At 48.6% G+C, this 70,046-nt stretch overlaps 3 protein-coding genes across 4 annotated transcripts; all 3 read right to left on the bottom strand.

The window, feature by feature from the left end:
- Positions 1–20,916: 20,916 nt before the first annotated feature.
- On the bottom strand, positions 20,917–27,693 carry Igf2 (insulin like growth factor 2). Of its 2 annotated transcripts, none has more exons than XM_021167671.3 (4): positions 26,874–27,693; positions 24,149–24,311; positions 22,791–22,939; positions 20,917–22,543 (listed from the first exon to the last, which is right to left on the bottom strand). In XM_021167671.3, the coding sequence occupies exons 1-4, from the start codon at positions 26,898–26,900 to the stop codon at positions 22,307–22,309; spliced, it is 576 nt and encodes a 191-aa protein (XP_021023330.1). In that variant the 5' UTR covers positions 26,901–27,693; the 3' UTR covers positions 20,917–22,306. The 2 variants fall into 2 exon arrangements, with proteins under 2 accessions (XP_021023330.1, XP_021023331.1); XM_021167672.3 differs by lacking the exon at positions 26,874–27,693 and adding an exon at positions 25,895–26,002.
- An 8,337-nt stretch (positions 27,694–36,030) lies between these two features.
- Positions 36,031–38,718, bottom strand: LOC147002817 (uncharacterized). The gene is made up of 2 exons (XM_085842494.1): positions 38,173–38,718; positions 36,031–36,832 (listed from the first exon to the last, which is right to left on the bottom strand). Exons 1-2 carry the CDS (start codon positions 38,445–38,447, stop codon positions 36,031–36,033), a joined length of 1,077 nt encoding a protein of 358 aa, XP_085698620.1. The 5' UTR covers positions 38,448–38,718.
- Positions 38,719–47,381: 8,663 nt separating this feature from the next.
- Positions 47,382–48,208, bottom strand: Ins (insulin). Its single transcript, XM_021168754.2, has 2 exons — positions 48,016–48,208; positions 47,382–47,527 (listed from the first exon to the last, which is right to left on the bottom strand). The coding sequence occupies exons 1-2, from the start codon at positions 48,200–48,202 to the stop codon at positions 47,382–47,384; spliced, it is 333 nt and encodes a 110-aa protein (XP_021024413.1). The 5' UTR covers positions 48,203–48,208.
- Between the last annotated feature and the right edge of the window lie 21,838 nt (positions 48,209–70,046).

The following is a 70,046-nucleotide window of genomic DNA, read 5'->3' as shown; positions in this document are numbered from 1 at the left end:
TGAACTCTGGACCTTCGGAAGAGCAGTCGGGTGCTCTTACCCACTGAGCCATCTCACCAGCCCCTGAAGAAAGGTTCTTAGCAATGGACTTTCAGTTACCATGTTAAATCAAGATGCCACAGAAACCGGAGTGGTCTTGAGAGGTTGTCTTAGTTACTGCTCTATTCTGTGAAGAGACACCATGACCAAGGCAGCTTATGAAAGAAAGCATTTAATTGGGGGGTTGCTTACAGTTTCAGAAGGTGAGTCCATCATGGTGGGGAGTGTGGCAGCAGGCATGATGTTGGAGCTGTTGCCGAGGACTTATATCTGATCCACAGACCCAAGTCAGAGAGAGCAAGTGAGCAAAGGGGGGGGGGGAGACAGAGACAGACAGAGAGACAGAGAGAGGCATAGATGGGGTGTTGGCAGGCAGGGATAGAAACTGGGACTGGCATGGGCTTTTGAAGTCTCAAAGTTCATTCCCAGTTGACATACTTCCTCCAACAAAAACCATACCTCAGAACCCTTCACTCAATTAGACAATTCTCTATCAACTAGACATCAAGCATTCAAAGACATGAGTCTATGAGGACCACTATTAAAACCACTACAAAGGCGTATGGACTGATATGGAGATGGGTGGATAGAGTATTGGGGGATAAATGGATGATAAATTATAGGCAGATGAATGGACAAACATGGACTTGTGAATGGATATGATAGGTAGTGAGCATATGGGTGTGGATAGATGGATGGACTGATGTGTAGAGGGATAAATGGATGGATAGAGGGATGGATGGTGGATAGATAGATGAGTGGATGGATGGGTTGATATATAGATGAACAGATAGTAGGTGGGTGGGTAGATATGTGAATGAGTGGGTAGATGGAGAGATAGAAGTAGATGAATGGTGGCTGGCTGGATATATGGGTGGGTAAATGAGTAGATGTGTAAATTATTAGATAATGAGGGATGTAGGTGAGGAGGATGAATAGACTGGTGTTGGGTATAGGTGTTTAGATACAATTGATGTGAGTGAGTGGAAGAGAAAGGTTGGATGGGTGAGTAGGGGGCATGCAGAGAGCTGTGGACATCTAGATAGAATGTTAAATGGCTCCTCTAATAGTACTTTCTTTAGCTAAGCTCTGAGCACAGAGAATGATTATAAAGATACCCCTTTACACATACTTTGGGTCTGTAGTTTCATGCCTTGACTCCCAGGCTACATAGTAGTGTGGCTTCTTAATCCCCAAATAAGGTGGACAAAGCCCACTCTGGCCAGCCAGGGTGCAGGAAGCCTGGGAGGGGTGGGAGGCTGGGCTCCCGGAGCTGAAGTCAGTTCCTCCTTTTCTAAACAATTGGCCTGGCTTGGTCTTGCCGCACCTCCACCCTGCTCCACCCAAGCTCCCTCCTCATCTGCTGAGGCTCTGAGGCCCTAATAATGGGGTGCAGGGAGCTGAGGGTGGGAGCAGGAAGTCAGGAAGGACCAAGGCTTCTGACAAGTGTCAGAGGCCTTCAGATGAGAAGATGCCTCCCCTGGGGTTGGGACTGCTGGGGCCACCTGCTTCAGGTTGCATTCTGGGTAGAAAGGAGAATGCAAGGTGATGTTCTGCCTTCCCCACCCCCTCATCAAGAAGAAACTCTGGTTCCTTAGTTTGCCTTTCCATCAAGTTCCTAACTGGAGGCCTCTCATCCTCTTCCTTACAGTCATCCTGCCTCAGCTCCTCCCTTCCCTTCCCTTGTCTCCCTCCTCAACCCGTCCTCTGCCTCCCATGTCACTGTACCCAGTTGGTCCTGGAAAGGAAGACAGAAGCTCTTGATCCAGTCCTTCCGGCTGCCAGTGTCTCAGCTCTTGACCTCCTGTTGAAACTCAAGTCAGGACTGGGTTCCAGCTTCTGCCCCTAGGTGTGCCACCCCTGGGGACAACATGAGGAAACCAAGATAGCCAGGTCTTTGGAGGGAAATTGTGTTACTCCCAGAACCAGAGATTCTGTCTCTTGGTGGCTTCTGGGAACTCAGGGATGGCTCCAGGAGCTCCCAGGACATTCGATACACCCTTACATACAGACCACAGGGGAGGAATGATGTGGGCAAGGTGGGACAGGGGCCTCTTTGGAGAAGAACATGAGAGGACCAGTGTAAAGGAATCCAAGAGGGCTCTGTGACCTTCCTGCTTTTGCCCAGCTTGCCTCTGGCTGTTTGAAGGCAGTGGCTTATGGCTTGCTACCTCGGTGGCATTCCTTCCTCATGCCTCCTCCATGGCCAGGCATGGTGGTGATTCTCACTATCTCACCATAGCATGAGACAGTTGAAACTGTGTGCTGTCATGTCACAAGCAGGGAACGGAAGCTCTTCCATGGAACTGCTTTTCTCAGTCTCCCTAGGCTGAGAGAGAGCCAGCAGCTCCAGCCCCTAGTAATAGAATCTGGCCATTCTACACTGTTGCCCACCTGCCTGTAGGATTCTGAAGAAGCACATGGGAAGCTGCACAGAACTGGCCTTGCATCCCTTCAACCTGCTGTTATCAGGTGGACAAAGCTGAAGCTAGTGCCACAGCCTGAACCCCATCAGGCAGAGCCAGCACCTTGACTATTGTTAGATGAAGAGAATTCTACAGAAGCATGCACACAGGAAGACCAGAAGGTGCCTGAGAGATGAAGGTTTAAAGACTCATCCTGTTTTGGATTCTACACACATACACACACACACACACAGAGAGATCTTAAAGACCACCTTGGTCTAAGAGTCCAAGTTCTGTCCTTCTTCATGGCCCCAGCGGCCCAGAAAAAACCCTCTTCTGCTGCCCTGCCCTAGTTTGGAAACCCCTAGTGAATGTGCCAGGGTCCCCACGCCTGCCTCAAAGGTCACCAGGCTCCTGCCACCTCACAACAGGGAGTCATACTGCACACAGCCTCTCTCACCTGCTAATCTCCTTTGATCCCTGGCAACCTCTAGGTGAGAGCCATCATGAGGTCCTCAGTAGCTCATAAGTGGCCCAGGAAAGGTCAAAGGCAAGTCTTGCTTCTGGAGTCAATTTAACCCAGTGAGAAGATGCAAGAAACACCCCAGCCGTGGGAAGCCAGCCGTGGACAGGAGTATCTCATGTTGGTGTCTCCTCTGTCTCTCTCACAGCTGCAGGGCCACTCCGTTGCTAGGATTAGTGCCCAGATTAGCCCACCAACTTTCCAGAGCCTGGAGTGTCCCAGTCACTGGTGCTATAGAAACCTGGCTGGAGACTCCCTCCTAGGCAGGCCTGAGCCTTATGGGGAACAATCAGAGATAGAGGTATGGGGAGAGCCTGGGCTTGAGCCACCATACTGACCTAGGTTTCCTTCTCAGAAATCTGCACTTTGGGAAGTTTGCGGTCCACCCTGAGCCAGAAAAGCTCAGGGTGCTTCAATGCTGAAATGAAACCATGTCTCACAAGGCTTTGAGCGGGAGACCTGTTCCTTTCATGAAGACCTCAGCACAGGTCCTGTGAGCCCAGACCCAGAACGAAACAAGATAGACAGGAGGGACCATATCTATTTTGCACAGTTGTTTGGAGATCCCCATCTCCCTTTTAAAGTGCCAGGGTCCCTAGTTCTAGCATCAGGATAGCAGAGAGGGGCAGAAAGCCAGAGGTCAAGCTCCCTGGGGCCATCTTGGAAGGTGACTCCCATGATCAGAGGCCTCTTCCACAACTTAGCTTAGAACGAGAGAAGCAGATGGAGGTGGCTTCTGTCATCCTCCTCTCATGCCAAAACCCTTGCCCACCTGCTACCTCAGGCCCCTTCCTTCCACTCTCCAAGAGTTCTCACTTTCCTTCCCATCCACCAGCCCCTCCTCAACCACATCACTGCTCAGGGCCTGGTCCCTCCTGCTCCTCCTGCCTTCTTAGGGTGTACCACCCAACACATCTCTCTACTGCTCAGTTCCCCACCCCACCATTACCTTCACTTCCTGCCTCTCATCTCCCTAGCCCTTTCTCCTGAGGCAATCCTGAGTACCAGTGTTAAGAACAGGATGTGTGTACCCTGAGAGCGAGGTTCTGAGCCTGAGGCCCCCCCCCCCAAAATGCTGCCATGCAGGAGGGGTACTCATTACTGTCCCTTGCTCTTGGCCCTACAACAAGGCAGATATATCAACCTCAAGGAAAGGGAAACTGGAGTGCTTTGTGGGGTGCATAATAGAGCCTGGAGCACACTTTGGAGCCCTGTACAGAGAGCCAGTACCATTGGACCCAGCCCTTACTATACCTCTGAGAAAAGAGAATTAGAGACAGCATGGGCTATCTCTACCCTATCTTCCCTGAGAGAGTGAGAGAGAAGAAAAGGGAGAAGGAGAAGGAGATGGTGGGAGGAGACTCCTGCAGGGTTAGTTGGAAGTCAGGGGCCCCAGAGGTCATCTACCATCTTTCCCTGACCTTCTTCCCTGTGGGGCCCAGACCTGACAGGACACTGAGAGTCCTTTTCCTCAGCACTGACCCATGGCTGGGAGAGGTCAGGGCTATGCTAGGGCTCTGCTGCCAAGGACAGAGATGAGGAGCTCCTTCTGGCCTGTTCCTCGCCTCCCAAATGCTCTAGTCTGGGCAAGTCCAGTCCCGGAGGCCCACCACCCTCCCCTGGGAGCCCATGGCCCAGCTTTGCCAGCTGGGGCAGAGCATTTAAATTGACGCCTATTATGCAAGGAACGTTGCAGGCCTCAGGGCTGGCGCAGAGCAGGGTCATTTTTTTTATTAAAAAGCAAAACCTAAACCAAGAAAACAAAGTGATTAAGTTTCTCCTCAGAGCAGCAGGCCACGCAGAGTCGGGACAACCAACTCACAGTTGCTTAGACCCTCAGAGCAGGAAAACAACTGAAATCTGGATACAAACAGGAAGCAGCTGTTTTTCTCTAAATGTGAAGGGATGGCTGGGGTCTCCAGGACACCCACTGTCTGGATGGTGGTGCTGTGCCAAGCACTCAGATGGCTGAGGGACATGTTCCACACATGTCCAGACAGGACCCTGGGGATCCCAGAGCTTCCTGACTGGCCAGGTGAGACACACACACTTTGGGATCAGTTGTTCTGTCTGAGTGGACTACCACCAGTAGCTCTCTAATGGGACCATGAAGGGGTGCACAGAAAGACCAATAGATAAAAGTTTAAGCCCTCACAGTAGAGGAGTAGGGGATGGTATTGAGCCTAGGTTCTGGGGCCTGCTTCTCTCCAGTAGTTTTTCCCCTTTTGCCCATAGCCCCACTGTTGACTTGATTTGAGAGCAGAGGAAAATGTCTATCTACTCCGCTTAGCCTCTGGTGGAGAGGGTTGGCTCAGTGAACCTGTCCTGAAGCAGTGCTGATGTTGAAACCCGGGGATGGGCCAAGGGAGGCAAAGAGGCTCTGAAAGAAACTTGGAGGAGCAGAAATGGGTACCCAGCCTAGCAAAGAGGTCTCAACCAGCTCTGGTTTGAAGGGAAGTCGAATGCAGTCCCAGGAGGTGATCCCATCTCTAAAGAGCGATGCACTGAGCCTGGGTTCTGGGGCCTGCCCCGACATAAAAGGCTAAGCATGCCTTGCCATGTAATCCCAGAGACTCTACCTCAGAAGTTAATCTGAAGAAGACACTAGACATTGACCCTTGGCCTCTGTCTGTGTGGGCAAAATGCATACATGTGCATGGTCCCCCACCTCAAAAAAATTTCTTCCCAGGATTTAAGAAAAATGACCTTTCAAATCATCTTGAGATGGCTCACTATCACAAAACCTGTGTCCAAACTTTTATAGCAGCTTTGTTCATAATTTTCTAGATGCCCCTCAGTGGTAAGGAGTAAACAACCTGAGTTGGTCCACACCAAGGACTGCTGCTTCCTGCTAAAAAATAAACGTTAGTTGTTAATCATGGACTAAGACACATGGGAACAAGAAGCCAGGCTGGAAAGACTCCAACCATGCTGAAACATTCTATAGAATGTTACCCTACCGTCAAAAAAAAAAAAAAAGTCAGTGGCTGTCAGGACCCAGGGCAGGGATGAGGATGGGTGGAACCCAAGGGATGTTCAAGATGGTGTACATTTGACACTGTAAAGGTGTACATGTGACATTACACATTTGTATCATCTATGAAAATGTATGAGTCCAAAAGTGACCCCATGTAAGCATGTACTTTAGTTAATAGTGTGTATTGACACTGACTGACCAGTGGAAACCAGAGTTCCATACCAGTGGAAGCTATTAATGACGGGGGAAGTTGGATTCTTCTTGTTTCCACATTAATCTTGAACTTGATACCCAGCAGACCTTGACATTGAACTGGAACTTCTGATGTTCCCACCTCCATACTATGAGTATTGAGATAGCAGGTGGACACTGCCACACTGTTTATACTGTAGAAAGCATTGGACCTAGGGCTTCCAGCATGCTGGGTGAGTCCACTACAATTGAACCATAGCTCCAGCCCTCTGCACAATTCTTTAGGCCCAATGAGGGTTTTAAAATATTTTTAGTATTTGCTTTTATGCGTGCATTTTGCCTGTATGTATGTGCATCACATGTGTGCCTGGTGCTCACAGAAGAGGACATTGGACCCCCTGGAACTGGAGTTGCATGTGAGCTGCCATGTACATTCTGGACACAAAACTCAAGTTCTCTGTAAGAGCACTCAGTGCTCTTAACCACTAGGACATCTTTCTAGCCTAGGCCTAATGAGTCCTTATCTTGTTAAATAATTGTCTCTATATTTGATTCTGAAGCCACCAGCTTCCCTTCATGAGGAAAAGACAAATATTTGGCTGTTTACATGGCTCATCCTGTATGAGGCTCACCTTCATGGAGTCTCTTTTTGACACAAGGGGAAACTGAGGCACATAGCAGCTAGACAACACATCAAGATGTAGAAAACACTCTCCTTTAAACAAATGATAGACAGATCTGGTAACTCGTGAGAACTATGCCCTTTGACTTTATTTCTCAAACATTCTGGCCTCAGAACTTTACATTCCTAGAAATTATGTAGGAGCCCCAAAAGATCTTTTGTTGAGATAAAGCTGTACCTATTGAATATCAAAAAGACATCCTGTAGGATTGAGATCCCATGTCCATCAAAGACGTTCCTCATCTAGCTGTCAGCTCGCCAGTGCCTGGAGTTTACTTCTCAAAGTGGACCTCTATTCCCAATTCTCAGAGGTCTCCAGCCTAGCTTCCTTGCTTCACCTCCAGCCACACTGCCCTTGCAGGAGGGCCTTGGTGGGAGTGTGTCTCAGCCTCACCCCGCAACACCACCACGGGCCTGTCCTGCTCGCCACACTGGTCCTAGCAATCCCTTGGCCCACTTTCTGCTATCTACCGTGTTCTCCAGCTCTCCCCCATTGAGGGATGAATGTTTCTGCTGCAGAGATTCCCCTGGACACTTTATCCCATCTCCTCTAAAGATTTTCATGTCCTCCTCTTCCAAGCTAGAAGTATTCTTTTCAGTTTACCCAGCACACTTGTAGCTGCTGGTCATGAGGTCTATTGGTCATATCCAACAGCAATGGACACTAGGCTTCTTGGACTTCTTTCGACTCCTATTAATAAGCAAAACCTGGCCTTCTGCTAATGACAAGCAGAGTGTGGCAAAAGCAAACACATGGCTCTTCATTGTGATAGGCCTGCCTCATGATTCTTCTCAAGTATGCCACGGGACATTACATGACTTAGATGTCAAACCCCACAGTGGCTCTGAGGAGTTCCTGTGGAACATCCATGAGCAAGATGTATCAGGAGTAAGTCACTTACACCCTCTTGGGCTTCCTGGTTGGCTCCTGTTTTCCACAGGGTAGAAGGGTAGGAGTGGTCACTTGCTCCTGGGCCATGCTCAACCCATCTGCCCCTTCCTTCCTCTTTATCTGTGCCAGAGGCACCTTGCTCTAGAGCAGCCAGTATTCCCATTCATCTCTTACCTGGAATGAAGCCCAAAAGGCCTGACTCCATGGATGATGTCATGGAACTGTAGTCGCTCTCCCTCTGGTGCCTCTCCTGTACTCAGGTCTGATTTGACTGGTGCATACAGAAGGGTCCATGGTGGGAGGTCACACGCTACAGAAAGGAGAGCTTCAGCATGTGTAAGGCCCGAGGGCCACTCTTTCTTCCATCCTTCTGCTTAGGCCACAGGCTCCTCAGTGGGCCCTTGCCTTTCTTATAATGTAGAAGAACACAGAGTCTCTTGGCCCTTTCCTCCTAAATAGCCTTCTCCCCTCTTTGCTAGGTCTTCCAAGCCCCAGGCAGTACCTCCTGCCTGTCCCTGAATCCAGAGGTGCTTGCTAGATAGGATGATACATATCCAACAGCGGGTATCCAGGCATCCCCCAGCACTGCTTCTGATCATCTCTCTGATTCTTGACCCATCCAGATGTGAGCAAGCTTCCATGGAGGCCGCTGTAAACTGCTCTTGCTACCATGGTTGCCCCACTGTGACTGACTACTCCCTTAAATCTAAGCCCAAACGAACTTCCCTTCCCCTAAGTTGCTTCTTGTCAAGCATTTGGTGACAGCAACATCAAAAGTAACTAGTATATTTTATTTGACCACTTTTTAGGATTCTTTTCTCACTCTTTAATGAATTTTTATCACGGTAGGAGTGTTCTTCAATTAGAAACACGGCTGACTTGCTATTCCAAATTTAACAACCATTTTGCACCTTAACTTTCCTTTTAGAATCCACCCGTTTTGGCTCATTATCTGGAGAACCCAGATCTTGTTTGTTTGTTTGTTTGTTTTCTGCAGCTCAGGGTTAATAGTTTCTCTCTACAAGAGTGCTGCTGTTAGGACTTTGATAGTTAATGCTGGATGTAGAACCCTGCTAACTTCAGAATCAAATGGGACTTTAGCAGCCATGAGCAGCTGAGCTGCTAAGTCTGGTACAGAAACAACCATTACATTTAGCTGTGAGAAATTTGGGGATCGGGGTGGATAGGTGGCTCAGAGCTTAAGAACACTGCTGATTTTTTTAGAGGGCTCTGATTTGATTCCCATAACCCTCATGACAGCTCATAGCTGTCTGTAACTTCAGTTACAGGGGATTTGATGCCCTATTCTGGCCTCCCTGGGCACCAGGCACACGGGTGTTATGCAGACATACATGCAGGCCAACACTCAGACACATAAATTATTAAAATTCATTTTAAAAAGACGTTTAAGAGTGACCTTGACGAGCATGGTAGGAGGTGAGATGGGAGACCAGGTAGCTCATGTGACGATGTGATGTAATGTAAGGACACATGGATGATGGCGTGAATGGAATACGACAAAGTCAGGTTGTAATGGTTCAAGTGAGAACTGTCCCCCATAGTCATTTGCCCCATAGGCATTTGAATACTTAGTCCACAGCCGGTGGCACTGTTTGAAGAGGTTTAGGTGGGATAGTCTTACTGATGAAAAATTGAGACAAAAGCCTGGAATTACTTCCAGTCTGCTGTCTGTGCTTCATGCTCATGGCTGAGGCTGTGAGCTCTCAGCTTTCCCTCTGTGGTCATCATGTCTGCTGGTTGCTGCCATGCCTCTACTCTGTGATGGACTCGTACCCTCTGGAGCCATAAGCCAAAATAAACTTTCTTCTGTCAGTTGCTTTTGGTCATGGTGTTTTATCACAGTGACAGAAGAGTGACTGAGACACGGGTGGTGGGTGATGGGCTGCCAGGAGACTCAGGAACAAAGATCTCCTCTTAGATTCAGGGCAGTTATTTTGAGCCCTAGCCTCTTTTGGGTTTGCTTGTTGTTGATGTTTTTTGAGAAAGGGTTTCTCTGTGTGGTCCCGGCTTGCCTGGAACTCGCTCTGTAGACAAAGCTGGCCTAGAACTCAGAGATCTTCCTGCCTCTGCTTCCTGAGTGCTGGAACTGAAGTTGTGTGCCACCAGAGCGAGGTGAGCCCTAGCCATTTATACATGTATTATTAACTGGGAATACTGGAAATGCATTTTGGATTTTATTAAATATGTTCCTGGGACATCTCTATTTTATACATTTTTGTCTTCCCTTGGCCTATTTACATGATGATATAAAGTGGATTTTTCACTAATGAGTCACCCTTGCCTTCCTGGAAGCTGATGATCCTTGGCCATAATCATGTTATTACTTTAACTCAACCTACTGCCAGACTCAGTTTGCTAATTCCTTGATGGGTAACTTTTGTATCTTTCTTCACATGTGACTTTAAACTGTGGGTTTTCCTTTTTTGTGCTACCATGATTGGGTTTGGTAACAGGGTTTTATGATAAACATCTTCTGTGCTTTATAAGGCATAGTGATGATCTTAGAGTTTAGAAACCTGCCCATAAAACTATCACACTTTCTCTGAGAGATTTTATAACTTTCAGGTAGAAGCCTAGTTGTTGACATTTTTAGATTTTTCTAGGCCTTCCAGAAAAAGCTAGATACTAACCTTATGTTTTAATTAATAATTAGATATAAGATATAATAAACAAATAACAAGGTATAAATAATAATAATAAATTATTATATTATATATTCTATATTATATTTATGATTAATATGCTATGTGATTATGTATGTTATATTACTGTATGTAATATTATTCTAAGATATATGATCTATTATATATCATGCATTATATATTATATATGACATACATCATATAATATATAGTATACAGTATTATAATAAATAAAAAAATAATAAGACATAAGTAATAAATATATCACAACTCCTACTCTTGGACAGACTATAGAAGGAGGATATAGTACAACCAGAATGAGCACACACACTATGGAAACAGGTACTTCCATAAATTACAGTGTCTTTACTCTTGTCATTCATTCTACACCAAGACCATCTCAGATGAGAACTCAGGTAGATGTTTATGGGTGTACAGCTGACAAACCCATGAGCCTTCCCAGTCATTTTTCTCTCCAGTTATCCTTTCATACGTTCACACATCTATCCATTTGCCTTTCTAAACCTGTCAAAACATTCACACATTCATGAGTGTATCTACCATCCATCCAACCTTTCACAATTCGCATATCTATCCATCTTCAACCTATCCTCTATCCATCCATCTAGCCACTTACACATCATGTATGTGTCTATCTATTCACCCACCCACCAAATCATCAGTCTAGTCACACATTCATGCATCTATCCATCTGCCAGTCACCCATATATTGATGCATGTATCCATCCATCCATTTATCTATCCTTTCATCTATTTATAAGCCTATCCATTAGTTAATCCATCTACTCACCTATACATATATCCATTCACCCAACTCTATTCACTCCATCCTTGCATCTTTTCATCCATCAATCCATCTGCATGATCATGCATGTGTCCACCCATCTATCCTTCTATTTACTCACCACCCACACATTCTTATATCTATTCATCCATACATTCATATATCCCTATATCCCACCCCACCCCATTTATACAGCCCTCATTGAGTTCCTGCTCTCCACCATGTACCAGTCTAGACATTGAAAGTTCAGTTCTGGAAGATATAAGCCAAGGGCTGGAAGATCAATTTGAGATTCAAAACTGCCCTAGCAAGATAATGTCATTGACAGAATAGAAACAATATGCTTTTGTGGAATGCAGGGACCCAAAGTGCAGATCTGAGGGCCCAATTCCAGAATGAGTGGCCCTCCAGCTCCAACAGGAGAGCCACAGGTCCTCTTTGAACCTGGGAGAGGTCCAAAGAGGACCTTGGGAGAGGACAGGACAAGGCTTTGTAAAGTGTGAGCCTGGCTATCTTCTCAGCCTGGCTGTCCATCAGGTTTATGAAGATGTATTGTATTCTGTTTCCTACGATCATCTTGAGGACCAGAATGAAATTCTGACAAGAATGGAATTCTGTCCATCCTCATGGTTCTAGGGTGCTCCTCTGAGTTCTGATAAGAATTTTAACTAACAAGGAAAGGGGAGGGAAGGGGAGGGAATGGGAGGGGAAGGGAGGAAAGGGGAAGTGGAAGGGAGGAAAGGGGAAGGGAGGGGAGGGGAGGGGAAGGGAGGGAAGGGAAGGGAAGGGAAGGAAAGGGAAGGGAAGGGAAGGGAAGGGAAGGGAAGGGAAGGGAAGGGAAGGGAAGGGAAGGGAAGGGAAAGGAAGGGGAAAAGAAAGGGAAAAAGGAAAGGAAAAAGGAAAGGAAAAAAAGAAAGGAAAAAACGGAAAGGAAAGGAAAGGAAAGGAAAGGAAAGGAAAGGAAAGGAAAGGAAAGGAAAGGAAAGGAAAGGAAAGGAAAGGAAAGGAAAGGAAAAGGAGGAAGGTAGGTGGTTCTCACAAATGGGAAGCAATGAGATCCCAGATGTCATGGAGGATCCTGACTGTGCTGTGTTAGATCTGGGGTTGCAAAACCATTGAAGGACTAGTTCAACCATGGCAGCAGCTACCAACAGCACCACTGTAGGGACTCTGCTCTGCATTTCTTTGCCTTTTACCAGGCTTTGTAGGGAGGCCCCACGAGCTTTAGCCCACTCGCATCTCCTGGGCACTAGCATACCTTTTATCACCTTAGTATGTGTCAGAAAGAAGCTTCTGGAGTTGGGCCAGGAACCTCTCTGGGGCATCACTGGCACAGGAAGATGAGAGGGTGGGCATATTGTTCTCTCTCCTCCTTCTCCTCCTCTTCCACGCCCAACTCTGTAGAGAACCAATTTGCCTTATCAGAAAGTCCAGCAAGCGGCTGGCTAACAAAATAGCTAGAATTCCTGCTCCAAGGCACATCTGGTCCTGATCGAGGGGAGGCCAGGGATGGCAGGCAAGGGAGGGGGGAAGTAGAGGTACTGCCCAGACCTTCCCAAAAGCAATCCTCTAGGCCAGCAAGAGGAGCCTGCCAGGCAGGCCAAGGGCAGCCCCCAATGGCCTCCAGGGCAGGAGGCAGTACTCTTTGCTTACCCTTCAACCCCACCAGCAGATGAGCCCAGGCCTGCTCTTTATGAGGCTGGGAGGGGTGGGAAGAACACCCCACCCTAGTTAGTGCAATGGTGTTGGTGCTCCTCATATTGTGCTCCTCCCAACTGGAGCGCCACCCCTGCTCCCCACCCAATCCTGACCCTTCTGCCCCAACTATCATTACCCCACAAATTTTCCCCAGCTCCAGTGCATCCTTTATGTACACCATCTTTCCTAAACTTCATCTGGGTGCCTTGGTCTCTCCCTAAAAACTACCTGTTGCCACCCAGAGCCTTGGCAGGTTGAACTAAGGTTCAGAGCCAGGACTCAACCCTGGGGCCCTTTGTCCTCCTGATTGTCCTTTCTACAAAGACACTCTTCCAGACTTCCATATACAGGTCCTCCTGCTCCACCCTCTTCAGATGCAAGGGCAGAAAATTTCTCATGGGAGAGGGAGGTCTTTTTCAGGCCCAGATGCCATCCTTCTGGTCCCTCTGGTGGAACTTATCTTAGGGCCCCCTTGACTCAGAGGAGCCCCTTCTATGATCCAGACTGGTACAGACACAGGAGAATGAAAACGAGTGTAGACTAGAATTTCCTAGGAAGAGTGAGAGAGTGTCTGCTTTGGAGCTGTGATACGGTTCAACGAAAAGGCTTGCCTAGGCTTCCTGTCTCCCAAGAGAGCAAGAGCAAGTGGGGGCCCTGTCCTTCTTTCTGTATGGCCAGAGTCCTGACCACAGGACTTCCACAGTTCAAGCAACCAATCCCAGCCAGCTCTTCAGAGGTAGTTCATACCTTCACAATGGCCACCAGAAAATACCTGGCTATTCATCTGTTGACCCCCTGACTTAGGACATGGTGACAGAAGACATTCCTGCTCTGTGGGCTTCAGGGCATCATGGACCTTGAGGGATGAGGAGATGCAGGAAGGAGGCTAGTGGACAGGTAGTCTAAGGGCCTATTGGCCTAGGCACCAGTCTCATGAAGTGGAGGTAAGCTCTTGGCACCTCAGGGCAGACCTGGGGATCAACCGCACCACCGTGCTTTCCCCACCTTCCTCCTCTGTCCAGGATGGATCAAGTCTGACTGAGCCCTAATACTCGTAGACTCCAGATGTATCCTTCTATTGCCCCAGGGGAGACAGAGCCTCCTCTGCTTCCTTCACTTTCCTTGCCACTTCACCGGGCCTACAAACCCCTTTCTGGGGGCGCCCAGTACTCAGGATGAGGGCAAGGCCAGAGCCTAGGCCAGTGGGGGTGCATAGCAGCCAGTGTAAACAGATCAGTTCTGTCTGCCTGGGGGGAGGGTGGGGGCAGGGAGGGAGTTGTCTTGGGCTTTGTTATGTTCTGAAAAAAAAAAAAGGCAAAAAATTTGGGTCACAAACCACAAACTGTTTTGCTTTCGGCATAACTGGCATAAACAGGCATTTTCTCTTTGGTTTCTGGCCGGCCGAGGCCAGGGTTGGCTGGGGCTGGGAGCAGGAGAGGCTGCAGGCTGCGCTAATGAGGCCTCAGGCCTTGGGCCCAGCAGCCAGAAGGGGGCTGGGCAGGGGCAGGGCTCAGCAGAGCAGGTAGAGAGACCAGGCTTGGAGGGTACTGTCAGCATGGCACTGCCTCTAACCCCAACCTGTCTATGCCTAGGCAAGAGCTCCTGGGAGCCAGGCCTCAGTGACTGGGGAGACCTGAGGACCCTGGGTGTCAGTACACCAAGGCAGGTGGAAACAAGTGTTTAAAGATGAGTCTAATGACCTGCTCCAGGGACTCAGTCCAAGAGTAAGAGGCCAGAGAAGACTAGGACTCACCCCTGAAGAAGATGGACATGAATAAGCCTGGGTCTCCCAAGAGGTTGTCCTGGGGTCCCCAGAAGGACCATTTCTGTGGCCAGCTCTACAGTGAAAGCTACAGAGAAATCCAGACAAATTCTGGGAGAATCCGAAAGCAGACATCTTGCACTTCTCTGCATCTCTAGGGAACAGGGAAAGGGGCCCAACTGCTATCTAAAGAAGATCAGACATTTGGGGGTTCAGAAAAGAACTGCCCAGGATAGCAGAAAGCATGCCAAGGCAGTCAGGGTGATGCCAGATGCCAAAGGGTCTGGGAGAGAGGACAGCCACCTTTCAGGACTGGGTGTGGGGACACTGAGTGAGGGAATCTAGGAGATGAAAGAATTGGTATGTGACAACTGAGATATGGGCCAATGTCATATGCTGAAGAACCCAAAGCATAGTCAGTCTCTGAGTTTCACCCAACAGTCCATGTGAGCCACAGAGGATTCTAAGTGGACAAAGGCAAGATCTGGACTCATCACTCTGCTCTCATGAAGAATATGACTGGGGGCGTGTGTGGTAGAGTCTGTCTTATAGGTTGTGGGCATGGAGATAAGGGGTGGAAAGATTTTTAGGATGTCCTGGGAGAACAAATGGGCATAAGTGGTACCATTTTGAAACCTATTCTCTTTATTCCTAGAGCCTTTGTGGAATCCATACATATGAAATGCCATTGTGTACAGGGTACTCAGGATAGGCTTTGTGATGGAAGGGTACTTGGAACAGGTCTCTCAGGGGAAGTGGTCCAGACAGTGCAGCCCTTGCAGAAGGTCAAAGGTCCCCAGATATCAGGCGCTTGTGACTGGGACAATTGTTAGGGATAGTAGTGGTTGGCTGGGTGTATCAAGGTGGCTTCTGGTCACCACAAGTTGGTTGGCTTATCTAGAGGCATCTAGCATGTTCCAAGCAGAAGTGGGATGGTGTCTGGTATTTCATGTACCACCACTTGGGAGCTGCTGCAGGGAGGTAAGTGGGACAATGCCCTACCTAGGGCAATGGAGATGTGGCCTGGCAGGGTTAGACCACTAACTAGAAGCTCTTCTTGAGGTTACTTGTTATGGGACCTTCCATACCCAGACCTGTGCTGTGCTATAACAGAAGGAGGGCACTCTAGTGTAATCCCTTTCCTAAACAACCACAAACTGGGAGCTTCTACAATCGTAACACATTTCATTAAAGACCGGGAGCCTAATATCAAGGTGTGCCAAGGCCATGCTCCTTTCCAAGACACTAGGTTGTGGTCCTTCCTAACTCTTCCAGCTCCCAAGGACCCCCAGGCATCCTCTGGCTTGTGACTTCATAACTCCAGTCCCTGCCTCTGTCTTTGTCTATAAATTTATTCCATATGTAACCGTCTCAGGTCTCTTGAGGACAACTTTCATTTGAGTTAGGCCTACCCTAAATTCAAAATAATGTCATTGCAAAGTCCTTCTATAATTTTGAAGGCCCTTCTTTTCTTTAAATAAGGTCACATTCATAGGTCCCAGTGTCCAGAGATAAATATGTATTTCTGGAGGACATCATTCAACCCAGTGAAGAGATGTCCATAAGTGTTTGCTGAGTGGATAGCAATGGCTTTAGATGGCCCATGTGTCCTGACCTTGTTCCAGCTCTGACATCATCACTTACATTTGTCCCTCCTGCTGCTGCAACCCTACCCCATTCCGAGTAATGATGCTCTAATGCTCTAGGTCTAGGCATGTGTATTCCACCCCTTACATGTTCTTCTCTATACTTTCTACAGTCTGCGTGTCATCTTCTTGGTGAGGCCCATTCAGCACTTCCATCACACTCACCCAGCCCCTGATGAGGCATCCTGAACATTATAGATGCCCACCCACATGTGTGGATGGGGAAGTGATGGGTGAATGGATAGCGGGTGGGTAATGGATAGATAGACAGATGGTTGGTGGGTGGGTGGATGGGTGAGCAGGTAGGCAGATGGACAAATAGGTGGCTTAATGAGTCAGTGAGTAGATAAATGAACAAGTCATGGTGGATGGGTGGATGGATAGATGGTTGAGTGGTGGGTAGATGGATAGATGGGTGGGTGGATGAATAAATGAATGGGTATAGATGAATTGGTAGATTGGTAGGTTGATGAATGAGTGAATAGGTGGATGAATGGGTTGATGAGTGAATTAGAGTATGGGTGGGTAGAATGATGGGTGGGTGGGTAAACATATGGATAGGTAGATGAGAGGTTAGGTGGATGAATAGGTTAATATGGGATGTGTGGCTGACTGGACAGGTAGAGGAGTTGGTGGATAGATGGGAGGTGGGTTGAGGACAAATGGGCAGATAGATAAGTGGTTTGATGGATGGTTATATAGCAGACACATAGATGCTATGGATGGGTAGGTAAATAGATTGATAGGTAGATGAATGTGTGCATTAATGGATGGGGGATAGATGAGAGGGTGAGTGGGTGCATGGGTGGTGAATGGGTAAATGGGCAAGGATAGGTAGGTGGATGTAGGACATAGGTGGGTAGGGCAATGGATGGGTGGATAAGTAGACAGATGGGTACTTGAATAAGTGTACCAGTGGGTGAAACAGCAGAAAGATGGGTAGGGGGATGGATAAATGGATTGGTGGGTAAGGGGATGGATAGATGGATGGATTGGTGGGTGGATGGTTAAATGTATGAGTAAGTAGATGGGTGGATGTTTGGACAGATATATGGATATATGTATGGAATAGATGAGGGGGAGAATAGATGGATGGATGATTGGTTGGAGGATGAGTAAGCAAAAGGATGGATGAATGAGAGTCATAAAAGTGGGCAGAGAGACAGGCAGTTAACTAGACAGATAACTGGATCTGCAGAGGGAAAAACTTTGACAAGCAGAATTTGCCAAGCAGGAAATGGAGAGAAAAGAGTCCTGGAGCACTCAGGTGGGGGTTAAGGGGTGTTAAGGCAACCCAGAGGAGGGTTTCTTAGCGGTGAAGACTGACCCCAAAAGACTGGGCAAAGTGGTTTATTTTACCCAAGACTTCAGGGAGGTCAGAGGAGGCCCTGGAGAAGGCATGTGCCCACTGCTGAGAGAGTAAAGGCCAACAACAGTGGGTCAAGGAGGGCATCCCAGAGCTCTAGGGGTTCATCAGGGACGAGCGGATATATCGGGAGGTGCCAAGAACTCCAGGTTTAGGTGATCTTGGTTAGCAAGTCAGGAAAGGAACCAGCTTGGGAAAAGGGGTAAGAGTCTGGTGCCTGGACACCCCCAGGGCAGCTCCATAGTGTCCTAGTCAACTGTGGAATTGACAGAAGGTGGACAGGCCCACAGTGGGCTTTCAGGAGACTATATGGGACTGGTGAGAACACACTGAATAGTCCTCAAAGGAGTGGGCATCTCTGAGCCTTCCTCCACCCACCTAGAAGATACTGAAGAGTCTCAGAAGAAAGACTCACTGGGTGGGAAGGTGGTCTGCTCAGATCCAGTCCCCGAACTAGCCACAACTCTGTCAAGCCAGAGGCTGGCCAGTGCCCTTCATTTTCACCTTGCTGCTGCTATCCAGTCTTCCTCTTCAAGGATGAGCTTGTGTCTTCTAAGCAGCCCCCCCCACATGACTCCTGTGTACCCTGAGTTTAAAAGCAGCCCTTGGATTTGTAGGCTGCCCGGAAGTCCCCCTTTAGCATGCCCAGCAGAGACTCCGGAGTGCAAACAAAACTAAAAGCTAATGGCTTGCACCTGTAATTTCAGTGCCCAGGTATCTGGGGCAGGATTGAGACTGCCATGAGTTCCAGGCCAGCATGGACATCCATCCATGTGCAGTTCCAAGCTTGCCTGGGGTAGAGTGTGAGCCTCTCTATCAAAAAACTAGCCAAACACAGTAAAAAGAAATGCTAGTGTGTAGCAATAACTGGGGAAAAGGAGCAGGGTGCCAGGCACAGGACCTCAGCGCTGCCCCAGCCTGGGCTCCTCCCACAGGGGGAAGGGCATGTGCCCACTTGCACTAGGATAAGTGGGGGACTAAGGACTTGTAAAGGTGCAGAAAGAAGATACCCAGGCCAGGTTTCAAGCATCTAGGGGTTGGCCTCACTTTACTCCCAGGGTCAGGGATGCCAAAGACCACTACCACTGGGCAAGTGGGTCTAATGACTACTGGGGACAGGCTCTAGCATAGCCTTTATAGAGGGAACAGTAGGGATGACTGCATGCGCAGGGAAACCATCTTAGGTGGTCTCACCCTGAGTCCCCATGTCCATCACCAACCACAAGTCCTCACCCATCTTGCTCCCCAACTCCCAAGGCTAAGGGCAATGTTCCCTGGGGTAGGTATTCATGGCTCATCTGAAAACATCATGGGACCCCTTTAGCGCCACAGCACCCCATCTATGAGGACTTAGGGCAAATGTCCTCTACCCTCTGGATTCCTCAAAGTGCCTTATTGAGCCCCAATTCTCATACTTCAAAGGCTTTTCCTCTTCATCTGCTGCCCCTTTGTCCCCCTCCCCCAGGCATCAGGAACCCTTTACTCCTCCCCTCCCTCCCACCCAACCTTCCCTCCCTTTGCCCCCTCCCCCAAATAAAAGAGGAAAGAACTCAATAAATAGTATTTTAAATGCTTTATTAGGTTTGCGAGCGTTAACAGGTTAAAAACAAAACCCAAGCTTTGGATTTTGCCAGAAAATGCATGTTAGAGGGACTGAGTTGAGGCAAACACCTGGGGCCACTGCTGGATGACATGGACAGTGGCACAGGTGACATATGGCGTTCGACGCGTGGGAAGTCTTCACATGATGACAAAGGGAGGGACCCAAGAGGGGATCCCACTGAAGACAGTAGGGAAGAGACAAGATGGAGGGCCACACTAGGCATGGGAGGCCAGGGAGGTGCCTGCATCAGGGTGACCTATGATGGGGAGAACTGCAAATGTGGGGACACAGAGGGTGGTCAGCAAATGCCCCTGAAAGCACCCATCCCACGAGGCATATTAACACTGGGTGGGTGTCCAGCCAAATGGGCAGGTAATTTAGGGTGCCTCGAGATGTTTTGGATACCAGGCCAATTCATAGTCTCCAATTATAACAATTTACTCTTTGAGTTTCTGTCCAATGTTCCAAATGGCCCATTCTTTAGGCACTTGCTGAGGGACCCTCTGTGCCATGCTTGACTAACACACACCGCCCCCAGGGTGGTGCCAGTCCTGTCACCTGGGCCCAGAAGCCTCAGGCCTCTAGATTGCTAGTTGGACTGTTGGGCAGGGGGACTGCACTGGAAGCAGAAGTGGGGGTGAGGTAAACCTCCAGTCGCCCTGTTCCCCGCCGCAGTCCTAGGCACCGTGGAGTGGCTGCTACGGCTCACCAGACCCTCAGGCCCCAGGGCCCAGATGACCCCATGTATACAGTTCTCCTGGCTCTGTAGGCTTTTAGCCTCCTAGCTTCCCCAACTCCGGGCCTCACCCCACCTTGCCCCCAGGAGGTCTGTAGAGCTCCAGACCTCCTGGGGGCAAGGTGGGGTGCTGATGAGTGGGCAAGATGACACTGAGGGACGGGAGAGGATCTCCCCCAAATGCTCAGAAGGCAGCCACTTGCTCCCGCCTGATGGAACCTGTCTACTCTCACATCTCTATCCCCTTCCCCCCCAACTGGCAGTGGCCAGCTGGGAGCCCCATCTTTAGTGGCCTCCGAGCACCTTCCTAACACCTGAGGGGACACTGCCCCACGCCCCCTCCACTCCTCAGAACTTCTGGGGACCAGCCACTGTCCCCAGAAGTCAGGCCAGGTAGTGGCCTTCTCAATTCCTTTTATTTCTCTGTGGGTGCGTGGCCAGCACCCCACAGAGACTCCACTCCCAACTCAGGCCAAGCGATAGAGAGAGATAAAAAAAAAAAAAATCAAGGTTGTGGAGAGCAGGACATTGTGGTAGCCGGTGTTGATGGCTCTAGCCGGTGTTGATGGCTCTAGCCGGTGTTGATGGCTCTAGCCGGTGTTGATGGCTCTAGCTGGTGTTGATGGCTCGATGCATTCATTACTTGATCACTGCTCCCGTTATGTAGGGAATGGGTACAATTGATTATGAGCGCATAAAAAGCTAAGGAGGGATTAAAAAAAAAAAGGAAAAAACCGGCCCCAGAAATAAAAAGAGGGGAATAGATCAATTGGCATAAAATTTGGGGTCCTAATTCTTCAGTAATTCTGCAAGTTGACCTGTGACTCCTCCTGATTCTTCCACCTAAAACCTCTCTGGGACCACTTCCTACCCATAGCTCCCCCCACCCAGCCCCCACTGCCCCCCACCCACCCCTCCAACCGCCAGACTTCCCACACTCCCCACATCAGTGTGAGTCTCCTGGGGAGCCCCTAAAATGTGGGGGCTCCCCAGGAGACTGACAGAGATGGCCCATAGGTGTGCTCAGGGTAGGGGTTGTCCCCCAGATCTTTCTTCCCAGGAGCACAACTAGGGGTCAGGTTACTTGGGCAGCATGTATCACTTGGCAGTGCCATCTCCTTATCTGGCCAAACTTATTCTACACTGGCTAGTCATTGGTCCTCATGGGGGAGGGGGGTTGGGGAGCACCGGGCTCACCATGTGGACAGGTGCTTAGATGGAATTGAGCCTTGCTAGAACACCTCCCTCACTGAGAAAGACAGAACTAGCAGCCTGGTCACACATAGAGCCAATAGGCAGCAGCAGAAACTAGATGGATTGGGAGGAGAGCTCAAACCATGCAAACTGCTCAGGGAATTTGAGACGGGCCTTGATTTGGGCAATGTGGTTCGAATCGAAGTTGTTCAGCCATTTCAGTGTTTTCATCCAATTATGTGGGTGTGCATACCTGTGTGTGTGTGTGTGTGTGTCTGCATATGTGTTATGTGTATGTGTGTGTTAATGCCTGTGGGTGTGAGTATAATCATGTGCTTTTTAGGGTAGGTAGAGAAAAGTGAGATTTTGGGACTGGGGGCTTGTGCCAATTAAGTTCTATTTCCAGTTTTCATGTTCTGTTCTTCTCCTTGGGTTCTTTCACCCAGCCCCCTTGGTGACATGGGGGACATTTGTGATGGAATGACCAGTGAAGAAAGAGTTTGGGCGGCTATTGTTGTTCTCAGCCAGCTTTACACTAAAAGTGCTTGGGATAAGGAGAGGGCACTGAAGCAATGACATGCCACCTGCAAAATTTTGGGTCCCCTTCCTTTCTTCTTGGGTTCTGAGATCCAAGTCTTAGCCAATTTGACTAAAGATCCAAATGGAAAGAAGATGAAGGGGGGGGGGCGCCGAATTATTTGATTTTGCCAATTGTTTTTAAGCCAATTAATTTTTAGTATGTTTTTAGCCAATTAATTTCTTTAGTTATTTAATTTTTAGATTATCAGTTATGGAGTTTCTTAAAAGCCAATTTGTTTTAAAGGGACTGTAGTTTTTAAAGTTTTTTTTTTAAATGTGAATATATAATTTGGGGGGTGTCAATTGGGTTGTTTAGAGCCAATCAAATTTGTTTTTTTAGAATTGCTGAGATCCCCTTGCCCGATGGTGTGGGGCAAGGGGAACAGCCTGATGTGGGGAGGCGGGGCATGGGGGTGGGTAGGGAGAAACCTGGGGAGGGAGTGGAGCAGAGAGATCTTAGTGTGGGACGTGATGGAACTGTCCCTGCTCAAGAGGAGGTCACAGATTGATGGTACTACATTGCAGAATTACCACATAATTTGGTTCACTGATGGTTGCTGGACATCTCCGAAGAGGCTCCCCCGTGGGCGGGGTCTTTGGGTGGTAACACGATCAGGGGACGATGACGTTTGGCCTCTCTGAACGCTTCGAGCTCTTTGGCAAGCATGCGACCCCGGCGGGCACGCAGGAGGGCAGGCAGGCCTCTGCGCAGGCGTCCCGCGGACTGTCTCCAGGTGTCATATTGGAAGAACTTGCCCACGGGGTATCTGGGGAAGTCGTCCTGGAGAGGAGGTGCTAGTCAGCAGGTTTCAGGGTACCATGTTAGCCTGAGCTCCCATCTAGGTGTCGCATATCCCCATTCCCACTAGAGTCACCTCAGCTCAGGGCAACTTCCCAGAAATATCTATGTTAATGAGCAGAGGCTGACAGTAAAATGTGTGAGGGGGGCTTCGTGGTACCCCAAATCAAGAAGTGAGTGGTCTCTTTGTCTCACCCCATAATTCCTTCAACCCCACCTAGCTACCTACCGGAAGTACGGCCTGAGAGGTAGACACGTCCCTCTCGGACTTGGCGGGGGTGGCACAGTATGTCTCCAGGAGGGCCAGGTCGCAGCTGCGGAAGCAGCACTCTTCCACGATGCCACGGCTGCGACGGTTGGCACGGCTTGAAGGCCTGCCTGGAAGTTCCACAGGACAGACAACTTCAGTTAGTGTCTACTGGAGTCAGCACCCATAGGGGTGGCCTCCCCAGCCCCCGCCCCCCCCCCCCTGCCCGGGGAAGGCTGAAGAAGGAAGGAACTATCCCTGCCCTTCCACTAGACCCTGGCCGGATACTAGGTCACCCTGCAGGGATGTGGTAGAAGTGTGAGCCAGACAGGCCAAGATGCCCAGAAAGGAAAAATAAAGGTGCATGCTGCAGGACCAGCCCCTGGCATCTGGTGCCTCCTGTCTGGTAACTAACACAGCACAGCTTCACTGTCCCACAGACTCCATGGAGACCAGAGGCCACACTGGAGTGGTTTGGAAAACAGGGAGGAGGAGGGGGTGAGCCCCTCGAGGGGGCCATGGTGGACACAGGTGTGGTCCCTGTACTTGGGGCCCATCCTGAGGGGCCCACCCCCAACCCCCATTGCTGAACTGTGACAGGAAGGGAAGATAGGGCAGGAGAGAACAAGACGGGAGGGGAGGAGTGAGGCACCCAAAAACCACTCCCTTCTCTTCTCCCGTCTTCCCCCTCTCCCCCACGGTCCGAGGTTGGGCTTGGGGCCCTCCTATCTGTGAAGCCCCTCCATGCAGGAGTGGCTCTCGACCAAGGACTGGTCCTGCAGTACCCATGAGCAGGAGTAGTTTCCAGAGCAGTTCACAGGCAGGTAGGCAGAAGTGAAGAAGAAGAGGCTGCGTGTCCAGGACCAGGCGAGGAAGATAGAGTGGCTCATGCCAGCAAGGATAGTCATCCATTCTGGTGCCCCTGCCCCTCCCAGGCATGCCCCACCCATGTGTCCCCATCACTGCCTTCTGTGAGCAGTGAGTCCATGCCCAGCCCCTCCCCCAACTGGGAAATCTAGAGAAGCATGAACATTGAAAGCAGGCAAGCACCCCATGTTGTAGTTCTGGGAACCCCTCAAGTTGGATGGCCAAGGTCCAGCTCTCCCCTTGTACCCCCAAACTACACGTGCACTCTCAACCTGGCTGAGACTTGACATCCACATTTGGTTTTGCTTTTATTAACTTTAAAAACTTTAAAAACTATCAGACTTGTGACTATGAGATTACGACCTTGCCCAGGGGGGAGGGGTAGCTTAAGAGCAAGGCCAGACCAGTGTACGAACTGTCACCCCACCCAGGGAGGCTTGCCCCCCCGCCCCCACCTCTCTGGAGTTACATACTGAAGTAGAAGCCGCGGTCCGAACAGACAAACTGAAGCGTGTCAACAAGCTCCCCTCCGCACAGAGTCTCGCTGGGGCCGTAAGCAGCGATGCAGCACAAGGCGAAGGCCAAAGAGATGAGAAGCACCAACATCGACTTCCCCACTGGGATCCCCATTGGTACCTGGAGAAAGAAATGCAGGCTTTGAGCTAGAGGCCCCCAAGCCACACCCCTAATCCCAGGAGACTGGCTCACCCCCACCCCCACCCCCGCCCCACCAAAGACACCTATCATCTCCTAATTAAAAATGCAATTGGAATTTGAAAGACGTCTATGTCACTATTTATTTAACCTGTGAAAACAGGGGAACTTGAATTGCTGAGGTCAAAAACTACTTTGAGTGTGGAGAAATTCAATGGACCCCAGGAAGGCACCCCGTGGTGGCTTTGAACTGTAAGAAACCCTTGAGGACCACCCATCCATGGGCGCAATTACAGCTTAACCACACCCACAGCAGCAGGGGCCAGTGCTGGACACTGGACCTGGTTTCCATGCTATGACATCATGGGGGTGGGGCCAGCCCAAGGGCACATCACTACTGCCACTCCTACTCTGGCCTCCAAAGCATTGGCCAAGATGGCAGATAGCTCCACCCCACCCACCGTGGAGCATGTGCATCCAAAGGGACCAGTCCCAACCTACCCGCCCCCCAGCTGGCCACCCCTCCCTAAGCATCAGAGCCAGCCCCACCCGTCCACCCCACCTCCCAGGCCATGGTGAGCAGGGCCCATGTCAGAATCCAATGGTTAGCGCAACGGGACAGTCAGCACTCCTGTGAGCCTTGCTCTCCAGGGTCACCCAGTCCTCCAAGTATAGACTTTCCTGGGCACCTCAGAGCTTTCCATCCATGGTCAGGGACCCTAGAGGGTCCCTTTATGGCCCATAGAATCATCTTTCTGATAAGAGCTAAATTTACCCAGGGCAGCAGTTTGGGTCCCTGGGAGGCTGAACACCCCATTTTGGAGGGACACACCCCCTCCACAGGCTATGTGGCTACAGGCAGGGACAATGGTTAGCTAGCTTTTTTAGTGGTGGGAGGCCACGATGACCCACAGTAAGCCACCCTTGACCCTTCAGTTAAGTAGAGCCCTCCAGGCCGCAGCCTCAATCTCTGCTCCATAGGCCCAGGGGATTTCTTGCTGCAAAGAAGCATGTGAGAGACCAGTGCGGAATAATCAAGAAACAAATTTGTTCGAGCTCCCTTGGGTAACTAAAAGTCATCTTTGCCCACTTCATCAAGACCCAGACCGACCCTCCCAATACCCTCTGTGCCATCAACCACTTGCAATCAGCAGGCTATAGCTACAGCAGTTAGTCCTGGGGGCTGGGAGGGGGGGCAGGCAGACAGAGCTGACCTCGAAGTCCCTACCCAAAGCCAAGATCACACTGGCTGGTCCAGCCCAGGTGTCCAGGAGAAGCAAGCAGGAGATTGACCAGGAGGTAAGGGATAGGTGAGGGCCCAGGGAAGTCCCGAATTTGTTGGAGTGGGGAGGCAGAGAGGAAGGAAAAGTAGAGGACTGGGCAGGTAAGTAAGCCTGGATCTAATGGGGGCATAGGACAGAGGCTGAGGGAGGACGAAGGCTTGGGAGAAGTAGCAGGCCCGGCTGCAAGGGCAGAGGCCTCAGGCTACCCGGTGCCCTGACCACCCCACTGGGCAAGCCGGAGTGGGGATGGCAGCAGGGTCCTGGCTCCACGGCCCTGGTTACCTGAAGTTGGGTAAGGAGGCCGCTGGGGCTGGAAGAGGATGAAGACAGGAAAAGGCTGGAAGGTTCTCACAGGAGAAGCTAATGTCCAGTTTGCGAACTGGTCAGTGCCTCCGCTTTTTAATGTCTGAGTGGCTCCTCCCAGTCCCGGCTCCACCCTACCCCCCACCCCCTCCCTGCTGACCACTCCCCCCGCCCCCTTTGCACCCGCCCCCTCCCTCCTTCCAGCCAGTCCCTTTTCTCCTGCACCCCCAAGAGCTAGCCTTGGACCATTCCTTAGCAAAGTACCACCAGTGGGAGGGGGGCCTCATCGTGCGCCCCCAGCCCTTTCTGCACAGACTAATGGGGGGAGGGAGGGGGCTCCTTCCCACATCCTCCTATGGAAAGTTCCACCCAGTAAAAGGCAGGGGCAGTTATTTCTCTTTGAACTGTAACATCTCTGCCCTTCTGAGCCCGAAACCGTCCCCTCTCCCCCCAACATTCCAGGTTGGGAATGTTGGGGACAGAGTTGGGGTGTGTGGGTGGGGGGAAAAGCTAACTGTGGGGTCTGGCTTGACTCTTTTGCCAATTTTGGGGGGGCTCTTGGCCCCGCCCACCCAGTTTTCCTTCCTGTCTCATTGGCACAAAGTCAACATACCAGGGTGGGCTTCGGAGACTCTGCCCCCCTCCTCATCACTCAGCACCCTTGGGGGGGGGGTGTACAGGGCCTGCACAGCACGAATCGTACATTTTATGCAGCTCATCCATCCCCCCCTTCCCCAACACACAGTAAAGCACCAGGAAGTCTCCTGTGAGTTCAACTTACGCACCCCCTCCCCAACAGTCCCCATACCCCCGCCCCTTCCCCCACTCCATGGCGCAAGGGGGAACAAGAGTTTGCTTAGGGAACGAGCCCCCAGCCCCCCACCCACCGCACCAGTCCCGCCATGCCCAAGCCGGGCCCTGCGCACCCCCCACTCCCAGGGCCACTGAGAGCCCTTACCTGGAAGCCGGCGACGCTGCCGCCCATCTCCCTGCTGCGGGTATGCAAACCGAACAGCGGGCGAAGGCCCTTCTGCCGGGCACTCCTCTGCCAGCGCCGCTCTGCCCGAGTCGCAGAGGCCGAATGTGCGACGGGACAGAACGGGGAGATGGCTTTTTTGGTGGGGAGGGGGGCGTCTCTTCTGCTTCTTTAGGGTATCTTAGGGCTGGGGCGGGCCAGATATTGTACTTTCGGGGGGGGAAAGGTATCGGGAAATGAGGTCAGCTGTTGTATCAAGGATAGTTGGGGGGCAGAGATAGTGAGAGAGACAGAGTGAACGTGAAAGGGGGGGACCACAGAGAGGGAGAGAGGGAGAGAGGACAGTGAGAGGCGGGTAGGCTCACAGCGGGAGAGGACAGCACGGAGAGAAACAGAAAGCGTATAATTAATCCACTTGGGTAGGCGAAGGCAGAGGGCGGACGTGAGGGGGAGGGAGTCTGAGGCGAGGAGGAACGGGGAGGGGGCAGGAGGGGAGCTTAGGAAAGGTGGCGGGTAAGCGGGTGCGCGAGGGGGGGCGCACCCTAAGCAGAGGAGAGGATGCAACTTCGAAGGACCGAGGACGGTGTTGAGGGGGGAGGAATGGAGGCGTCACCCCGGCCACAGGCACCCAGCTCGGTTAGGGTCGACGGAGCCCTCAGCCGTCGTAAGCCCGGGCTTCTTGTGGGGGGGACAGGCGTGGCGGCGCCTCAGCTGCTCGGGACTGCAGCGAAAAGAGGGGAGCAGCCGGGCTGCGCGCCGGGGAGGGCTGGGAGGGGGAGCGCGGGGGATGACAACGCCGGCGACCTGCAAGCCGGACTGCCTGCGGTGGGGACCGCCTCCTCTGGCGAAGCAGGAATGGGGTGTTGAGGTAGATAGAGGAGGAGGCGGTGGGGAGATCCGCAGGCCCGACGGAGCGCGGCCCCGCCGACGGCGCCCTGCACAGGAGTTAGCAGCAGCGAGGTGGCGGACGGCGTCGACGCGGGGCCGCCAGCCCGGATGGAGGCGCTGGCGGGCCGAGCGCGGGCGGGCGTGGGCCAGGAGGCGGGGGCGGCCGGAAGGGGGGGCCGGGGGCCGGCCTGGCCTCACGCAGCTCCGCCGGAGAGCAGGCGAACTCCGGGCGCCAACGCCCGGTTCTTATAGCCGCGCCACCCCGCGGCTCGGCGCCCGCTCGGGCCCCGCTGGCCTTACGCCCGCGCCAATGGGCGTCCGCAGGGCCCTCGCCCCGCCCCGGGACCGCCCCCGCAACTCGAGCCACGCGGGGAATGCGGGTCGGGGGCCCTGGGCACGGGGGTTGCCGGTGGGGGGGAGTGGGGTGCCTGGTGGCAAAGATGGGGGGGGGACTGTGCGCCCCAGCAGGCCCACTAAATCCTGGGTGTCTATCCCTAAAAATCGAGGTCCCATGTCATGTTTCCGGGGTGCCCTGTGCTTGTGCAACATGGGCGCGTGGTGCGAACCAACGTGCGTGGCACCCTAGGCCTCAGTGGTAGTGGAGGGACCTGTGCTCAGTTAGAGGGTTACAAGGTAGACGCATCCCGGCCGACTGAGTTAAGGCGCAGGTAGCTGGGTAGAGGGTCCTCACAGGGACCTACTTGCCAAGCAGGGGACAGTCCCCTGGATCTGCTCGGGCGGAGCGCGCAGCCTCCACCTGCCTAAGCAGGCAGGGCGGGCTGCGAGGCACCTCGAATAGCAGCCAGATAGATCTTACTAAGTGCTCCTAACCTCTGCTTTGCCTGGGATCTCCTAGCAGCCTTTGGGGGGCCACCAGGTGCACAATGAAGGGAAGGCTGGCTTGGCCACGCCAGATCTGGGCCCCGCGTGGAGCCCCCGCACAATGTCTGCGCCCTTCAGCAGAAAAAGAAGCAGGGCGGGAAATGTAGCTCAAACCAGACCTGTAAACCAGAGCTCACTGAAGTGCTTCTAAGCGGCGCGCCTTTGGGACCCCACCCAGTATGTGCAGATAACAGTTCCCTGTCCTCAGCACTTTGAATTTGCTTAGTTGCAGGTTCGGCCCCAGGGGCCAATGCGATAATTTGGGGCTATTAAGAAACTCTCCCCGGGTGGTTTCAGATATAAGAAGCCATTGTGATTTTTACCAAGTCAAAATCACTCCTAAACCGGTGCACCTCGTTTCCCTCTCCCGACCTCCGCACCTCTAGGCCTCTAAGGGGCCACTACTGGCGGAAACCGGTGCACCCGGGGCTAACCTCCGGGCCGGACCATCAATCACCGCGCCGGCGCTCTACACTCGCTTCCCCAAGCCCTCGACCTGTAGGGTTGGAGGCTCCAAGCCGCCCGAGCGCTCTGCCCTTCCCGCTTCCTGGCGGCCCAGGCGCTTTCCCTATCACCGCGTTGTTTGCAGAGTGCACACAAAGTGGCGCGCGTTTCGGAGCGCCCAGCCCAAAGGAGCGTGGCCGCCGAGGGAGAAGCCAGCAGCCTGCTCCCGCGCTACTCCGCAGCAGCCCTGAGGACAAACTGCGAGGGAGCCGGTGTCCCGCAGTGGAAGAGCTGGGACACGAGGGAGCGCGCCACGGGGAGCTCACCACAAGGCCGAAGGTCGGGTCCGCTGGCGCAGGAGGATCGGAGGAGCAGGGCGGGAGAGCGGATGAAGTGGGAGCTGCTGAAGTGGACGCTGCTGAAGGTGAGCGAGACCCCAAGGGCAGTCCCCAGTGAACCGGGGCAACGCCCAGTCCGTTGGAAGACCCGGGGACAATGCCCAAATTTGGGGGAAACTGGGGGCAATGCCCAGTCGTTTTCCTGGACACGGGAGCAGCACTGCCCACGTCCTGGCCGCCGCGCAGTGTGCGGTGCGTGTTTGGGACACACACACTTTTCCAAAATCTGTGCTGCCGCTGGGACACCATAGGAGAAGTGACGAGGCCGATACCAATGTTATGCGCAGGACGGGAAGCTGCCGAAAGTGGCCAGCGGAAACAATGATCAAATTTCGGGGTTCCCAAATCAGACCCTTGTCTGATTTGCGGCCCTGGGAATGAGCGGCCCAAAGTAGGGGGACTCGAAGGCGACTCCATAAATGGGAAAGCTGTGGTGAATGACTAAATTTGAGATTCCAGAAAAATTAGAATCCAAGTTGGGGAATGAGGAAAATTATTCTATGCAAAAATGGGGGGGCATCTTGATCCAGGCCTAATGAGGGGAACCCAATATCTTGGTTAGAAAGCTTGGGGAACCCACAAAATCCTAGACTAATCTGTAGAAGTTAGGTGGTTTGTTGTTGCTGTTGGGTTTAAGAAAATTCCCAACATGAAATTTGGGGGAGCTTAATTTTAATTGCTTAAAAATGGGAGATGAAAACCAACAGATGGATTTTAGGAAATTCAGGTTAGTTCTTTTGAGGGGTAGGAGTGGAGACTAGGGTTCACCCTGAAGCCAGTGGGCCCTACAGCACCCGGGAAAAATCACCTCTAATTTCTGTGGCTTCAGAGAAGTCCTCTAGAGAATGGGGAAATGCTGTCTAAATGTGGTGGAATTAGAAGTGCAAGCAGTCCATTTGAGAAAGCCAGAAAAAAATCAATGTCTTTTAATATTTTAATTTCCTAAACAGATTCCTATTGATCTTTTTGTTGAACAAGGGGGAGTTTGTATGTTTTCTTGGACAATGTTTGTTCTTGGAGAAACATACTCCCTGTTTTGTGGATCAATAAAAATTACCCAATGGATGATGAAATCTAAATTGCAGGGAATAGAATTAGTAGCTAGGAAATTTGTAAGACACAGACCTTTAAAACCTAGGAATTGGGGGACTTTTTTTCAGTGTGCTTTGGGGATCATAAAACATTATCCAAATATAGGGAGACTCCAGTAGAAGTCATAATAAATTCAACAAAGTTCATTAAAGTTTAATAAAAACCGAACTCTTTGGAAGAAAAAAAATCTCAATTTGTTTTGGAGTATCTGAATTTGGGGGGTTCAGGAAGATAATTTCTGAATCTAAAGTTTCCTGGTCCTTGGAGCACTTCAGGGCCAGTCTCTACATTACAAGGAATAGAGATTATGGGTTCCTAAATCATGGGGCCTGAGAACCAATCCCCCAAATTTGCAATCTGCAGAATTGTGCAAGATGGTGTGTGTGTGTGTGGGGGTGTTTGAAATGTAGGGGGGCTGAGTGGGTGTATAGCTGGTATTGCAGTGGAAGAAATCAGAACCTTTTTGTGACCCAAGGCTAACACTAAGTGTGTTTTGGGGGGCCTGGAAAATATTGCCTAATGTTTGAGGACATCAGGCATGAGCCAACACGGGGGATGAAAAGGATACAGGATGGTACTGGATTTTGCAATTGGTGCCTGAGTTAAAAAAAAAAAAACTTTTTTTTTTCAAATTGCTAAGTTAAAGGGACTCAGGGGCTTTTAATATTTGATGCAGAAAAAAAAATGCTCAGTGTTCAAGGATTGGGGACATTCAACATTCTAATATAAAGAAAAAGGATGTGGCCAAGAGTTAATTTTGTGCCTTCTGTGACCCAGAAAGACATGGAACAATCATATAAGACTTGGGAGAGCATGGAAGGCCCTCTGCCACATAGAAGTTCATTCCTTACATCATTGCTCAGCCTGCTTTGGGGGCTTTTGTGAGAGCTTTATATTTTAAAGAACCCGAACCATGGCCAGAACGCTTGCAGGAGCTCTAAGGAACCCCAAAGCCCTGTTACCAGTGTGTATTAGTGGATTTATTTGGGGGGGGGGTCTTGTTAAGTGAATTTTAGATGTGATTGGTGAATGTACTCTCTCCATTTTCTGGAATCCAAGAAATGAGAGTGTAGGCTATTTGAGGTGCCTACATTTAGGGGAGGACATAGAAAAAAAAAAGTTGGGACTTTGAAGGTGCCAGGAAAATTGTTAAAGCTGTCTGGGTGGGATTCAACTTGTAAAATTTGGGGTTAGGGCAATAGACTACAGAATCTAGTGTTCCACGTTAATAAAACCAGAGGACGGATGGAGGGGGAAGAGAGTCAGCAGGAACATTATTGCAGATATAAAATGATAGGAACATGGGGAAAACACCCCTCTACCTCATCCCCTGGAGACAGTGCCTAAATGCTGTCAAAATGTCCACTCTCCCAAGTAAGGAAATTTTGTCAAAAGGACTAAGGACCCAGGCTTACTTTAAATTTTAGGGAACTGAGGATGGTGGTTTTATATCCATATATAGGAGCTTGCATTTAAAATGGTTAGGAGCCAGAAGCAAACTTGGGGGCCTAAGCCAAAATAATCTAATTTTGAGGAGTCAGCAGAGGCAGAATTCCCACCCTTTAAAATATTTGGAAATCAAGTATCAAAAACAAAACAAATCAAAACAAAATAAAAACCAAACAACAACAACAACACCTTTTCCCTGTGAACAGAACAAATGCTGACCGATTTTGGAGCCCCCACCCCCCAAAGCAATGCTTAAATTTCAAGGATCTCAGTCAAACTAACTCCTGAGGTGCAGAGAAGCCGGCAAGTTCCTCGGGTTGTAGGGGGACCACAGAGAACTAGAGCTGAATTTGAGAAAGTGAGCTCCCGGGCCGGGAAGGACAGGGCGCCAGGATCCGCGGTGCCAAGGAACTCACACGGAGCAGGGGCGCCCTCACGGGGGAACCCAGGCGCGGGGAAGGGGCACAGGCGACGCAAATTGGGAGCACCGACGCCACAGAGCGCGCGCCCAAGCCAGCTTCATTTTTCGTTCTTTTGCCTTCTAGCCAAAGAGAGGGTTTGGGTAGCAGAGGCCGAGCGGGATGGGTGTCGGAGAGGGAGGCGGAACGTCGATTAGCAGCGCGCTGCTCCTCGATGCTCCTTAGGTTCCGGCGCCCCGCTCGGCTCCCCGCCGCCCCTGCGCCCCACGCGCTCAGGCGCCGCGAGCCTAGGCGAAGTCGGGGCCAGGCAGCCGCCGGGGGCAGACTCGTCCCTAGCTCAGTTTTGGGGCCCGGGGCACCCCCAGTGGCTACCCCTGACCGCCCCTGTGCTAGCACACGCCTATCCGGCCGTGTCCGCTCCCTAATGATGAACAATGTAGGAAATAGTTTTGTTTGGGCACTGTGGAAAGTGGGTAGAAAATGGGGGAGCAGAGGAGAAAGTGGGGGGAAAGAGTATAGCAGAATGACACAGTGGTGACCGTTGCCGGATGCTAGGACCCTCATTTCGTTTTCTCAGAAAATTTCTGCCACTAGCCTCCCAATCCTAGCTGGGGAAAGTCCAGCTCCTTAAAGGCAAATATTAAACCCACATACCACACACAGGCTCACCGTACTATTGCTGGGAACAAGGCCACCCCCTCAAAGTTGAGCAATGCTGGAGGTGAAGGGCCATGATTCTAGCAGGACCTGGGGGTTGGGGGTGGGGTGTTAGATAGGGGAGCAGCTGGAGAGCAGGAGAATGAGGAAAACCCTGGGGCCATGACTGTAAGCATGGCTTGTCTCTATAACCACCCGTAGAGGATGGTATGCAGGGAGGACTCTCAAAGCCTAACGCTCTGGGTAGGCAGGAGTTAAAGTCAGTGGACAGGTGTGGGGACCTAGACAGGGCGAGGCATCTCCATATTATCTTGGCAGGACTGAGAGAGCCCTCACCCCACCCATTTTCCACCCGGAGCATGAAGCACGTGGAGAATGTTCCCCTTTCAAATTCCAGTCTGCATCAATCACCCCCGTGTCCCATTCCAAGAACATCTGGCCTGTCTCCCCCCACCCACACCCATGCTGCCCCCCTCCCCCCATCCACCAGCCTCTATCCCTGGCTTTTCTGGCCTCTCCGAGTTTGTGCCTATAGATTTGAGGAAGCTTCCAGCTAGGAAGACCGGTATGGTGATGTTCCTCATTCCAGGGAGACTTGTAAATTTGTTGGGAGTAAGGAGCATTAAAAAGGTGTTTGAGAACACCTCGGGTCCTTGTGAGGCCAGATTAGGCTGCAAGCCCTCTGCTAAGGGTCTCCTTTAGAGAGAAAAAATGGCAAGGGCCGGCAGAGGGGTTCTCTACCTTTCCCTAAGAAGGGGCACAGGCCGGAGATGAGCAAGGTTCTGGGAACAGAGTACCGATTCTGGAGTCCTGCCTTCCTTTTCCTAAGGGGCATCTGAGAGGGCAGCAATCATAACCTGTGGCCTGTTTCAGAGCCTAATCTCTGCTTTCTGCCCTCCAGAGGTCTATGGAGAAGCTGCTGACTCACACCCCGGAGATGAACTCCTGGACTTTGCCAGGTAGGAAAACGCTGAGGTCACCTTAAGGTGCCCACTGAAGAGCCACCAGGGCATGCAGGCGGGGTAGGGTGGGGGACAGGGTATGCATGTGTTCTTCTTCCTCTATGTGGCTGCCCACAGAGCCTTCACCTGACCTTATTTAGTCAAAGTGTGGCTCAAGGGGCAGGGAAGAGCCTGGTATAGTTCCGGGTCAACCTAGGGCTCAAAACCACACAGCCTACCCCCAGCCAGGATCAGTGACAGATTTTTTTCTCTAAGGCCCTCTCCTTTTCCTTATTTTTGCCTCCCCTCTCCCCCCTGCAAGGTAGAAAGGGGCCTACCTTGCATGCATGGGGTCTATTGTTTCTTCTAGATAGGGCCTGGCCCACTAGACTTTAGCCCTGTGCTGATCCCAATCCTTGCCCTCCCCTGCTCTGCCCCACCACCGAGGCAGCCTAGGTCTCCTTTCTGGGCTTAAAAGCTCAAATTCTGAAGAAACTAAATACCCTTTAAGATTCAGACTTACCCACTAAGCCTGGCTGGCACCCTTAGCCAGGGCCTCTGCCTGTCTCCCCTCTCTCCCTCCAGGCGGTGGGGCTTCCTTATCCCCCCGTGTGACTTTTCCTAGCTTGTTGTAGTCGCCGAGCTAACTGCTCAGGAACAAGCCAAGACTTTTACACACCCTACTTCTCTCTGAAGGTCCCCAGCATGCTCTTCCTCATGCCTGTGATGGGTGCCTGCCACAGAGGACACACTCAACTGGGCTGCGATCTTGGACACCACATAGGGACTCCACACCAGGAAGACCCAAGCAATGCTCTGTGCCAATCTGCAAGCCTGGGAAGAAGTCACTACCTGAACCACCAACATGAGGATTGCACCAAACTGATCAACACAACCCACACCAAAAGTAAGTAAGGGTTGCTGTGGGGGCACTGGAGAGGGGGCAGCAGGGAAGGCCAGTGTCCTGGGTCTGGATAGAAGCCATACCACTATGTAATTGCTTTAGTGTCTGAACCAACATTTGAAAGAAGATTCTTGGCTTCTTTCTGGCATGAGCATGATAGCCTGGAAGAGGGGTGGAATTCACCTGCTGGGAAGCCTGTGCCATTTGAGGCTTAGGCACAGGACACAGACCTACATGCTGCCCCCAGTCTCCAGTATTCCACCAGACACAGCCTCTACCTCCCTGGTCCCTACCCAGTACCTGACCAGTGAACTGCAGGGCTACCAAACAGCAGAGCTTCCTCGGCAGAGTCCACAGTGCTTCTGGCCCCGTGCCCTCTCTAGCTGTTTCCCACCCCATTCACACACAGGAAACCCATGGCCTTCAGAACACAATAGAATTAGGACACACACTCTCCTAAGGCCCTTCACGGCTTTCAGAATGTCTCTTTGGTCGTTATGTCATTTGCTGTTCACAGTTCAGCCAGGAAGCCTGAGACTGTCACACTTTGACAAATGGGGATAGACACAGAGAGGTCAAGCCACTGGTGCAGGAGCACCACAGCTGCAACTGCATAGTCAGGGGAAGGGGGAACAGGACCTCTCACACACAGCTTTCCTTGGCCTCCAGATTCTTTTTAGCTAACAGTTTGTTTTTCTTTTTTCTTTCCTCAGATTCTTTCCTCATCTGGAACCCTGCCTTTCCCGCTGGAGCTGTCTGACCTTCCCCCTTCCCCAGCACTTGCTACCTTTGCCCCTGGACTCCCAGGAGCATTACAGAGACTGCTGCCTCATGTCTGCTTGGCTTACACCCCTTGTTCCCAAGGAGTAACACCTGGAGTGCACCTGAATCCCGGATACTGTGACTGACTAGACTTCCTAGCCTTGGCTGGTTCCTTGGCTGAGTCTTGCATTTGCAGGAGCTCTCATGTTCCTGTGCTAGAGATACCTCTGTTCTGCTGTATACCTGAAGGACACTCACCTCTGAGGAAGGACTGGGGCTGGTGGGAGGTTTCTGAGGTTTCATTCAGTTCTGGGAGCGTGGGGATCTCCTGGGCCACAGGCCACAGCACTTGGGCACGGGGCTGGAGTCTCGGGATGCTCTGGTCTGTTTCTTCTCAGGTTCTGCCTCAGGCTTCAGCTCGGGCTCAGGTTCAGGCTCGGGCTTCAGCTCAGGCCTCGGTGGCAGAGGCCTCGGCTCGGGCCTTGGTGGCAGAGGCCTCAACTCAGGCCTTGGTGGCAGAGGCCTCAGCTCAGGCCTTGGTGGCAAGGGCCTCAGCTCAGGCCTCAGTAGCAGAGGTCTCAGCTCAGGCCTCGGTGGCACAGGCCTCGGTTCAGACCTCAGTAGCAGAGGTCTCAGCTCAGGCCTCGGTGGCAGAGGCCTCCGCTCAGGCCTAGGTGGAACAGGCCTTGGCTCAGGCCTTGGTGGTACAGGCCTTGGCTCAGGCCTAGGTGGTACAGGCCTCGGCTCAGGCTTTGGTGGCTCAGGCCTTGGCTCAGGCTTAGGTGGCTCAGGCCTTGGCTCAGACTTAGGTGGCTCAGGCCTTGGCTCAGGCTTAGGTGGCTCAGGCCTCGGCTCAGGCTTAGGTGGCTCAGGCCTTGCCTCAGGCTTAGGTGGCTCAGGCCTGGGCTCAGGCTTAGGTGGCTCAGGCCTCAGCTCAGGCCTTGGTGGCACAGGCCTGGACTTAGGCTTCTGCGGCTCTGGCTGGGTGAGAAGTTTAGCCTTAGGAGACTCAGAACCCTGGGTTAGGGGCCTGCAGTCGTCGTAGTCGTTCTCCTCTTCCTCCTCCTCCTCTTGCACAGTGAGCTCTGTTTTAATTACTCGTCCCCTGAGGAGGAGAAGCAAAAATCCTTGAGATTATCTCAAAAACAAGTCTTCTCCAGCTGAGTCTGGCCCCCTCCCCCCACCTTGCTGCTGGATGGGGAAGCCCAAGGGTCACCTTGTCATGGTTGGAGCACAACCCCCTACCCTGTCCCTTCAGCTGCCTACTCTCCCCACCCCCTTCTCAGTAGAAGGGAGGAAGCAGTTGGTGAGAAGTCACTTTGCCAAGTTTGACAACTGTTCAGGGAGAGGCAGGAGACCCTCCTTTGGGAAGGACAATCTGGCTCCTGCCTGGCTGGGGGCGGGGGTGGTGGTGGTGTAAAACTGCTGCTGCACACAAAAGGCTTTCTTTGAGGGGGTCACAGCTAAAAATGTGAATCTCTCCCATTCCTCTCCTCACACTTCTTCCTTGGATGGGAACAAAAAACAAAGGGCACATGGCTCTGCCTTAGGAAGGCAACTTCTGGAAGGGGTGGCAAGGCTTCTCCCCATAAACATTATACCGGGTGGATTAAGGAGTCTGGGATCCCAGTTGCAGGGAAGAAAAGCTTTGTGCACAAATGAATGTGCACCTGGGAGTGCTGAGGCTGCTGCTCCAAATTCCTGCCTGTGCACAGGGAACACTGGGGGTGGGGGTGGGGGGCAGTTAAAGACAGGCACAGCCAGGAGAAAAGCAGTTTTTGTACTTAAACCCTGCTAGGGAATAGCAAGGCACATCATCCTATCTACCTACCCTCCAGTATCCTGGTGGTAGTTAGGAGGTACAGGATATAAAAACAGGGAAACTTTGCTTTTAAAATTATATATATATATATATATGTATATATATATATATTTATATATAACATCTACATCTACATAATATATATGTATAATAGTACACACCACACACTGCTCCAGAATCTCTGGCCCCTCTGCACAGTTTAGCCGGGAGCGGGGTGGGGGTGGGGGGAGGAGCAGGGGCGGGGGTCATACACCAGGGGGAAAATTTTCACACAGAAAAATTTCACATTTGCAAAAACAGCTGTGTACTCCTGCTGGGAAGAGAAAGAGCGCTGCCTCTCCCCTTTGCATGGTAGATTAGCGAAAGAAACCATGCTTTCCTTGTAGCTTTGAGCAGCCCTGTAAGTCCCAGTCCCAGTCCCAGTTGTCCTTTTGTCCCCTCAGAAGTTGAAGTCACTCTTAAGACCGTCCCGTCCGGTTTAGCGGCAACCTTCCCCCTCTTCAGAGACTAACTGAAGGATCCTAACTCTCCCAAGTCCCCAGCCATCTACCCACACCAGAATATTTAAACTGCACCTTCACTCATACACAAAAGGCATGAACAAGGGGAAATCAATTAGTTACCTGTACTCTAGTCGCTTCGTAGTTCCTGAAGTTCCCGGACGGTGGATAAAGAGGACCGGGGAGTCACTGGTGCCCAAGATTCTCTTCCGAAATTGCCCGGACGATGATCCGCTGGCTGGGTCAATATTAGCAGCCCCCTCCAAAGCAGGGGGTGCTCTGGTTGTGGTGCCCGGGCCCTCCAGCCGGGGCGACGATGTTGCGGCGGGGCTGGAAGGGCTGGAAGGGGCTGAGTCTGAGTCTGAAGAGACGGTGAGAGGGAGTTTTAGAGCATGCATGATAACAGAGCCCCTAGAAGTGGCTTCTGCTCTCCACCACCGAGTAAGGCACCTGCTCGAACGACACCACGCTTTTATCCCTCACCTCGTCCCTTCCACGCCCACTTCCAGCCCCCTCCAAATTTGGGAAATGATATGCCAGTAAAGTACTGCAAAGACTTATGGGTCAGCTGGCTATGGCGCTTTCCCACACTAGGGTATGGGGGCATTAGAGGGTGGGGCTTTGGCCCCTGCCTGACAGACAGGAAGGCGTCTATGTAGGTTTGAATTAAGCTAGAAGCACTTCCTGTTAGCTAGGGGGTAGGGACTATGTGCAGGGGTGGGGAGTGGGTGGGGCTTCACTGGATTGACACCTGGCAGTCACCTGACACCTGGAATGTCTGTGGGCGTGGCACAGGTAAAAAGGGGCGTGGCTTATGCAAATTAGGGTCCGGATTTAAAATAAATATTATAATTACGTTCTAAGGTCTTCCGGGTGTGGTGTAATCCTTGTGGCACAGCGCCATCTTGTCGCCTCATGTTTCATGGACACTCAATGTAGAATTCTTCTCTGTCATCAGTCATCTGACCTGGCCCTCTGTCCTTTATGAGTGGTGCCAAGCACTAAACATACTGGTGCAGATGGCATGTATAGTGACACTTGTTCATCCTTTTGGGGATGTTAATTGGGTGGGTTCTCACCCCTTTTTAGCCGAGTTGCAGTGCTGTTTAAGGCACGGACTCAAACGCTGTTTAAGGAACAGACTCAAATGTCCTTTAAGGCATGGACAGCTGCTGAGATGGGGCTCAGATAACAAGTATTGCCTGAAGTCACATTTAAACTCTGAGACCTTTGTTCCTGGCTTTGAGGGAAAACAGAGAGTAAAGTAAAGACAAAAAAAAAAAAAAAAAAAAAAAAAAAGAAGAAGAAAGAAAGAAAAAAAAAAAAAACCCCGCACTTTACAGAAACCCACTAGTCTACCCTTTGCACTTTTGCATTCCAGCTAATCTTTTTATCTTACTCAGCTTATAAACCCAAGCTAAGAATTATTCCCTCTCCATTTGTTGTCCAAGTTCCACCTGAAGTCACTTACTTAGTGGTTGAGATAGGCATGTTTAGGGAGAATGAGACTTTCTGTAGGGGAAGATAAACTTTATGGTAATTTATACTTGATGGAGGTAGCTCAGTATGATACAGATATCCTATTCCATGGGAGAAGGGCAAGTGTGATTTCTCACTATGCTCATGGATGACCCCAAATCATATATGGGATTTATAACAGAGGACATTTCATGCTTATCAGAGTGAGGCAGTCTTTTTCTTGTGAAGATTCTAGACCTACCTAGGCCCTGAGACTAGAAGTATGTGACAAGTGCTGCCCTCTATTGTCCACAGCAACATGCTTGAACATTGCAAACTGCTACCACTAAGGTTTTTTGAGAATGTTTGGCTGTGATTTACTAAGCCGGAAATGTCACTTACTTGACATGAAGAAAGTGAAGGCTTTCTCCAAATCCGTGAAGGGATTCCATGAAAGCTCCAAGAGAGGAGCTTCCTCTGAGCTGGTAGACAAATAAGAGGCTATAAAGAAAAAATGGCTATATCCCAGAGGTCACAGCCAGAGAAGAAAAACTTTATTTTTCTTAAATGTATCCAAGCTCTATTCCCTTGAATTCTCCTCAGAATAGGCCCAGAGCTATTTTTATTTTATTTTATTTTAAACACTGATTGTTTAAGGAAGGGAAGAATTGCAGGCAACAAGTGCCAATGGAGGAGTAACTAATCCATGGTGTCACTGAGGCAAGAATGGGGCACAAAGTATCAGTGAGTTAGAGTTTGAAGGGCATAGCCCTTCAAAATTTTATTTCATATTCCATGGACATAGTCTAGGGGACACAGGAGGAAGGGACCATTAAAAAAAAAGAACAAATATTGAGGTGTAACTATGAAGACACAGCACCGAAAAAAACAATAAAATGAAACTACTCTCTTGAGGCTTGGGAGAAGGAGAGTCATCTAATTCAGGAGATCTGCCTGGACTATCATTTATGGAAAACAAAGCTGAAGTACCTCTAGAAATCCACAGCACCCAGTTTTTCTTCCTGGACTGCTAAAGTGTCCTCATGCTGAATCTGATAGGTATATCTTTAATTACAATGCACAATCTAAAGTTCTCACTGCAGGGATCTGGGGGTACTTAGGGAAGGAAAGTGGGAAGAGGCAAAGCTGTAATTCTCTCCCCTACAGAGAGAAGACCTTCTATAGCATCATGGTATAAATGATTTCTGTAGCCTTGTACTTGAGACTGAGGCTTCCCCTCCCTTGTCTTATCAGGCATTCTTTTCTTTGCATATCTTCTTGTCCTAAGACCCCAAACCCCAAACACCTTGAACTATCCATTTAATTTCTAAGAAAACTTTGTCCTATTTATATTAAAATAAATTTATTATGGACTCTTTCTAGGATTCTAGATAAGGGGTGAGATCCGTGGGATGTACAAGGGTGGATTAAACACTGTTCTTAATCCTCATTGGCTTCCCCACCATTCTGCACCTGAAAAGGGAATTTGCAAATCTGGCTCGAGCTTGACATCTGGTGGTCATTTAAGAGATTGCACTGACTCTTCAGAACATGCCCCTTTCCCAACAATCCTAACTATAAGGTGCTTTACCAAGCCTTGAGAGTGGAAAGAAGAGGAAGGAAGGTGTTAGGGCTGGAGATGTAGTTCAGTGGTAGAGAATCTTGCAAGCATGTGCTCAATCTATAGCACAGGAAAACAACAACAACAACAACAACAACAACAACAAATCTTATCCTACCTCACATTTGTCCCTAACCCTTGCACACTGATTTCTTCCCCTTGGCTGACTGGCAAGGCTGAGTCAACCTTCTCAAAAGCTACAATTCCACATCTGAAAACCCAGGAAACCTCCCGCTTGGAGATAAGAGGCCCATTCTATATATTTCTACCCACTGGGCACCACATTGGAAGAGTGTGTGTACAGGGAGGGGCCAATGACTGCCTAGGTTCAAATACCTATTCTGCTCATTACATTGGGCAGTCAGTCTACCCCGGACCTCCATTTTCCCTTATGACTCCACAGATTATTTCTGGAACCACATAGATATGAATTTGGAACACATGAATTTGGAACAGTCCAGAACCTATAGTTGTGAGGCACCTGTCCATAAAGGCTCTTCTACCTGTTCAAACAAAACTTTACTCCAGAGGGGACTCTGGGATTTGGGGTGGAATTCTGGTTAGGTATGCCTTGAGTACTGATCTAGGACTTCAAAGAACTGCAAAGACCTTCTTGGCCCAACATACACAGTGAACCTCATAATCAGAGGATTCCTTGTCTGCAACATGGTGCAGCTGGTCTCTCCCAAGAGCTCACTCTTGACTAAATCGTTTCTCCCCAATTCACTTCAAGATGAGTGGATGCCTCAATCCTCCATCTCTAGGGGATCCTGTCCCTTAAGATATGGTGTCTTTCATATACCCATGGCTATAGTAGGAGGATATACAGGAAGTGTGCCCATTTTCTCTTCTCCACGATAGCCACATGAGAGCAAGGGCTATCTCCAGAAGATGAAAGCCAGAGACTCTCAGATCCAAGATATTAGTCTCCACCTACTTGATCCACTAGCTTTCATTCTTTAGGTCCACTGACCCAAGGAGGCTGAGGGTACTTCTTTTTTTTTTTTTTTTTTTTTTTTAAAGATTTATTTATTTATTATATGTAAGTACACTGTAGCTGTCTTCAGACACACCAGAAGAGGGCGCCAGATCTCATTTCAGGTGGTTGTGAGCCACCATGTAGTTGCTGGGATTTGAACTCTGGACCTTCGGAAGAGCAGTCGGGTGCTCTTACCCACTGAGCCATCTCACCAGCCCCTGAGGGTACTTCTTATACCCTCAATACACACCATTTGTACAAATTTTAGCTGTAACCACCCCTTGCTTATGCCATGGCCAGTCCATATGCCAGGCCTTAGAGAAGAACTCAGTATGAGTCCAATCAAGGCTCATAGCAGTGCCTGGCCATATGAGGAAGCCATAATGGACCTGCCTCAGACTGCAAACTATAGAATACAGACACTGCTTCAGGAAGCTTCTCCGCTCATTTCCTCCTCGCTTTTAAAGTCTGACTGTGTAGCTAGAGCTGGGATATGGGGATCCTTCCTTTACTAGTTCTCTGTCAGCTTTTCTCCCACTCAGCCAGCCCCTCCCATCTCCTTTTCAATATTTGGGTCCAGGTTGGGGCACTTCACCTTTTACTAGTTCCCTAGTCCTGCCAACTGAAACTGTTCTTCATCCTCAGAAATCAGGCCTGGGGAAGATCAGGTAGCATTTGCCAGGGCCCAGATGTGGGTGCCTCATTTTACCTCTGGTCCTCAGGCCCATTCTGTCTGCTGCTGGGTCACCAGGTGTTGCTGACCCATGCTCAGGATCTGGGCCCATAGAAACTAGGAGGAGTCTTCCAGGTCATCCGCAGTCGAGGTCACCATGGGTCTTAGGGATTGGACAGGAGAGAGGAGACCCAGCTGGAGCAGGACTCAGTTCTAAGCCAGGGTAGCCTTTGAAGAGCAGAGGGGGAGTGCCAGGGCCTCAGCATGAACAGCCACAAGCTGGCAGGGCTGAGGGACTCCGCTCTGTTGTCCACAAACACAGATGGGCTGGGAAAGCCAGAGGGAGGTCCTGGTGGAATGTGGCTCATCGCTAGCAGCAGGATTCTAAAGGCTTCACAGGACTGCAAGGGATGAGGCCTTATGGAAACATGAGGGTCTGTGGACCTCTAGGTTTGGCAGCTTTAAGACATACTTCTGTTGTTGGCAAATTGGTAAAGAATCCATCATTAGTCTACAAGGTGGGAGCCATACATGGCCTTTGGGACTTGGCTGGCACAGCCAACTAGAGTCGGTGACCTTAGCCCAGAGGTCAGATAACTGGATCTACTCACTTTGAGCATATGGATGAAGCACTGAGTGGGTGATGCATCACCATGACAACTTTCAGTCTGAGGAGTCCTGGCTTAGGCCCTTCTTGGAGAGAGAGGCATGCTGGCAATCCTAGGCCCAGCCTAGGCCCAGATTCAAGGGTCTGACCCAGGGGTCTGCAGATCAGGCACGGGATTCTGACTACCTGCAGCAGAAGGGTGTTATAGGTGAGGTGTTTGTACCAAGGTGGTGGTGGGGGACAGGATACCTGGGAGCCAGGCAGTGAGCCAGTGACTCCAAGGGGGCTGGCTCAAAGCCACTGGGTAACTTGGCGCCAGCACAGCACGACTGGACCACACAGGGCCACCTCCACAGCTTCACTTTCGAAGGAATCTGCCTTGCTGTTCTGTGGCCCAGCCAGAAACAATAGTTGGAGGGGGGAAGAGAAAAGAGACACGGCATCCAGACTGTTCTTCAGCTCGCCTACCCCTGGCCACACCACCCCCAACATTCTTTTCAAAAACGACCTTCCCTTCTCAGCACTGAGCGGAAGGTAGACATGGGAAAGAGCTGACCCTGTCCCAGATGGACTCTGCATGAAGCATCCTGCACCCTGGGGTCCCTGTAGCCCCTACTTCATGTGAAAACTAGAGTTTTGTCTTCCAGCCTGTGTGCCTAAGAACACTCCAAGCAAAGAAAGGGATTACTGGATCCTCTGGCTCCCAGTCTCTGTGTCCACTAGGGCTCTGGGAACCACAAAGGTCCCAGCTGGAAATAGACAGTCTGCTCCCCTGGCCTGTTTGCTTAGCCATCGTGTGAGGTGTTGCATGGATTACCTCCTACACTCTCCTCTAGGCAGCTGTAATTCTAGACTGGTAGAAGATGACTCTAACCTGAGACATTCTAGGAATTGTGCAGACACCTGGATATTTGTTTCTCCTCCATGGGGATCTAGGAAACCTAAACCCCAAAGGTGCACATCCAGTCTTTCCTTCCCAAACCTCATACTCTCCACAATTTAGAGCAGTCAGCATCTTGGGAAGCTTCTTTGTTCCTGTGACCGCAGAGGAGCAAAGGGAGACATTATGCAGCCCCTAGAAGGATCTACTATGATAAGCCAGCCCTTCAGACTTCAAAAGCAAGGTTTTGGTGACCTCTGCTGGACACTTCCATGACTAACCATTTCTGGCTATGTTATCTAGATTTCAAATGTCTACTCCAAAACAGTAGTTATCTGCAGTGAGGGACACCCAATCTGAGTTTATGGGAAGGATCCTCAGGGGTTTCCATCATTCACATCTAGGCTAGAAAGCCACCAACTAGTGCTTGAGGCTGCCTAGTGACAACTTTTCTGGGTAGGTTGACTTAAGAGCTACCTGGTTCCTACTCCTTGGTTCAGAACCTTGCTGGGTATAAGCATCTCAAAGGGTAAAAAATGGATCTCAGCATCCCTGACCCCACCTCTCATATCACTCAGGGCCTGTTCGGCCTGAGAGAACATGAGTACAGTAAATATTTATTGATAATGTAAGAAAGCAAATACGGTCCCTGGGGCTAGGCTGAGGTGCCAGCTCATTTGTACCTGGAGACAATGTAATCTAGGGGAGCCAACCTCCAGGCAGCTACATTGAAAGACCATATTAGATGTTGGGGAATCTATACTGTGAGTAGCATAGCACTGAGCATAGCAGAAGAGTGGCTTCCCTGGCTCCAGGCCTCAGTCTCCCCATGTGTGGTATTAGTATGAGTCTCTCCATCCCATATAATATGGAGCTGAACTGCTTCGTCAATCTAGGCAAGAGGTATATTGGCTATTCTTAGTAATACCCTGGCCCTCCATATGGTAGGCAGAGGCAACGAGGTCCCCATAAGACATAGTCAAATCTCAAATACCAAAGCAACAACACAGCTAGCTGGGTAAACATGGTTATCACTGCAGACCCCATGGACAAGGGGAGCTCCTGTGCTGCAGGGCTGTGCTGAAGGGCCTCAGCAAGGCCAGCAGGAGTGCCTGAGCCAGGTCAAGGACTGACCTACATGGGGTGACCTAGGGCTTAAAGGAACATCTGAAGTCCTCTGCTGGGATGTCTGGGGTTAGCACCCAGGGTGATGCTGATCAAAGACTGAATCTGGTTTGACCTCTGCTCCCTGGGCACTGGTTCAGTTTGAGTGGCTTCTTCTTGTCCACTCTTGGAGGGATTGAGAGACAGCACATGTTCATCTCTAGTATTCTGCTTCCTCTCCTCAAGGCCAGTAGGTAGGAGAGCTCTAAACTAGAGTTTCAGGATGCCTCAGGAAGGCATGGGGCATGTGCCTCAACCTGCACAGGTTAAGGGTTCTGGGGCAACCTGCCTCTCCCTTGAGGCCGGAGTCAAAGGCTGCAGGAGTGAAGCTATAGATAGGAATCTGGATATCCAGACCATATTTCTGTTTCCAGAACCCCATAGCACTAGTCCACCGCATTTCCTGAAAAGCTTGACTTGCCCCACAAGGCCCAAGGACCCAAAGATTTTTGTTCCCTTTACCCATGACTCATATGCCCTCTAGAAAGTTTGTGGCACTTGAACAGTGGGGTGCCCTATCTGCTACCCCACCCAAGACCCTGGGGAGTTCCATAGAATGACCCAAGGCTCCTCCTTCTTTCTTCTTTTGGGTCCAGTGTCTATCCATCCACTCATCCATTATGTTCATTTCTGGCCTTCCTTTTTCAGGGGCATAGCTGGCTATGGCCTTGTGACATTCTCTAGGTGGGCCTGTGGTATTGTCACAGAGAGGGGGTGACCAGGAAGGGTTCTTAGGACTGTTGGAGGAGGCTTCCCAGCCAACAAGTACCAGCAAGGAGGCCTATGTCTAGTTCAGAGACTTGCCACCCTGGTTCTGGGTGGAGCTTTGAGGAACAGATGGGTTTGGCTTGGGTGGCAGGCAGGTTGGCCAGCCCTTGGGGTAACCAGGATCATCCTAGACCCCTAAGCTCTTATCTGCCGGACAGGTGGCACCCAACTGGGCTCAGAGTGTGAAAGAGAGGCACTCTGTTGAGATTTCCCAAAGATCTAGCTGTTTTGTGGCTTTTCTTTAGAACTGAGAATATTTCTAGGGGACTACCAAGCAGTTAGGTTCAAGGAACCTATCTAGCTGGAAGGAGGGGCTAAGAAGTAGTAGGAGGCCCCATCCCTAGGTCTTTCTCATGGCCACCTTGCTTAGAACTCACAACTGGTCATTTTTGAGAAGTGGAGTTCTGGCTCATGCCCAGGGCTTATGGGACTCCTTCAGTATGTCATTCTACCCATGTGGGATGCCTGTCCTCTTCTGAGCACTAAGAGTCACTTGGATAGTCTGAGAGCAGCTGGGGCTATTCTCTATCCTCCCAGAGCTGGGATAAGCTCTTTGAAAATGCCCTCCATGGCCTTCCAGCTCAAGGTCCCAAGCCTCTCTTTCTACCCATTCAGGGAGTCCTTCTAAAATAGCTATGGAAAAAGAACTCAGGAAGGCTAGGTGGGAACTGTTGTTGGAATATTTTGGTCTTCTTTCTTATAAAAGTTCTCTGGGGCCCTTGAGGATCCAAGGCTATAGAGCAATAAATTATCAGCTCCTAGCTGCCATCACCCATGCCTTCCAAAAACCTCTAGCTCTTCTCTATCCAGCTAGAAGCATCAGGGGTGGGGGGTGGGGGTCATGGTCCTCCCGGACAACTCAGGGTGGGGGTTATGGGCTACCTGAAGGTATTGGTTATCTTGGGGAAAGGAACTGTCTATGTTCCAAGTTTGGTCTAACAGTACCTGTGGGAGGTGCCCAGGGAGCCAAGAGAAAACTGGCGATGCAGAGGGAACCAAAGAAGTCTTGGGTAGATCTTTTAGGGGCTATTGTGGCTAGGCAGATAGATAGATTAAGCTGTGGCTACCCTACCAGCCCCACTCATGTCTCCTGGTCCCACATATGCACATGCACATACACACAACTTGTGCTCATTCAAAGGTTTTATTCATTGCAGAGGGGTAGGCTGGGTAGTGGTGGGTCTAGTTGCAGTAGTTCTCCAGCTGGTAGAGGGAGCAGATGCTGGTGCAGCACTGATCTACAATGCCGCGCTTCTGCTGGGCCACCTCCAGTGCCAAGGTCTGAAGGTCACCTGCTCCCGGGCCTCCACCCAGCTCCAGTTGTGCCACTGCCAGGGAGGTTGTGTCAGAGCAGGCCAGAGCATCAGTATCACAGAAGCAAAGACACATAGGACAATCCAGTCAGGAGTAGCTGAGCAACCTCCTACTACCCCAGGTTTTCTCTCCCCTTAACCCCTGCAGGTGGCAGGGGTTGCATGCCTGTGGGACAAGTCACTGGTCATGGATGGACACATGGGCCTCTAAAGCCTACTCATTCTCAGTCAGTGCAGTGCTCTATGAGGGCCCTAAATAGGTACCTATCCTGGGATCTAGCCACATGTCCCAAGTTACTACCACCAAGGAACCCTTAAGGCAGGATTCTTACTCATTCCTGGCAGCTGCCATGTTTACATATGTCTAGCTTCCCCCACGAACATGTCCCTACTCCCTGGTTATCCCGAAACCCTCCACACCTAGGACACAATTTACAATGTCCCAAGTGTGAAGAAAACCAGGGTAGTTAGCACTGGGGACAGAATTCAGGGGCAGAACTCACCTTGTGGGTCCTCCACTTCACGGCGGGACATGGGTGTGTAGAAGAAGCCACGCTCCCCACACACCAAGTAGAGAGCCTCCACCAGATGGGAACCACAAAGGTGCTGCTTGACAAAAGCCTGGGTGGGGTGGGACTCCCAGAGGAAGAGCAGGGCCACCAGGGGCAGGAAGTGCATCCACAGGGCCATGTTGAAACAATGACCTGGAAGATAGGCTGGGTTGAGGATAACAAAAGTTCCACGTAAGAGAGGGGCAATATCCTACCTCAAGTCCCTGAAGGCTTAGCTGGGAAGCCAGGCCCACCGAGAAGAGTACCTACCTGCTTGCTGACGGTTTTTGATTGTAGCTGATCACTTAGGGCTGGGGGTTACTGGGTCCCCACTAGCTTTATAGACCAAAGCACCTCCTCTCTGCCCCCTGGACTTTGCTGTTTGGCCCATTAAGGGCTCCAGGTGGGGTGGGTCAGCAGATGGCCAGAGGGGCTGAAGCTGCAGTTTCCAAACACTTCCCCGTGCTAGGTCTGCAGAAAGCACTCAATGGATGTCAACACCTCTATTTAGCCCTAGGGTAATTAGAGTCTTAACAAGGGGCCCTGATGGCCTGATGAACCAGTTCACAGCAGGGGACATTGTCCCAGAGTGGGTGATGCTTTCTTTGTCCTTGGCTGAGCATTTTTCCACATCATTCCCCAGGAAGTTGCAGTTGTTGGGGACCTAGTATCTTTGTCCCTTGGACTGTTTCACAGTTCCAATTGATAGCTGGGTTCTTAAGTCAGCTGAGTCCCCAGCTCTCTCTCAGAGGTAGAAGGAAAGCAGAATTCAGGCAGCAAGGCACTTAATGGTCCCTCCTCCTCTATCTCTCTTTCCATAGCCCACTTGGGGATCAGCTGAGCTGAAGCCCTGTGGTACATCCTCCTGCAGTATCCAATAACAAGATAAGCACCTGAAGGCCAGCAAGTCTCCACAAGTAATACTTGTTTCAGAGCTCAAAGCCAGCTGTCTCCATCTGTTAGTGCATGCTCTATTCCAGCTAAAAAAAACCTTTCTCAGCCTCCACTTGGAGTGCTTGGGGGTTCCTTGACTCTTTCTGTTCCTGATTTGGCACTGTCCTGTTCCCTAGCAACCAGCAAAAACACTTGGTGCCTTGCGTGAACTAGAACTCTACTCTCTGCAAGGCTTTATAGACACTAGACCCGAATTGTGGGCCCCTTGCTCTCTGCTCCTTGTCCCCCAGAAAGTGCTGCAGACATTCACAGTCTGGGTACCTGGGAGACTCCAGTGGACCTACTGTAGCAGAAGATATTTGAATGTAAGAGGAGAGCAGGTGAATAGCTCAGGCAGGATGGGGTAGGAAGATCAGGGCAGTGTGGAGGGGTGTCCTCGGGACCATAGCAAGGCCAGAGGGCCTTGCTGGAGGTCTCACTGGGGATCCAACCTCCTTAGGAGCTTTTTCTTTTGAGAAAGGAGTATTGTAGTGTAGCTAGGCTGGTCTTAAACTCAGTCTTTTTGCCCCAGTCTCCCAAGTTGAGCTATATACCACCACTTCTGGCTCTCCTTGGGAACTTAAAAAGGCTTAAGGTCTTCTTTATGGTTTTTTTTTTTCTGTGATATTTAAATTCTTTCGGAGGTCTCAGTGACACACAGGGACAACCCTGAGCATCCCCACAGGACTTTAAGGCCTCCACAGGACCATCATGTGAGCTCAAGACTCTCCAGGGTCTCCATGAGGAATGACACATAGCTTGTATCTTAAAGGAGTTCATGGATACACTAACGCTGCAACAGGCTTACCCCATCCCAAGGTTGCTTACAGTCTATTTTCAGGGTCTCCCTGCGGCTTAAGGCTTCACATGGCTCAGCAGCAACCCCACCTCCCCATTTCTCTCCCCCATGAGTTTCGCTGTGGCTCTGGGCTCTCCCTAGAGTCTCAGCTGAACAGATGCCTTTCCCAGAGTCTCTTTGAGGTTTTAGAGTACCCTTCAAGGCAAGGGCTCCCAGAGACAGTTTCAGTTTCTCAGTGGGGTTAAGACCTTCTCTAGGCACTTTTGGAGCTTACAGTCTTCCTCAGAGTCTCATCATGGTCCTGCCATATCACCACTCTTTCAAACTCTTACAGTTTCCCCAGGGTACTAAAGGGACTTAGGTTTTCTCCAGATGTTAGTGAAACTCAGTCTGCTTGGGAACTCAGCAGGGTTCACACTGCTTCCCTGGCTCTCATCCAAAGTCATCGAATTCCTGCGGATCCCAAGGGATCTTAGGACCCTCTATAGGACCTCAATGGGCCTCACTGATTTCCCAAGATCTTAAAAGGGCTTAACTCTTTCTGTCTTACTTAGTGCCTTTCATATCCCTGTGAACGAATCTCCCCAAAGAAGCAACTATGGGAAAGAGAGGTTTTATTTCAGCTCATGGTCCATCATGGAACAGAAGTCATGGTGGCTGAAGTTGGTCTGTCTGTGGAAGCAGAAGCTTGCAGAGATGCTGGCCAGGAATCAGAGTCAGATCGGAAACAGGGCTGGCTGGCCTATAACTCTAACACTCACTCTTATGGCCCTTTATGTATCAATCATCTAGGCCCCATGTATAAAAGGTTTCACAATCTCCCAGAACAGCACCACATGCTGGAGACCAAGTGTTCAAACATACAAGTCTACTGGGGAAGCCTCACACTCAAGCCATCACACCAGGGACTCAGTTAACCCTAAGACCTCTCCCATGGTTGCTGTGGGGTCCACAGTATCTCCCAAAGCCTCAAAGGAACAGAGAACCAGAGCTCTCAGTGTGGTGTACTGCTTTGAGAAGGGTCTCAGCACAATCCCCTTGTGTTCTCTGGATTTTTAGAGGATCTTGCTTTCTGTCCCATGGTCCCAGATTCTTAATGATGCGCATACCTTCTCTGGGCACTCAGCAAGGTTCATGACTCTCACTAGTACCTCGTGATTCATGGACTTCCCCAGAGCCCTAAAGCACCTAAAGCCTTGACATTTCAGTGGTGTTAAGGACTTCCCTTAGGTCTCAGGAAAGGCTAGTCTCCCTCAGGGTCACATGGTGTTGAAGACCTTGCTCAAGTTTTAAAATGGTTTAGGCTCTCCTCCAGGTCATGGTGTGGATCAAGGATTTGCTAAGATTTTCTGAGGCCTAAGGCCCTTCTATACTGTCTTTAGGATGCTTCCACCCATCTCAGGGTCTTTAGTAGCTTCACAACCTGTTCTAAGGCCTCAGTGAGGCATGAGAACTTCCCAGGATCGCAGCAATACACAAACACTATACATGTGTCCCATTGGGGAGGAGGATTTCTCTAGAGTATCCATGGGCCAGAAGCATCCACTATCATCTCACTAGACTTTGTAGCCGAAGGTCCCCATGGCCTAAGGAAAGCTCATAGACTTGTATGAAGTCTTGGCTTTTCTTCTTTTATATCTATATTTTAATTAACTGATTAGTTTGTTTACTTCCAAATGTGGAAGTCAAATGACAATCCACAGGGCATGAATCCCTCTTTCCACAAATGAGTCCTAGAGTCAGGCACAGATCATCAGGCTTAGTAGCAGACACCATTACAAGCAGAGACATATTGTTACACCCAGATGTAAGTACGTCTTAAGGGCCTAAAACTTTCTTAAGGATTTCACATAGCCCTAAAACCTACAGATGGACTTACCAGGCCCTAAGTTCTTTCCAATGACTGAATGGGAGCCTAAGGATATCTTCACAGTCTCAACCTAACACCTTCCACAGAAACTCACTGGGCCCAGGCCTTAGCAAGGTTTCATGGGGCCTAAGATTTTCCCCAGGAACTTATTGAAGCCAATGGCTTTTCTTAAAGCCTTACTGTAGCCAAAGGCTTTCCTTAGGGTCTTACTGTGGCCAATAGTTATCATCAAGGTCTAAATGGGTTCTTAGCAGGGTCTCATTAAGTCCAAATGTTTCCTTAAGGTCTCTATGGCAAAAGATCTTCCCAGTGTCTTACTGGGGCACAGGCCTTACCTAAGTTCTCCCAGGACCCTACAGCCCTATAGGAGTCATAATGAGGGCTGAGAATTTCTGTGAGACCTTGGACTTATCTAAACTATCACTGAGGACTAGGGCCTCAGACTAGACATCATTCCATCTAAGGCTTTTCCCATATTCTCTCAGGCTATCCAAGATGTTCTCAGGTTCTGACTGGGGCCTAAGGCCTTATCCTGGTTATTTACTGGGATAGCAGGTTTTCCCTAGGTTCTCACTGGGGCTTAGTGCTTTTACCAGGTTCTAACTGGGTCTAAAGCCTTCCCCAGGTCCTTACTGGGCCTAAGGCCTTTCCAGATTTGTATCAGAGCCCGAGATCTTTTCACAGTTTTTACTAGGGCCTTTGTAGGTTCTCTCTGGTCTGAAGCCTATTCAGAGTGAGTAATGACCTCACTGTGTCTTAATGCCTTCCCAGATTCTCACTGGGTCTTATTAAGGCTTTCCCCGGGTTCTCACTGGGTTGTAAAGCTTTCACTAGTTTATGACTGAGTTTGCAAAGGCCTTCCCTATTTTATCACTGGGCCTTGTGGCTTTCTTCTGGGACTAACTAGGGCCTGAGGTCTTCCTCAAAGTGTCACAGGGATCTCAGGTCTTCCCTGGAGTCACAGTAGGTTTTAAAGCTGTCTCCAGGGTCTAAACTTGCCTCATGCCTTCCCTATATTATTCAGACCTAAGGTCTTACTTGAGGTTTGATTTGAGCTTAGGAGCTTCCCAGGGATTCAGTCAAGAATAAAGATTTCCCAGGGTCTCACTGGAATCAAGATCTTTCTATGGTCTCTCTGGGGACCTAAGGCATTTACTGGGGTCTTTCTGGAACATAAAGCCTTTTACAGGGTTTGTCTTGTTCATAAGACATCTCCAGAATCTCTCTAAGGTACAAGTACTTTACCAGGGTCTCACTGAGGTCAAGGTTTTCCTCAGGGTCTTTTTGTGGCTTAAGGTCTTTCTAGAGTCTCCCTGGGACCCAGGCCTTCCTTAGTGTCTAACAGGGGCCTCCAACCCTTCAAGACTACAATGGAGGCTGCAAATTTCTCCAGGATCTTATAGATACTGAGGAGTTATCCAAGGTATCACAGAAGACTAAGATCTTATTCCAGGAATCATTGCACTTATGGTCTTTCACACATTCTCAGTGGGTCCTAAGGTCTTGTCAGTTTTTGACTGGGACCCAGGACTTTCTGCTGGTACTTACTGTGGTCTAGGGCTATCCCCAGGTTTTCACTATGGCCTAATAGCTATACTACATCCCCACTGGGGCCTAACACTTTCACCAGGTCTTCACTGAGTCATAAGACTTCTCTCTGGCCTGGGAAAACTAAACCCCACCTATGTCTCTCCTGCCCAGCTATTGGCTCTCAGCATTTTTATTTAGCAATCAAAAATAACCCGGGAGCAACCAAGTCTTGGGGGCCTACACTTAGCATTAAAATACACAGCAAAAGACCAAATCTCAACAAAGTTCTTTCTTTTTTTTTTTTTTTTCTTCAGAAACTTAGAATACCCAAGATATAAGATACAATTTGCTAAACGCATGAAACTCAAGAAGAATGAAGACCAAAGTGTGGACACTTTGCCCCTTCTTAGAATTGGGAACAAAACACCCATGGAAGGAGCTACAGAGACAAAGTTTGGAACTGAGATGAAAGGATGGACCATCTAGAGACTGCCATATCCGGGGATCCATCCCATAATCAGCTTCCAAACGCTGACACCATTGCATACACTAGCAAGATTTTGCTGAAAGGACCCAGATAGAGCTGTCTCTTGTGAGACTATGCCAGGGTCTAGCAAACACAGACGTGGATGCTCACAGGGCCCCCAATGAAGGAGCTAGAGAAAGTACCCAAGGAGCTAAAGGGATCTGCAATCCTATAGTTGGAACAACAATATAAACTAACCACTACTCCTCCCACCCCCACCCCCCGGAGCTTGTGTCTCTAGCTGCATATGAATCAGAAGATGGCCTAGTCGGCCATCGGTGGAAAGAGAGGCCCATTGGTTGTGCAAACTTTATATGCCTCAGTTCAGGGGAACGACAGGGCCAAGAAGTGGGAGTGGGTGGGTGGGGGAGTGTGTGGGGGAGTGTGTGGGGGACTTTTGGGACAGCATTGGAAATGTAAATGAAATAAATACCCAATAAAAATATTTGCAAACAAAACAAAACAAAAAAACAAAACAAAAAACCAAAAAACAAAGTTCTTTCTAAGATTCTCATCAGTGTTTAAAGCTTTCTACAGCTTATCATTGGCACCTAAGGCCTACACAGATTCTCACTGGGGCCTAAGGCTTTGCTCACATTTTCACAGGAGTCTAATGTATTACCCAGGGTCTCTCTCATGTCTAAAGGCCTTTTGTGGGTTCTCACTGAGGCCCAGAGCCTTCACAGGTTGTCACATGGGCCTCACTAATGCTTTTCCAACATTCTCACTGGAGATGAAGGCATTACCAACTGTCTCACTGGGGACTAAAGGTTTTTATTAGGTCTTCTGGGATCTTTAAAGCTTTTGAAAGGTTATCACTGGGTCTGAAAATCTCCCCTATGATTTTCTACTGTGGCATAAATTCTACAGGTTCTACTGGTGTTTAAGGCCTTCTCTAGGTTCTCACAGGATTTAAGGTCTTCTCTAAAGTATCATTGAGGCCTTAGTTCTCACTCAGGTAATGATGCCTAAAACCTCCTACAGGGTCTACAGGGGTTTAAGGTTTTCCAAGGTTATAGCTGTAATATAAGGTCTTTCCCATTTTCTCACTGGGTCTTTAATCTTTGCCCAGATTCTCAAGGGAGCCTAAAGTATTCCTCAGGGTCCCAGTGGGGCCTAAGGCCTTAGGCATGTTCTCAGTGGGTCTCAGATATTTCTCAGGTTCTTACTAGGTCTTAAGATCATTCCCAGATTATCACTGGGTCTAAGGCTTTCCTAAATTCTCAGTTGTTTCAAAGGCCACAGGTTCTCAATGGGGCCCAAGGTCTTCCCAGGTTGTCACTTGGTCTAAGTCACTCCTCATATTCTCAGTATGTCTTAAGGTCTTTCGCAGGCTCTCACAGAGGCATAAGTTATTACCAAGGGTCTCTCTGGGCTCTAAATTATTTCTCAAGTGCTCACTGGTTCCATAAGGCCTTCAACACTATGTCTGAAGGTCTACCCTATGCCCTTGCTGTGGCCAAAACTTTCTACAAGTTCTTACTGGGACTTAAGCCCTTTCTCATGTTCTCTTTGCATTCAAATGCCTTCCTCAAAGTCTCACTGAAGGTTAAGGCTCTCTCACAGATTCTCTCTTACAGAGCCCTAAAACCTATTGGTTCTCACTATGCCTAAGCTTCCCAGGTTGTCACTGGGGTCTAAGTCCTTTCTCATGTTCTCAATGGGACTTATAGCTTTGCCCAACTTCTTGCTGGGGCCTAAGGTAATGCCTAGGTCTCACTTGTACCTAAAACATTCTAAAAGTTTTCATTGGGATCTAATACCTCATCCAAGTTCTCATTGGATCTAAGGATTGCTCCAAGTCTCACTGAGGCCTTGGACCTTCCACAGGTTCTCACTGGAGCTTAACACTATCCACTGATTTTCACTGGGACTTAAGGTCTTGTTTGGTTTTTACTGTGATCTTAGAGCACTTCCCTGAAGTCTATTTCCACCCCCCCCCCAGGCCTTCTATAGATTCTCACTGGGGCCTAAAACTGCCTATATGCTCTCACCAGAGCTTAAGGCCGTCTGCAGTTTTTGATCAAAAGCCTTATCCAACGTCTCAAGAAAGCCTTATGCCTCCACATGTTCTCACTGGAACAGAAAATCTACTACAGGATTTCAGTGAAGACTTAATTAAGCCTTTCTAGGTTATAACTGGGACCTAATGCTTTCTCCAGGCTATCACTGGAACCCAAGGCCTTACCCAGGTTATCACTGGGGCCTAAGGCCTTCACAGATTTTATCTGGGTTTTAGGGTCTTCTCTCAGTTCTCATTGAAGTGTAAAGCATGCCCAGGTTCTCATTGTACTCTAAGACCTTATCCAGGATCTCTATGGATTTTCCTAAGTCCTTGTATGTCCTATAAGGACCTACGCAGTTCTTTTACCTGGGTATTAAGGTCTCCTCCATGTTCTTACTTGGCCCTAAACCTTCCACAGGTTCTTACTGAGGGTCAAGGCCTTTTTCATGTTCTCACTTGCCAAGATTCTCACTAGAACCTAAAGAATCAGTCAGGATTTTGCTTGGGCCCATGTTCTCATGGATTCTGGAAGTTCTTCAACAAGTTTGGGTCTGAAGGCCTTCTCCACGTTTTCAAGGTGGTTTTAAACTTTCTATAGGATCTCACAGGGGTGTAAGGGCTTTTTGAAGTTCTCAGTGTAATTTAAGGCCTTATCCACTAGAACCTGAAAGTTTCTCCAGGTTATCTCATTGGGGCTTAAAGCCTTCTCCCATTACTCACTGTGATCTGAGGCCTTTACCCAAACTGCCTGGGACCTAATATCATCCCAGGGTTCTCAGTGGGGTACAGGGTATTACCATGTTTTCACAAGAGCAACAAAAGCCTTCATTAGGTTCTCAATGTGGCTTAAAGCTTTCTCCAGATAATCACTGAAATCTAAGCTTTCTTCATAGTCTCATTGAGCCCTAAGGCCTTTCCACATTCTCACTGGTCCTAAAACCTTCTACAGGTTCTCACTGGGTTCTAAGGACTTTCGAGGTTGTTACTGGGCTCTAAAGCCTTTCCCATGTACTCAGTCTGTTTAAAGCCTTGCCCAGATTCTCACTGGAGTCTAAGACATTACCCAGAATATCTCTTGGGCCTAAAACTTCTCCCAAGTTCCCACAGCACCAAAAGGCCCTTGAAAGGCTTTCACTGGGTCTGAAGGCTTTTCCCATGTTCTCACTGTGGCCTACAACATTCTGCACTTTCTCACTTGGCCTAAAGGCCATCTCTAAAATATACTTTGGATCCAAAGCCTTCTCCAAAGTATCACTTAGGTCGTAAGCATCCCAGCTTCTCACCATATCCTAAAATCTTCTACATCTTCTCACTGGAGCTTTAAGCATTAAGTATTGAGGCCTAAGGCCTCATGGACTCAATGAAGCCTAATTTCTTTCCCATGTTCTTTATGGTTCTTAAAGCTTCTCTGGATGCTTTCTGGGGCCTAAAAACTTCTGCTGATTATCAGTAGGGCCTAATGCCTTCCAAGGTTTTTAATTCTTGCCCACATTGTCACTGTGGTCTAAGGCCTTCCCCATATTCTCACTGGGTAGTAAAGACTTGACTAGGATTTCCCTGGAGTCTTAGGCTTTTCTTTACATATGGCTTAACTGATGCCTAGATTTTCCCAGTTTCCAACAAGATTTCCAAGGCCTTTGACAGTTCTTCACTGGGTCTGAAGTCCTTCCTCAGGTTCTCACTTGGGCCTAAAACCTTTTATATGTACATACTGGTGCCTATGAACTTCCTGTGTTGTTACTGGGATCTAAAATCTTTCTTATATTCTCAGTGGTCTCAAAGTCTTCTCAAGGTTCTCACTGGAATGTAAGGCATTATCCAGGGTTTTACTGGGGCCTCAGAGTTTTCCAAAGTGCTCAAAGGTTCTTTAAAACCTTTTAGAGGTTCCAGTGTGTCTGATGGCCTTTCCCATGTTCTCCCTGCTGCCTAAAAGATTCTATATGTTCTCAATAGGACCTAAAAACTTCCCAGGTTGTAACTGGGGTCTAAGGCCTTACCATATTCTCACTGGGTTTTATGGCCTTATTCAAGTTCTAACTGCAGCCTAAGGATTCCCAGGATATTACTGGGCCTAGAAGATGTTCCTAAGTTCTCATAGGTTCTCTAAGGTCTTCATCATGTTTTCACTGGGTCTAAAGGCTTTTCTCCATGTTCTCACAATTGCCTAAAACAGTCTACAAGTTTTCATTGGAGCTTAGGGCCTTCTTCGGGTTCTCCTTGGGATTTAAAGCTTCTCCAAACTCTCATTGAAGCCTTAGCCTTCTTATGGTTCTCTGGAGCATTAAACATTTTGTACATTCTGACTGGGGCTTAAGGCCTTCCTATGTTCTCATTGTGTTCTAAGGCCATCCCTAAACTCTCAATGCTATTTAAGTATTTCTTCAGGCACTTACTTGAACCTACAATGTTCTCCAGGTTCTTAGTAGGGCCTAGGGCTTCTCAGGTTATAAATGGGGTTTTGTGTGTGTGTGTGTGTGTGTGTGTGTGTGTGTGTGCGTGCTCTCTCTCTAAGGCTGTACTGTTCTCACTGTTTCTTTAAGTCTTGCCCAAGTTCTCACTGTAGGCTAAGGCCAGGGCCTACCATTTTCCCCAAGTTTTCATATATTCTCTAATCTAAGGCTCTGAATATGTTTTCACTACTTTTGAAGGTCTTTCACATGTTCTCATTGTGGCCTAAAACCTTCTCTGTAGATGGTTTCTCAGTGGGACTTAGGGCCTTCTCCAGGCTCTCAGGGGATCTAAGATCTTCCCTAAAGACTCTTTGAGGCCTAAAGCATTTTACAGATTCTCTTTGGGGTCAAAACCTTCTACAGGTTCTCACTGGGGCCTAAGAACTTCTCATGTTCTCCTGGGTGTCTAATTTCATTGACATGTTTTCACTGGGTCTTAAAGCCTTTCTCAGGTTCTCACTGGAGCCTAATGCATAATCCTTGATCTAACCAAGGACTAAACTTTTCTGAAGTTCTCAGTGTCTCTAAGGCTTTCAACAGGTTTCACTGTGTCTGAAGGCTTTTTCCTTATACTCATTGTGGCCTATCAGTTTTTACAGTTTCTCACCGGGGCTAAAGGCAATGTCCAAAATCTCACTGGGATGGAAGCCCTTCTCCAGTTTCATTAAGGCTTTCCTAGGATCTCACTGCAGTCCTATATCTTTCACAGGTTTTCATTGGGGCTTAAGTTCTTCTCCAGTTCTTCACTGTGAAATAAGGCCTTCCCTGAATTTCTCATTGAGATCTGGGGCCTTCATTAAGTTCTCACAGTGATCTAAAACCTATAGATTCTCAGTGAAGTTTATGGCATTCTTAGGATCTAAATAAGCCAAAAGGTAATTCCCATGTTTTCACTGGGTCTTAAATCTGTTCCTGCTTCTCACTGTGACTTAAGGACTTTGTGAGGCTATCACTGGGTACAGAGGCCTTTATAGGTTGTTACTGAGGCCTAAGACCTTTCTAGAGTCTCACACTTGTTGAAGTCCTTTTGTAGGTTTTTACTGTGGACTAAGGCTTTCCCAGTTGTCACTGGTGTATGAAGCCTTCACCTTGTTTTAACTGTGCTTTAGAGCCTTTTCCAGGTTCTCATTGTGATTTAAAGCCTCCAAAATGTGTCATGGAAGCATTAATCCTTCCATAGGTTCTCCCCAGAACCTAGAGCCTTTGGCATGTTTTCACTGTATCCTAAAACCTTTCACAGGTTCTCAGTGGACCTAAAAGACTTCTCTAGATTCTGACTCAGATCTAAGTAATTTTGAAAATCTCATTGAGCCCTTATGGTTTCCCCAGGTTTTCACTGGAACCTGAAACCTTCTAAGGTTCTCTCAGGGGCCTAAGTCCTCCCTAAGGTTTTTGCTGGGAAATGTGGTAATTACTAGTATATAATTACTGAGGTTTAAGGACTTTCCAAGTTTTCATTGGGGCCTAAAGCCTTCCCAGACTCTTCCTGGTATCTATGCCTTCCTCAGGTTTTCATTGGGGCCTTATGCTTTCTCACTTTGTCACTGTGGTCTACAGCATTCTCCATGTTCTCACCTGGTTTTAAGGCATTGACCAGGTCCTCCATGGAGCCTAAGGAATTAGCCAGGTTGTCTATGGTCTTCACAATTTTCCCATGTTCTTACAGGTTCTATAAAGCCTTCATCAGTTTATGACTGTGTCCAAAGGTCTCCCTGTGGCCTCAAATCTTTTATTTGGTTCTCACTGGAGTTTAAGCGCATCTCCTCCAATGTCTAACTGAGGCTTGAGACCCCAGTTTCTTAATAAAGCCTAAAATATTCTCCAAGTTACCACTCTTACTTAAAGGCCTTCTTCAGGAACTCACTGCAATCTAAGGTCTTCCCCAATGTGTCCCAAGGCATTGTTCCAGTTATCTCCGGGGCCTGGTATTTCCAGGTTGGCACTGGTATCTAAGACATTCCCCATGTTCTCAGGGGGTCTTAAAACCCTGACTAGGTTCTCACTGAAGTCTAAGGAATTACTCAGTGTCTCAAGCTACCTAAATTTGTCCACAAGTTTTACAGGCTATATTATGCCTTGAGCATGTTTACAGTGTGTGTGAAAAAGAGCCCTCATGTTCTCACCATGGTTCAAAACCTCCTACATGTTATCCCTGGAGTTTAGGTCTCCTGCAGGTTGTAACTACAATCTAAGGCATTCCCCAAACTCTCATTGTGGATTGAAGCATTCTGCACATTCTTACTAGGACCTAAGGCCTTTCCAAGGTAATAACTGGGGATTAAGACCTCCCCCAGGTTGCCATGGGGGATTAAGACCTTCCCAGATTCTTATAGGGATCTAAAATTTTCTATATCACTCACTGGGGCCTAAGGAATTCCAAAGCTGTCACTCGGGTCTAATGCATTTCCCACGTTCTCCCTGGTGTTAAATTCTTGCCCGGGTTCTCACTGGAGCCTACTTCATTACCCAGAGTTTCAGGGTGTTTAAGTTTTCCTAAGTTCATATAGGTTCTATAAGATATATGAGGGTTTTTCTCTGAGTCTGTGTTCTCACTCTGGCCTAAAACTTTTGCCACACTCTCATTGGGGATTAAGGCCCTCACAATTTTCTCAATGATATCTAAGCATTACTCCATAGTCAGCGTGGCCTTGGGAATTTCCCACAGTCTCACTGGAGCCTAAACCTTTCTAGACATACTCACTTGGACCTAAGGGCCTCCCATGTTGAAATTTTGTACTAAGGACTTATCTATATTCTCAAAGAGCCTTAAATCCTTGCTGAGGATCTCAGTGAAGCCTGAGGCATTATCCAAGGTCTCGCTGGAGAATGAAAATTTTCCCAAATTTTCACTGGGTCTATAATGCCTGTGACAGTTCTTCCCTGGGTCTGTAGGCCTTATGTGTGCTCTCACTGTTGTCTAAAACATTCTACTGGTACTCACTCAGGCTAAAGGTCTATTCTCAGACCTTCTCCAAAGTCTCATAGAAGCCTTAGTATTTCCTAAGTTTCCCTCTGGAGCCTAAAAACTTCTATAGGTTTTCACTTGGGCTTAATTAAGGCTTCCCCCAGTGTATAATGGAGATCTAATACCTTAATCAAAGACTGACTCAATGAGACTTAAGGTCTTCCCCAGGTTCTCACTAAAGCTAACTAAGGTCTTTCATGATTGTCACTGGGGCATAAGGCCTTCTAACATCATTCAATCTTAAGACCTACCCAGATGTTTGTGTCTTATGCCTTTAGTTATGTCCTCACTAGGCCTAAAACCTTCCCAGTTAGTGAAGGGGATCCAAGACCTCCCCCATGTTCTTACTGGGTCTTAAAACCTTACCCAGATTCTTACCAGAGTCTAAGGAGTTCTCTAGGTTCTAACTGAAGCCCAATAACTTCTATAGGTTCTCAATTGGACTAAAGATCATTTGCAGGTTCTCATTTGTATCTAGTGACTTATCCAAAGATTCATTGACACCTTAGGCCTTGGACTGGTTCTCACTGTGGCCTAAATTTCTTTTTACAGGTTTCCAGTAGAGCTCATGGGATTCCTAGGCTACTCAATGGTAACAGGTTTTTTTAAACATATTTTCACTGGGTCTTAAAGTTTTACAATGTACTTACAGGATCCTAAGGCTTTCAGAAGTTATGAGTGCATCCTAATGCCTTCCCAGGTAGTCACTGGGACCTAAAACCATTCAGTATAAACTCAGGACCAAGACTTTCCCCACATTATGACTGTGTCTTAAATCCTTATCCATATTATCATGTGATTCCAAGGCATTAACCAGTTCTCACTAGGCCTAAAAATTGTACAAGTTTGCAAAAGTTCAATAAAGTTTTTGATAGGTTTTGACAGTCTGAAGACCTTCCACATAGTCTTACTAAAGCTTTCTGCATGGTCTCATTGGGACTTAAGACTACTCTATGATATCATGGTATTTGAAGTCCTTTGAAAGACTTCTTCAAAATCTATTTGAGACTTACTGGAGCAAAAAACCATCCTAACTTGTGTCATTGGAACTTAAGACCTTCTCCAGGTACTCACGGCAATCTAAGTCCTCTCTCAAAGTCTCATTGAGACTTTCCAAGATACTCAATGAGTTTTAAGGTTTTCCAGATAATTTCTGGTGTCTGTAGCCTTCTCCATGATATCACTGGGGCCTAGGAGCTTCTGAGTCTGTTGCTGGGTCTTAAAGTCTTGTACAGGTTCTCTCTGTATCCTAAGAAATGACCAAAGGATGCCCTGTGCCGTAAAAATATCCCCAACACCTCACAGTTCCTATAAAGTCAGCTCCAGGTTTGCAATGTATCTGAAGAATTTCTCCTAGTTCTCACTATGACCTAAAACTTTCCGAAAATTCTCACTGGGGCCAAGAGCCTTTTTCAGACTCTCACTGGTATCTAGGGCCTTCTGCAAAGTCTCCTCAGGGTTTACATCTTCCTTAGGTAGTTACTTGAGCCAAGAATCTGGAGCCAAGAAACTACCACATACTCATTGGAATTTAAGGATTCTCAAAGTTCTGACAGTGACCCACGGCCTTACCCAAAGTTTCAGTGAAGACTAAGGGATTCCACAGGTTCTCACTGGGGTCCAAGGACTATCATATGCTATCACTTGGGTCTAATATCATTCCAGGGTGTAACTGGAGATAAAGATGTTTCCAGAGTCTCTTGGTGTGTAAGGAGTTCCTTGGAATATTATTATAGGCAAAGGTCTTCCCAGGTTTTTGAAGAACTCATAGAGTTGCTCACATTTTCTCTGGGTCTTAAATTCTTAGCCAAGTTTTTATTGGCACCTAAGGGTTTTCTCTATTTCTCATCTAGACTTAAGCCTCAACAAATTTTCTCTGTGACTAAGGACCTTCTTTGCCTTATGACTTGGATCTAAGGCCTTTGCCAGTCACAATCAGGAGTTAGGTCTACCAGAGATTCTCACAATAGCCCAACACCTTCTAAAAATTCCCCCTGGTATGAAAGCATTATTCAGGAACTGCAGTAGGCATCAGGTTTTCTACATGTTCTCACTAGGTGTTAAACCCTCTCTAAGATGTCTGGAGCCTAATAAGGCCTTTTCAAGATTATTATTTGGTTTTAAGTCCTTCAAGTGTTCACTCAGATTTGAGGTATTTCTAGATTCTTCCTGGTATGAAAACCCTTCAGCAGGTTCACACTAGGGCAAAGGTCTTCTCAGGTAGTCACTGATGTCTAAGGCCATCTCCATGTTCTTGTTGGGTCTTCATTTCTCAGTGGATCCTAAAGCATTATCCAGGGACTCACTGGGCCTAAAAAATTTCCCAAGTCTCACAGGTCTTCTAAGGCCTTCAACAGGCCTTCATTGGTTCTGAATGCCTTATGTTCTGACTATCTCCCACAACTTTCTTCAGGTTCCCATTTTGGCAGAAGAGAAACCTTCGTCAGGCTCTTGCTGAGATCTTAGGCCTTTTCCACATTCTCCTTAGGACCTGAGGTCTTTCCCAGGTCCTCACTGGAGCACGAATCTTTCTAACCTTTCTAATCAGAACTTATAGCCTTCTCCAGATTCTCATTTAAGTCAAGGGTCTTTACAACAGTCTCATGAAGACTTTCAGCCTTTCCTTGGTCCTCTCTAGAGCACAAAACATTCTAACCCTTCTAACTGTGACTTGAGGGCTTCTCCAGGTACTCAATGCCAATCTAAGGCCTTCCCCCAAAGTCTCATTGATGGCTGAGGCCTTTCCCAGATTCTCTCTTGGACTGAGGCTTTCCATGATTATTCCTGGTGTCCATGGCCTTCTGCAGGTTCTCACCAGAGTCTAGGTTAGTCATTGTAGGATAAGTCAGTATGCAAGATTCATTGTTGCCCCCCAAATATCCCAAAGTCCTCACAGGTTCTAAAAAGTCATCAACAGTTTTTTTTTTTGTTTGTTTGTTTTTGTTTTTTTGTTTTGTTTTTTTTACCTTGTCTGAAGAATTTCTCCTAAAATTTTATGCAGATAATTACTGGGGCCCAAGTTCTTCTCTAGATTCTCACTTAAGTCAAGGGTCTTCTCAAAATCTTATGAAGACCTTAGATCTTTCTTTGATCCTCACTGGAGCACAATTTATGCTAACACTTCTTACTGCAACTTTAGGCCTTCATACGTTCACTGCAATCTAAGGCCTTCTTTAAGTCTCAGTGGAGACAGAGACCTTTTCCAGATTCTTGCTGGGCTTGAGGATGTTGCAGGATATTTGATCACACTGTGAACCTTGAGATTATATTGCTTACTAGAAAACTTGTTTCTAGTTGTGGTGTGGTTCAGCCTTAGTATATATCTTTAATATCTCAGGATGGAATACAGTGATGCTCTTAGCACATACCTTTAATACCAAACAATGAAGGTAAAGTTAGTATGTAGAAAGAAGCATTCATGCTTGAAAATGATATCTAATTGAGTACCAGACAAAGTGATGAGTCAAGGAAAGATTTGACAGCATAGATGCCCAGCTCTCACAAGAACAAAGAGAAAAGAGAGCTGACTTAAGATAGAGCAGTAAGAGACAAACTGTAAGGACAGTTGTAAGGCTGCAGAAAGTGAACAAACTAAGCACAGGTGAAGATGAAGTGGGTCAGAGAATGAGAAGGAACCAGAAGATTAGAACAGATTAAAAAGTTAGTATGAGGCCTGTTGTGGTTGGGCCTGGTTCTGTTTGTATTTTGGTGCTAATTATGCTCTCCTGAGAGGGGTTGCAAACAAGGAGTGAGTCGCGTACCCAAGTGACTTCTTGTGAACCAATCCCCTAATGAATAAAGGAGCCAATCACTGGGCGAGTAGGCGGGACTTCCAGGTTGGGCTGAAGAAGAGAAGGAGGAGGGGAGAGAGTTAGGGGCTTTTGGAATGTGGACAGCATAAGGGTAAGATGTAGCTGCTAGAGTTTTCTGGTATAATGGTGGATTCGTCAGGATTCGCCACTGGGGGAATCAGCTTTAATAGGGCCTACAAGATAAGGTTTTAGTTGTTGTGCCCAGAGATTGAATTACCATTGTTTCTGAGCTAAGTTTGTTTGGTGTTTTTCTTCTTGTGGCTATTCGACTGGGTTCCTGAGAGAAAGGTATGACAGCAAAGCATATACACCACAAAGGCCATGGGGGCTTCGAAGCATGGGGCTGGTTGTGGTAGTGACCTGCCAGTGGGAACCTAGCAAGCTGGATGGAGAGATTTTGGAGTTCTGAGTTAGAGTCTCCACGAGATAAAACAGGTCAGCCATTGCACGCCTACCAGTGCATGGCCAGCCAGTCCTATGGGGCAGAGAGACGCCAGCACAAGCATGGGAAACGTGCTGGTTCCTTTGTTAACATTTCCTGCAACAGGACCAACATGTTGGGCAAGGATCCACTAGAAATTTAAGATTGTTAGTCTGAGAGTTAGTTTTATTTTATTTCTTGCAACAGAGACCAAGCAGAGTCAAGAAGCAGAGAGAAGCCAGATAGGCTAAGTCAGTTTAGAGAGGAGTTTGAGCCAGAACAACTGAGTTGACAGTCAGCCAGAATTCAGAAAGAGCTAGAAGGAGTGAGCTTACTCAGCAGTAAGTCTCAAGGCTGAAAACATTCTAGGCCTAGATGAGATTGTATGGAGGCTCGAAGCCTCCAGTACTAACTAGGCCTAGGTTAGCAGATGGAGGCAGTAAGCCTTGGAGATGACAATTATATCAGGCAAATAAAAGATACTTTATTTCTGGTGCTCAATGTAGTTGGAAGGAAAAACTAACATGATTGGAGAAAAGTGAAAGCCAACCAACATTATAGAAAGCAGGGGTTATCTGATATAAATGTTGCAGAGGACAGGAGACATGTAACAGAAAGCAACAGAGAAGAAACTTGCTTGGGATCACCTCAAGAGGTAGAATAAGTTATTCAAACTTGGCAGTAAGCCTCTGAGAAGACAATTATATCATATGAATAATAATTATATTTATAGATGTATACATGTTATAGCCTTGATGCAGGGAGCACAGGTTGGCTGATTGGTGGTTGGATACTGTTGGTTGCAGCTTGTTAAGTAGTTCTAATGCAAAGGAGAAACGACAAGAAAACATTAGATCTCCTGATGACAAAGATCAAACTTGCCGCAAGGAACCTGATGCCCACTATCTTTTTTTTTTTTTTTCTTTCTTTCTTTCTCTCTCCTATATAGAGTTAGGGAGTTGAAAGGGTGAAAGAAAAGGGGTGGAAAAATATGCCACAAAGTAGCCAGAAATCTGTCCACAGTAGTGAAGGTTCAGGTCCTTAATGAGATCATAGGCCTTTTCAATGTTCTCCTAAGGACCTGAGGTCTTTCCCAGGTCCTTACCAGAGCAGCAAACTTCACTTGTCTAACTGGAACTTACAGCTTTCTTCAGTTTCTCACTAAGTCAAGGGGCTTCTCAAAATTCTCATGAAGACCTTAGGCCTTTCCTCTGTCCTCACTGAAGCACAAAATATTCTAAGACTTCTAACTGTGACACGAGGACTACTCCAGGTACTCACTGCATTATAAGGACTTCTCCAAAGTCTCATGTGGACAGAAGCCTTTTCCTGATTCTCTCTGGACCTCAACATTTTCCTGATTACTACTGGTATCCTTAGCCTTCTGCCAGACCTACTGAAGTCTAGGTTTGTCATTGTAGCATAAGCCAATGAGCCAAGAGTCACTGTCACCCCAAAATATCCCTAAGTCCTCACAGATTCTACAATTACCAGGTTTGCACTGTCTGATGAATTTCTTCTTGTTCTTATCGTGACAAAAATTTTTCTTCAGACTCTCACTGGGGCCAAACACATTCTCAAATTCCCCCAGGAATCTAAGGCCTTCTACAAAGGCTCTTTGGGGCTTACATCTTTCCCAGATACCAACTGGTCCTAGAATTACCAACACATTCTCACTGGAATTTGAAGATTTCCCCATACTTTAATGGATATCTAATATATATATTGGTTTTTCGAGGCAGGATTTCTCTGTGTAGCTCTGGCTGTCCTAGAACTCACTCTGTAGACCAGGCTGGCCCCGAACTCAGAAATTTACCTGCCTCTGCCTCCCAAGTGCTGGGATTAAAGGCATGTGCCACCACACCCGGCAATATCTAGTATCTTACCAAAGTCTCATTAAAGACTAAGGATTACCAAGGTTCTCACTGGGATCTGAGGCCTTCCTTGGGTTCTCATGAGGGCCTAAGGCCTTCCCAGGTTTTTGACAAACTCTAAGGCATTGCTCATATTCTCTCTGGGTCTTAAAATCGTACCCAAGTGCTAACTGGACCATAATACCTTCCCTTGTTTTTCATGGTGGCTTTAACCTCGACAAGTTCCCTACGTGACTAAAGAAAAAAAAACCTCTGTGTTCTGACTTGGATCTAAGGCCCTGACCAGTTTCATCAAGGCCTTACGACTGACAGAGATTCTCACAGTGATCTAATACCTTTTAAGAATTCTCTTTTGCATGTAAGGCATTCTTCAGGAACTACACTGGGCATCAGGCTCCCTACATGTTCTCATGGGGGTTAAGGCCTCCCAAGATGTCACTAAGGCCTAAGAAAGCCATTCCTGGATTATTATCTGGTTTTAAGGCCTTCTGTTGTTTTCATTTAGATGAAATCTTCCCAGATGCTTATTGGTATCAAAGGCATTCTGCTGGTTGTCTCTGGGCCAGAGGCCTTCCCAGGTAGTCACTGGATGTCTAAGACCATTTCCAAGTTCTCATTGGCTCTTCAGTTCTCACTGGATCCTAAAGAGTTGCCCAGGGTCTCAGTGGTCCTAACATTTTCCCCAAGTTCTCATAGATTCTCTAAGGCCTTCTATAGGTCTTTGCTAGTTGTGAATGCCTTCCCCATTTCTCACTGAATCTCAATACTCTGTAGGTTGCCACTGGGGCATAAGGTGAATGTTCTTAGGTCCTCATTGAGATCATAAGCCTTTTCCACATTCTCCCTAAGACCTGAGGTCTTTCCCAGGTCTCCCCAAGCAGAAAACTTTCTAGACTTTCTAACCAGAACTTATGGCCTTCTCCAGATTCTCACTTAAGTCAAAGATCTTCTCAAAAGTCTCATGAATGCTTTATGCTTTCTTTTGTCCTCACTGGAGAACCAAGCATTCTAACATTATCCACTGAGATATAAGGCCTTCTCCAGGTACTGAATGCCATCTAAGGCCTTCTCCAAAGTCTCATTGAGGACTGAGGCCTTTTCCAGATTTTCTCTGGACCTTAGACTCTCCCATATTATTATTGGATTCCACGATTTTTTTTCCAGCTCCTCACTGGGAATGGGTTTGTTATTGTATAAAAGATATGACCCAAGATTCTCTGCTACCCTAAATATATCCCAAAGTCCTCACAGATTCCGCAAAGCCCTCACCAGGATTTCCCTGTATCTGAAAGATTTCTCTTTGTTCTCACTGTGACCTAAATCTTTATGCAGATTCTAACTGAGGCCCAAGCCCTAATTCAAGTTCTCACTCCTATCTATGACCTTCTGCAAAGGCTACACAGGGTTTACAACTTTCCCAGGAACATTCTAGAGCCTAGAATCCTCTACACATTCTCACTGGAACTTGAGGTTTTTTTCCACATTCTACCTGAGATCTAAGGTCTTCTCCCAAAGTTGTAGTGAAGTGTAAGGGATTCCTAAGGTCCTCACTGGGGTTCAAAGGCTTCCCAACACTATCACTTGGACCTAAGACCTTCCATGTTTGTAACTGAAATTGATGACATTCCCAGATTCTCATTGGTTTCTAAGGCCCTCCTCAGGTTCTCATTAGGGCCTAAGGCCTTCTCAAGTTTTGAAGGAACCTAAGACATTGCCCATATTCCCTGTGTGTCTTAAAACTTTTCCCAAATTCTCACGGTAGCCAAAGCATTCCCCAAGTATTCTCTAACTGACTAATGACCTTCTATACCTTTTGACTTGGGTCTAAGGCCTTGGCCAGTTACACCAAGACCTTAGGTCTGCCAGAGACCTATGGGACTGCTTCACAGCAGGCACTATTCATTTACCTTGTGCTCTATTAGGGGCATGGCTTCGACAGCTGCAGATAATTTCTGGGTGAGTGTGATGTTTTGAATTGTGGAAAGTTTTCAGAGGCTACATAAAAGGAGTGGGAGCTTGTTGGCTGATGAGTGGTTGGATGCTGTTGGTTGTGGTTTCTTAAGTAGTCATGTATAAAGAAGAAATATGAAGAAGAAATTAGATATTTTGACTGCAAATGTCAACCTTCCTCCAAGTAACACGGTGTACCTAATCAGCAGGAATTAGTTTATCAAGAACATCACTCCTTTCTCCTCTATCCTTTTTCTCTCCTATCTCATTTAGGGTATTGAAAAGGTTCAAGAAAAGAGGGAAGGAGGGTAGAAAAAGAAGAAGCCAGAAGGTAGCCAAAAGTCTGTCTATGGTAAGACGAATGCATGTTCAGTTTCTCACTGAGATCTTAGCCTTTTCCATATTTTCCTTAGGTCCCAGGTCCTCACTGGAGCAGAAAGCATTCTAACCTTTCTAACTGGAACTTACAGCCTTCTTCAGGTTCTCACTTTTGTCAAGGGTCTTCTCAAAAGTCTGATAAAGACCTTAGGCTTTTTCTCCATCCTCCCTGGGGCACCAAGTATTGTCACACTTCTAACTGTGACTCAAGGCCATCTTCATGCAGTCACTTCAATCTAAGGCATCCCTTAAAGTCTCATTAGTGACAGAGGCCTTTTCCAGATTCTCTCTGGACCTGAGGCTGTTTCAGGATATTTGTTAACACTGTGAACCTCAAGGTTGTGTTGTTTACTGGAAGAACCTCTTTCTAGTTGTGGTGTGGCTCAGCCTTAATACACACCTTTAATCGCAAACAATGAAGGTAAAGTTAGTTTGTTGTAAGAAATACCCATGTTTGGATGTGATATCTA

The sequence above is a fragment of the Mus caroli genome, unplaced genomic scaffold, assembly GCF_978045245.1.
Source record: "Mus caroli unplaced genomic scaffold, Mus_caroli_1 scaffold_8, whole genome shotgun sequence".
In the NCBI taxonomy this organism is placed as follows: Eukaryota; Metazoa; Chordata; class Mammalia; order Rodentia; family Muridae; genus Mus; species Mus caroli.
This window is presented reverse-complemented; position numbering and strand designations above follow the sequence as displayed.

What these genes read in the sequence shown, in the direction of transcription:
- LOC147002817 (XM_085842494.1), bottom strand. Translation starts at nt 38,447, where the DNA reads ATGCATGCTCTAAAACTCCCTCTCACCGTCTCTTCAGACTCAGACTCA. An exon ending in ACGAAGCGACTAGAGTACAG is followed by an intron (nt 36,833 to 38,172) that starts GTAACTAATTGA and finishes TCTCCTCCTCAG; the next exon opens with GGGACGAGTAATTAAAACAG.
- Igf2 (XM_021167671.3), bottom strand. Translation starts at nt 26,900, where the DNA reads ATGGGCGGCAGCGTCGCCGGCTTCCAG. An exon ending in GCAGCGTCGCCGGCTTCCAG is followed by an intron (nt 24,312 to 26,873) that starts GTAAGGGCTCTC and finishes TTCTTTCTCCAG; the next exon opens with GTACCAATGGGGATCCCAGT. An exon ending in CCTCTCAGGCCGTACTTCCG is followed by an intron (nt 22,544 to 22,790) that starts GTAGGTAGCTAG and finishes CCTCCTCTCCAG; the next exon opens with GACGACTTCCCCAGATACCC.
- Ins (XM_021168754.2), bottom strand. Translation starts at nt 48,202, where the DNA reads ATGGCCCTGTGGATGCACTTCCTGCCCCTGGTGGCCCTGCTCTTCCTC. An exon ending in TGAAGTGGAGGACCCACAAG is followed by an intron (nt 47,528 to 48,015) that starts GTGAGTTCTGCC and finishes CCTCCCTGGCAG; the next exon opens with TGGCACAACTGGAGCTGGGT.